This window comes from Macaca thibetana, chromosome 10, assembly GCF_024542745.1.
Source record: "Macaca thibetana thibetana isolate TM-01 chromosome 10, ASM2454274v1, whole genome shotgun sequence".
Lineage (NCBI taxonomy): Eukaryota > Metazoa > Chordata > Mammalia > Primates > Cercopithecidae > Macaca > Macaca thibetana.
The window spans coordinates 30,034,087-30,106,175 of NC_065587.1; the positions used below are offsets into that span (position 1 = coordinate 30,034,087).

Genomic DNA, 72,089 nt, shown 5'->3' on the forward strand with positions numbered 1-72,089 from the left:
AAAGAAAGCTCAAATTTGGCAGATACCTGCCAGTGGGTCCTGGAGCGGCAGCCCCAGGAAAAACTGCCATTGCACTGTCAGCTCCCTCCAGCCCTCTCTCAGGTCCCAGCAGGAGGAGGGCTCTGACTATGCTCAGAGGTCTCAACAAACGGCGGGTTGAACCGCAAAGGAGTTAATAGCCCTATAGTTATCTCAAGACTCCTCCTGACCAGGACCAAAAATGAGTCCTGGGAGGGCAGCCAGGAAGAAAGCAGGGTAGAGAGGAAATACAGGGAGAAGGGGACCTGGGACCACATCAGATATGGAGGAAACCAGGGGAAGGAGGGCAGCCCTCATGATTGTGCTCCCACAGCTCCTGCATGCCTGTGTCCCCTGAGAATTCAGGGTGAGGAGCTCACTCTTGCCCCTCACTTGTTCCTGGGCTCTGGCAGGCTGGCCTGCTTCCTGCCCCAGCCTCACCCACTCTCCGCAGTCCTCACCATTGCTGTGGGCAAGCTGATCTCTCTGGTTTGCTGGGCTCTCACTCTCTGCCCAATGGCACCGAGTTAACTTCTTTGCATGCTTTATTTTCTGTGATTAAAAAGGGAAGCAATTCTCACTAATGCCATTTCTCAGAGGAGAAAACAGGCACAGGGATGTTCTATGACTTCATCACGATCACCAAACTACAAGTGGGAGCTGGGCTTTGAATAGAAGTCTACTCATGCTCCTCAAGTTGAGCCATCCTCCAAGGAAAGGACAGCACTGTAAAAGCTCAGTGAATGGGATGGGAGACTTCACTAAGGCCTGACCAGGCTGTACCCTGATATCCAACTTCCAGCCTCCAGAACTGGGGAAACATAATTCTGTTTTTGATCAGCTCTCCAGGCTATGGCTCTTTGTTGTAACATCCTGAACTACCCCAGAAGTGCGATTCCATCACCTGTGTCATATTCCATTATTCAGAAGGGAGTCACTAACCCCTCAGTGCTGTCTTTGTGGATGCTGCCCACCCTAGGCTGAGATGAGACACAGGGTCTGGGTCTAAATAAAACGGGAAGGCACTGGAAGGTGCAATGTCAGAGGAGGAGGATGTCTGAATTTCATTTAATCTCAACCTCTACTGGTGCAGCATGAAAGAGGAGGCCCAGAGCAAAAGTGTCTTCTCCTGAGATCACACTGTGAACCCCAGGCCCACTGGAGTTCTCTTCCATGCTACTTCTCACTCTTTTTTGAATTTCCTCCATCTGTAAGTGTGTGCAATACCTACAGGAACACCACACCATGAGTTTTATAAGATCTATCTCAAACACACCTCATGAGTTCCCTAGAAGAGAGATGCTAGCATCACCCTCATTGTGCATGCTGGGGAGGCCCCACACCACCAAAGCAGTTCTCTAGGGTCTCACAACTGCTAAGATAAAGGTTGTTTGACCCAGAACTGTCTCCTCAAACCTGGGACCCTGGTTACATCCAGGTCTTCCCAAGGTGCTGAAGGGGCACACTTTGGCATAATGGTAAAAGGCAAGGAGTTGATGGGGGAGGGTGAGCGGCCAGAAGCCCAGTGGGGCCTTTGAGTAGGTCTGATGGAAAGGAAGTGCTTACAGGATGGAACCTACAAGATGTGACCTCACTTCCTTACTGACAGACCCCAACAGAACTTAGAATTCTGGTAACTAGGCACCCATATTATACACACAGCCCCATTTCCAGCTCAGTTGGTAGTCGACACTGGAGAGAACACCATGTTCTCCTGCTGTGTCCCCACATGCTGCCGACCTCCTCGTCGCAGAAGAGGACAAAATGAGAGTCTTTCTCGAGAATACAGACATTGGTTCAACCCTCACCCTCGACGCCTCTGGCCCTTTGCCAGCAGGCACCCACAGGTAACACAGGGCCCAGGGCAGGCCCGTCCAGGACAGGCCTCAGCTGTGTCCATCACGGTAGTGCTGAGCCCCTCCCCATGTGTTTGGGGGAAACAGGAGAAGAGGGGCCCTCCCTGCATAGGAGCAGGTAGGTTGTCGGGGGTTTGGAGCCTGGTCAGTATGTCAGGTTCACAGCCCAGGCAATGCCTTCAGGATGGGAAGGTGAGTGTCGAGGACATAGTTTGTCTGCTCAGATCTGAATCCCAAGACCTCAAGCTGTCATCTGCCGGAGACCTCAAGCTCCTCTGGCTGGAGGTCTATGCAGATGCTCCTGTGTGCCAAATCCTGTTGGGGAAGGGGGCACCAGGGAGGAGTTCTAATGGGGGTGTCCCACTATGGGGTCAGCCAGGCAGACCACTGACACGTCTTCGCCTGGCTCACTCTCTTTGCAGAGCTCCACACAGCAGATCAAGCAGGAGCTGTTGGATGGATTCCATTTCTCCATCTTCTTCAAAGAAGGGCAGGGGCCGCCTGCTACCAACCACGGCCACTGCTGGTCTGGGGTGAGACTGGACACAGAAGGGTCTCCACAGACAGGGACTCTAGAAAACCAGGGTGGACCCAGGACTCAAACACGAATATGGGGACTCCCTAGGCTCTGTCCTACGGCTTTCACACTTGAGTGAGCCACCGTCCTCTCCCAAAGGAATCTGTCTACCTTGGTTCCCAGTGGCAACTTGGTTACAGGCAAAGTCCCTTTCACCTATCAGAGGAAGATCAGAGAAAATCCTTGTTTTCACTTTCTGTTATGCCAGGATTCTCTCAGCATGTTGCTACAAGAATTGGGTACAATGATAACATTGTAGCAACATACTCATACTGTTATCATTTTAACTACCCACCCTAAGTGTATGTCCAGCAACAGGCAGCTCCCCTGCCCTGCCAACCTATTCCAGGATTTAAAATCCAGCACCTCTACACAAACAAGTTGGGGGGGGGTGGTGATTACAACAAAAGAAGGTGAAGCTACTCTATGCATCTGTGTTTAAAGTGTCATCTCACAGAACTCATCCCTGCAGACCCACCGGGCGGCTGCTGCACTCTCGCATGTCACTGTAATATTCCTTAAGGGAGGTCATGTTACACAGCGGGTCAGCATCTCAGTGCCGGTGCAGCCTTTTGTGATAAAATTCCCTTTCTAGTCAGCCTTTCTACAGGGAGCATAATCCTATGTGTGTCCTAATAGGCTGGAGCACTTTCCCAGGGCTGCCATAACATGCACGCTGACTGAAGGGCTTAACCACAGAAATCTGGTTCCTCACAGTTCTGGAGACTGGAAGCCCAATGTCAAGCTGTCAGTCTGGGGTGGTTTCTCTGGGCCTCTCTCCTTGCCGTGGAGATGGCTGATTTCTATCTCGGTCAGCACAGGGTCTTCTCTTGAACTTCTCTGTGCGCTGACCACCTCTCCTTGTAAGAACCCCAGGCATATTAACTTAGGGGCCACCCTAATGAACTCACTTCTCCTGAATTACCTCTTAGAGAACTCTGTGTCCAAACACCGTCACATTCTGAGTCTCTGGGGTTGAGAATAGAAAGTTACATTTGGGGGAGGGGACACAATTCAACCCATAAAATACACAAATCCCCTGTGGAAGACATACACCCGGGAAAGGGAAATCTGGGTGAAAGGATGTGCAGATAGCAACTTTCAACAGCTCTAGCTAGTTAACTTTCCAAAAGGGCTCCAGCTGCTCACAGGGTCACCAGCGAACACAACCTCCCCTGAATACTAACATGTTCTTAACTTTTTGTCAATCTGCTGTGTGGCAGAGAAAATCACCTTGTTTCATTTCCACTTTAAACCATACATTTCTGTAACTTTTCCCGCTTTCAATACCTGCCTGCGTTTTCTCTTCCACGAGTCGCCTGGCAGATCCTGGGCCTTGGGATGCGCTTCCTAACACCCTGGAGTCTTCCGGCATTTTCCCCTTGGCCAGGGCTGGGATGGCCGTAGCTGTTTTTCCAGACTCACATTCATGTTAAAGAACAAAAACAATCATATCCCTTTAAGTCAAAGGGTTCTTCTAGAGCATCTTGTCCGGTGTGCTGTCACTAAAATAAGGAGGGGATGAGACCTCCCCAGATCCTTCCCTTCCATATAAGAAGCAGAGCCTCAGGTGGCCTAGAGGGAATTTCATCCAGTCCTCCCTGTGGAAGGTGCTCTCTTCTGACCCGGGTGCTGCTGAGCAAGCATCTGACATCCAAAAGCCCGCGTTTCCTCTTCTCCACCATGAGGGTGATTTTTGAGGATTGCAGGGATGATGCTCTTCATGCAGGCTGTTGATACAGAGGATGCTGTTGCCCCACAGCTGACATTCACCGTGCTGACGCCTTGAAGGCATGAATCATTTTATCCTTCTCCATCCTCACATGCAATTTTACCTTGAAAGCCTAGAACCCTTTTCACCATGGGCACCCAGGTTCTCCACATGCACAAGTCCCTGAAGGGTTGATGCTTCTTGGTGTGAGTTCCAGATCCCGATCCTCCGGTGGTTCATGGTGTTACCACTGACTCGCATGTCCCTCCGTGTCCCCCTAGTATGAAAATGAGATCTGCAGGATGCCAACTTTCCGGCCCAGCACAGGGGAGAAGCTGTTGGAGTCCCTGGTTCCAGCCTTTCTAACTAAACCCATCTCGTCGTATGCCACCTGCCTGGGTCCCTCCTGGGACTTTATCACCGTGCCACACTTTTTGGAACTACTGGTTAGAAGGTGAGTGTCCATCCCCTCCAAGGCACGGAGGTGCTTCTGTCCCCTACTGGCTGTGTCTTGAAGATGCACCTCTTGGAGCCTCAGTTGGCTCCTCTGAACAGGGAGTAATGAGAAGATGAACCTCACAGCGTTCTTGTAGGGACTGAATGATCTAAGACACAGCAAACAAAGGGATCCCTAGAGCCTAAAACTCTGGACAATCTGCTGTGGGTGCTGTGATTCATGTTTATTACTTTTATCTTCCCCCTCACTGAGGCAGCTCTCAGCATTCTGCCGCAAAGGCCCATCTCTCTTACTGTCTGGAAAGGCACATAGAAAGCAAGTCTGCAATGGCATTGGTAAAGGATGTCTTGAGTTTCTTTCTGGCTGGACTTTCTCCTTGATACAGACAGAAGAGGGGTCCCTTGGTGCTGAAAAAGGAGCCACAGGCCCACTCAGACATCTGGAGAGGCTCACTGAGTTTCTCCAATGGTTGGGGTTCACTCATTCAATACATACATACAAAACACCTCATTTGTGCATCGTTCTTCTTATGACTTGGCATACTTTCATAAACAAGGCAGATGACAACCCTGGGCCTCAATTCTACCCAGAGTCAGGTGCTCACAGTACACACAATAAAGAAATCACATCTACAGATGTTAGAGGGGAAACCTTCATGGCCTCCTCTACGTATGGTGGCATCCTCCCAGATTCTGACTAGAATGATGGAGCCCAAGGAGTATAAACTGGGGGGACTTAGGGTTCTGAAGGGCCTCTTCACCCACAAAACATGGGAGGAAATATGTGGACTCTGGCTGAGGAGAGACTAAAGGGGCCTTGGGGTTCATATGTCTTGTAATTCCCACAACAAGGCTGACATCTGGGGACTTCCCCTGCAAGAGGCAAATAGTGAGTTCTGTAAATGGAGACTTAGGTCCCTTGCAAAGGAGATGTGAGGCTGGGGTCACAACTGGCCACTGAGAGACCCATCCCCAGAACCGTGCCTTCCCAGGTCTCCCTGTCCTCCTCCACCCAACATCTGCCCGTACCCTCCTAACCCCAGGACCAGGGGAACCAAACTGGAGCTTTGATGAGCAAGCTGCTCACAAATCTGCCTGGAGCTGCAGTCTTGAGTGCCCAGGTGCACAGTGCTGTGCTCCAGGGCTGTTGGGAAGAGAATGTTAGTGGGACGCTGGGGCGCAGAAGGGTCCGCACAGCCCTGCTACATGGCCAGGTCTGCTCCTTTCAGGACAGCACTGATGGCTTGGGGTAGGGTGGGGCTGTCCTCCACACAGGCAGCAAGAGGCCAGGGACCCAGAATCACAAAAAGGTGCCCTGGAGGGTTGTGTGGGAGAAGGCCAGGACTCTAACTCAGCTGTCCACTCCATCACCAGCACCACCACCTCCATTTTGTTCACCTGGCCCCCTGAAAACACTTCAGTTTGCTGCCAGGCCCTGCAACGGTCATCTTTCTGGATAAAGCTGGCCTTCAGGACCTTCGCCTGGCCTGGACTGGGCTTGGAGGACCATCAGGAAATTGTCCTAGGCCAGTTGGTGCTTCCGGAGCCCAAGGAGGCCAAGCCAGATGGTGAGAAGACTTTCCGGGGGTGGTGTTTTGGGGCTACAATTCCCTTATAGTCCATCCAGTCATTTCTATACTTGGAAATCCCAGTGAAGAGTGACTGGAATGGTGACCTTTTCTCCTTTTCCAGATCCTGCTCCACCTCCTGGGCAACACGCATTAACAATGCTGGCCCTGGAGCCAGCACCACCACTGCTGGCGGACCTGCGGCCTGCTCTGGAGCCAGAGTCACCTGTAGCCCTGGATGCACAAGGATATCTACATTCACCACCAGCACCAGCACCAGCACCAGGGGAAGGGCCCCCTCCAGGAACAATGCTGGAGCCACGGTCAGCCCCAGAGTCCACCTGTCCCTGTCCCGGGACTGTCAAGAGCCAACACACCGAGGAGCTGCCGGACATCACGACCTTCCCTCCCAGGCTGCTGGCAGAGCAGCTGACCCTCATAGATGCGGTGAGCAGCTGGGCTTTGCAGGCTGTGCGTCTGGAACCACCTGTCTCAGACCAGCCTCTCCCTGAGGAGCGGCCAATGCCCTGGGTCCAGTTTCAGCCCCACTTCTTACCAACCATGGGATCTGGATGAGTTTCCTCATCCACAAGCCTTCCCTGTCTGCATGTGGACAGCAGAGATGGGAAATGACCCGTGCCAGCTGCACAGAGTGACTGTGCAGACTGAATGACAGGGGATGGACAGAAAGCAGGACAGGGCAGGTGATCACTGAGGGGCAGGCAGGGCCATGGGTCACTCACCCAGCTGCTCAGGAGCCTCACGACCCTCAGCACTTATTAGGTACCTGATGCATACTAGATTCTATGGCAGACACCCAAACAGAGCCCAGTGTTGCAGCTGCTGCAAGGAAACTGCACCAGTAGGGAGAGAAGGAGTAGAGGGCTGATTGGGATGGGAGGAAGACGAGGCCTCAGGATGGGGAGGCCTGAGCCACCTTCTACTTCTTGGAGTGAGGATGGCCTGGGAGAAAATGTCACTCTCTCTTCCCACCCTTGTTGGGTTCTGGGCCATGATGCATTCAGGGCCCTCAGTGGGCAAAAAACCAAACCTAGGGACTCCCACAAGTCTGGAGCCCATTTTAAAGCTTTCTGAGCCCCAGCTGTGTTCCTGCCAGAGACTGTGGATGACTGTGAGCTCACTTCCTGCCTGGGACTGTGGGTGACTCTGAGCTGGGCTGTGCTGTGTCCATGACACTCTCCTCCTCACCCAAAGGATCTCTTCAAGAAGGTGGAGGTCTACGAATGCTTGGGCTCCATCTGGGGCCAACGACATCAGAAGGGGAGTGAGCACGTGGCACCCACAGTTTGTGCCACCATTGCACACTTCAACAGGCTCACCAACTGTGTCACCACCTCCTGCCTCGGGGACCACAGCTTGAGGGCCCAGGACAGGGCCAGGGTGGTGGAGCACTGGATCAAGGTCGCCAGGGTAAGCCATGGTTGGGTCTCGGGATTCCCTCTCTAAAAATGGGGAACTGCCTCTTCTCCTCCATCGGCTTTCAGGATTGGCATCTGCATCTCTAGCCTGAGCCCTGCACATCCCCTAAGCCATTCTTCCCACAGCTTCCCTGACCTTACCCCCATGGCCCAGTGGTGGCTGCTCACTTCTGACCTGGGATCTTCCTTGGGTTGAACTGAAATCTTTCTAGATGAGTGACATTCACTCAGCCCCAGGTGTGCCCTCCTGAGGCTCCCTGGGCCTCTGCTTCCTTCAGGAAGGGAGATCTCAGCAGAGGGGGCTGAGGCTGAAGTGGGTCGGACTCCAACTCTGGAGCTCACAGCTCACTCTTCCCTCTCCAGGAATGCCTACGCCTCAACAACTTCTCCTCGGTGCACGCCATCGTCTCTGCTCTGCGCAGCAACCCAATACATCGGCTACACAAGACGTGGGTAGGAGTGTCCAGGTGAGGAGCTCCCTCCACGGGAGCACCAGTGTTGACTTAGGGACCCATAGGTCTCCCCATGTGCCCTCAACGACTCTGAAAGTTTCCTGGAGAACAGGGACGCTGCCGGCAAGATGGGCTGGTGGGTGTGGTCACTAAGCTGCCCTGGACTCCTAGGCAAGGATTTCTAACTCAGGAGTAAGGTTTTTTAACCATCAGGAACAGAATAGTGCCAATTGGAGGCTATCAGGTGTTTCTACCCAGCAGTGGAACTGTGTCCAGCTGGAAGCTAACTGTGAACACGCAGGGGCTCATGTGAAGTGGAGATGGGCCAGGGGAGGAGCATGACAGTCCCACCCTGGTCCTCTGGAGCCCTTGTCATCAGATGACCCCACTGGAAACTCTCACGCAGGAAGCTGAGATTCACTGGGTTTTCAAACAAAAGGGATTGGAACTCACAAATCTCCCCCGTGATTCCCAAATTTACCCTTTTTTTTTCCTCTGTCAATAGCAAAAGCACAAAATATCTAAAAGAACTCTGCAAAAAAGACACTGCAGTGAAGAGGGACCTGCTGATCAAGGTACAGTGGAGTCTGGGAGATGCGGGACAAGTGTTTAAGGTCAGAGAAGAGTGAATTTGGAAGGGCATCGGACCTGGTGTACAGTGGTTATTTTCTAATGTTTTGACTTACCTACAAAAAGTGGACTTGAAAAATTCCTTCCATGCCTACTTTGGGCAAACAGGAGGAGAGGTGTGTGGGTCGATGGGCACGTGGAGGCACGGGGGCAGCAGACCCTGGAAATGGGATGTGGCAATGGCTGCTGGGCTTCTGAGTGGGGGTGATGAGCTGCAGCATTAGCAGGGCTCTGGCTCCCATGCTGGTCCATGCTGCTGGCATGGAGCTTCCTCCAGGCTGGGGGATGGTCATTGTAGGTGGGACTTTCTTCCTTCCTCAAACTAGCAGCAATTCCTCAGGAAGCCAGGCCTCCGCTGCTGCTTCTGTCTGCAGCGCACCTCCATGGGCAGGGGGCATCCGCCCACACTGGGGGAAAGAGGGAATAACAACAGAGGAAACTCATGTGCCAGGGAGTCCAGTAGACTGCACAGCTATGGGTACCAATGGGCAAACTCAGGACAGATGTATGTGCTTGCTGGGATTCCCTGCTCTGCCCTTTGCAGACATCTGAAAATGGTCATGTCACAGGATTCTCACCAATTAGCAGTGACACATGCTCATGACAAGTATCTGGGGGATTCATGCATTCCTAGGGGATCCTCCCTGACCAGATCTCAGAATCTTCCATGCAAATGAGAAGGCAACACGTCACCCCACCCAGGATTCTGGAAAACCCTGCCATATCCGTCAGACATGTCGCCTCAGGAGGCCACATCCTGAGTGGAGGAAGAGAGTTCTGTGCACGGAACTCCCCTGGGGGATCACTAGCGAGGCTAAACCATGGATTTGGCATGGCGCAAACCCAGTTTGTGTGGCAGAGACTCCAGTGGGGCTCAGATACGCAAGTGCCACTTAACCAGGTCTCCTAAAATGCCCTGCCCCTTTCCCATCATGAGTCTGCAAGGCTGGAGACCTAGACACTCAGAGACTCCAGAGAACAAGACCCTGATGGGTGGCGGTGCTGGGATGTGGGCTGAAGGCAGCCGAGACAGAGCCTCCAGGAGAGGGAGGAAGTGCCCTTTCCTTTGGAGCCCTGGGGAGTCACTGCCCACTCTGGGTCTCTGTTTCCTTATCTGGAAAATGAAGGGATGCTGAGCCTGTAGTGCAGGCCTCACAGGGTGGAAATGAGGTTCAAGAAAAGAAAGCAATTTGAGGGTGCTCATGCCTGGTTCTTCCTCAGAGGGATGAGGGGGAGAACAATGACAACAGCTACAGGAAATAACTCTCAGGAGGTCCTGTGAGGTAGCTGTGGTTTTCATGGCTCTTTACAGAAGAGGAAACAGTCTCAGGGAGGCCTGGCTGCATGATTGGGTGACACACACACGGAGTGTGGAGGTGGCCAGTGGTATGAGCACTGTGCCAGGTGACTCACGCCAGTCCCTGGGGATTCAAGTGTGGGGTGGCTGGGGTGTAACTGGGGGAAGGGAGGAGAGCTTCACTGTCCCTATCCCTGACACCTGGCAGGCGGGGAGCTTTAAGGTGGCCACCCAGGAGAGGAACCACCAGAGAGCCCAGATGAGGCTACGGAGGCAGAAGGAGGTGAGTGAGACTGTGGCATGGAGGGACCGCAGGGGATCAGAGGACAGGGCTCTTTTCCCCACCAGCTGGAGACCTCCATATCAACACAGCGGGGGCTTCCTCCCCAGCCCTGCCCTCCTATGGCCACTGGGCCTGAAAAACCTCCATTGGAGAGAATAGAGCAAGGGTCTGGGAAAGCAGAACTCAGAGTGGATGTGGGGAAGGGTAAGGCTGGGACCACAGGCCCTTGTGACTTGTTAAAATCCCACCATAGAGGTAACTAGGAGTGATTGCCAGACTTGGAGGTCAGCTGGAATAGAAGAGGCAGAGAATTGGGAAAAGCAGCTGAGGGTCTTTTGCTGCTACAACTGGGAGACCTGGGGAGGGGGTTCTGGGAGACAGGGGCTGATGGGATTTCATGGGACAGGGCCTTGGGCAGGCACCTCAGGGTCAATACTCATCACCACTACCCCTCCCACCTCCCCACCCCTCCATGGCACAGGGCGTGGTCCCCTTCCTGGGGGATTTTCTGACTGAGTTACACAGGTTGGATTCGGCCATCCCGGATGATCTGGATGTGAGTGAGCCTGGGGCAGGCTGCTTGGGAACCAGGATCCTGAGGCTTGGGAGGACAGGGGCCTGGACGGAGCCCTTAGATCTTAGCCCTTGGAAAACCTCCTCTCCTGAGAGCCTCATAGCTGCTCCTGTGGGAGGGGGTGCCAGGCCCATCTCATTACCTCTGACTGACAGAGGCTCCATGGCAATCACCAGTCCCTATCCCTGAGTGGTGAAGCTGCAGAGCTGTCTGACTGCAACGCTGCTGAGGGGTGTGGCCTGAGCTGGACTCAGCCTCTCCCTAGGGTAGTCCCATAATAGGAGGGTGAAATTGAGCCTTTCCAAGGGCAGGCAATTCCAGGGTCACTGAGTGCTTTCTTTCTATGAGAAACCTCAGTTTCTCTGTCTGTCATCTCAGAGGGCTGGGGCAGAAGGTCCCTGAGCCCCAGCTCCCATGCCCCCTGCCCTAGAGCCCGGAGCCTGAGGCAGGTTCAAGTCCTGTCGTGTGCACATCCCCTGACCCTGGTGGCCCTGGCAGTAATGCAGCATGGGAAGGGATGGGGTGGGGCTGTTGTGGGCCAGGGACCTTTCTGATGGGCTCTATCTGACTTCCAGGGCAACAGCAACAAAAGGAGGAAGGTGAGCAGCTGGGGCATTCACACTGGATGAGGGTAGGGATGTGGATGTCACAGTCCACCCTGGGCAGGACACTCCCTGGCTCCATCCTCTACATCTTACCTTTACTGGGAGGGTTTGACACACACAGGAGGAGGAGACCTATCCCAGTGGAGAAAGTGGGAAATGGAATGGAATCAAAGACCAATTCCTGCAGGAGGCGCTGTTTACATCCAACTCTGGGAACAGGCTGGGGGCTGCATGGGGCCTCTTCACAGAATGGCCCCAGGGACCAAACCCCTTGTCCCTGCCTGCCAAAGGTCCCGTCAGTGTCTTCCACCCAGGCCCTGTCAGCATCCTGTCCTCTGTCTCTAGGAGGTCCGAGTTCTGCAGGAAATGCAGCTGCTCCAAGTGGCTGCCATGAATTACAAAATTCGGCCTCTGGAGAAATTTGTCACTTGTCTCTCAAGAATGGAGCAGCTCAGTGACAAGGAGAGGTGAGGACCTGGCACATGGAAAGAGGGTGGGAGAAAGCTCTCCATTCTTTTTTAACGTGGTCTGGCTCTGCCGCCCAGGCTGCACTGCAGTGTCACCATCTCTGCTCACTGCAACATCTGCCTCCTGGGCTCAAGCCCTTCCTCAGCCTCCCAAGCAGCTGGGACTACTGTTATCCACCACCATGTCCGGTTGCTCTCCTGTTGTTGTTCTGGTACAGGTGGGGTTTCACGATGATGTCCAGGCTGCTCTCAACCTCCTGGCCTCAAGCAATCCACCCACCTCAGCCTCCCAAAGTACTGACAGTACAGGTGTGAGCCACCCAACCTGGCCTAGAGGAGGATCTCCTGTGGACAGCTGCAGAGAGCCTATGGCCATGACTCCATGGCCAGCATCAAGCCCTGTTGCATGGGGACTGCTGGGGACCCAGGATTCCAGCTGGGCAGGCACTGAGAGGGGATCTGATGTGTAGCTCATGGTGGCCTCACAGCTGCCTCTCTGTCCTGCAGCTACAAGCTGTCCTGTCAGCTGGAGCCCGAATCCCAGTAGGCTGGAAACATCCTGCAGTGGCTGGGGCCCTATTGGGATGCTGGCTAGAACACCAGCTCTGCATCATCCTTCACCCACACCGGAGACACCACGAAACCACATCTAGGTGGCTGGTAGCTCAGCTACATCTTGACCCCACTCCTCAACTCCAGCTGCTCCTGCTGGCCAGGATCAGGCCATGGGACTTTTGCATGTCAGGCGGGAAACCATTTTGTTTATTTTCTTTAGTGTATAGGTAACGGATTTTTTTCGTAGCTTTCATTAAAATAAAATTTTAAAACACTATTCAGAATGTTCTATAGTTGTTGAATGAGAACAGTAACTCCAGTGCAGTAACCGTGTACCAGTCTTTAGGATTCATAGTCTTAGCATGTCACATTGAGGCTATGGCTGAACAAGTCATGGAATAGCGTTCACGTTACACCTGCCAACCGTTTAATGTTTTCCTTGTTTATTCAAATTAATTATTGCTAACTCTGTTTAAGGAAAACAAAAAATAAAACAAAAAAACACTTAAAAACCACAGTATGTCACCCAATCTATGTCACTTGTTCTACTGACCAGTTACTCTCAAACTTATATTCTAGTTAAATTCAAGTTCCACTGGGTTACTCTACTTTTTTAAGTTGTAAATATTTAATGAATCACTTAAATATTTACTGAAGGGCTGGAGATAGGAGGTATTTATGCAAGTGGTAGGGCTGGCCTTCTCCAGAAGTCCTGTGCAGAAGGGAGCTGGCCATGAGTCTCCAGGAAATACAGATAAACTTTTCCCACTATGGATCTTCCCAGACTTTCTGACACCTCTCTCCTAAGTGAACATCAAGGAAGGAGAGAATTGTTTGAACCCAGTATCTAAAGGATGTCCCACAGCTTAATTTGAACACAAGCCCCATTGTGGTATATCAGACAAAAACAAGTCAAAGAAATCAACATTTCAGGGTCTGAAATATGATACCCCCAAATCAACACAAAACAAACACTTAAATCCAGTCCTGGAGCCACAAAGCTCCTATAAGAAAAGTGGGAGTTTATTTCAGCAAAACTTGTATCTATGCATGCAGTTTGCAAAAAAGAAAGAAAACAAAAGCAAAAATTATCTATGGCAACAAACCCTTAGGCCATGCAATTGATTTGGCATTCTTTTTTCTTTCTTATTTTTTGTTCTTTTTGGATGGGACACAAAAATCACTGCTAACAAATATGAATACAAACACATGGGACTATACATCATTTTAGAGCTTCTGCATGGGAAAGAGAAACAATGAACCATTAAAGAAGGCATCCTGGGCCGGGCGCGGTGGCTCAAGCCTGTAATCCCAGCACTTTGGGAGGCCAAGACGGGCGGATCACGAGGTCAGGATATCGAGACCATCCTGGCTAACACAATGAAACCCCGTCTCCACTAAAAATACAAAAAACTTAGCGGGGCGTGGTGGCGGCGCCTGTAGTCCCAGCTACTCGGGAGGCTGAGGCAGGAGAATGGCGGGAACCCGGGAGGCGGAGCTTGCAGTGAGCCGAGATCGCGCCACTGCACTGCAGCCTGGGCGACAGAGCGAGACTCCGCCTCAAAAAAAAAAAAAAAAAAAAAAAAAAAAAAAAAAAGCCGGGCGCGGTGGCTCAAGCCTGTAATCCCAGCACTTTGGGAGGCCGAGACGGGCGAATCACGAGGTCAGGAGATCAAGACCATCCTGGCTAACACGGTGAAACCCCGTCTCTACTAAAAAATACAAAAAACTAGCCGGGCGAAGTGGCGGGCGCCTGTAGTCCCAGCTACTCGGGAGGCTGAGGCAGGAGAATGGCTAAACCCGGGAGGCGGAGCTTGCAGTGAGCTGAGATCCGGCCACTGTACTCCAGCCTGGGCGACAGAGCGAGACTCCGTCTCAAAAAAAAAAAAAATAAAATAAAAATAAAAATAAAAAAAAAAAGAAGGCATCCTGATGAATTCATGTCCTTTGTAGGGACATGGATGAAGCTGGAAACCATCATTCTCAGCAAACTATTGCAAGAACAGAAAACCAAACACCGCATGTTGTCACTCATAGGTGGGAATTGAACACTGAGAACACTCGGACATGGGAAGGGGAACATCACACACTGGGGCCTGTGGTGGGTTCGGGGGTTGGGAGAGGGATAGAATAGGAGACATACCTAATGTAAATGATGAGTTAACCGGTGCAGCACATCAACATGGCACATGTATGCATATGTAACAAACCTGCACGTTGTGCACATGTACCCTAGAACATAAAGTATAATAATAATTAAAAAAAGAAGGCATCCTACACAATGAAAGAAAGTTCAGCAGAAACATATCTGTGAAAGGGGTTGCAATCTAACATGTATGAGAAACTAACACTACTCTGGGAAAATGAACAAAATATAATACCCAAGCTAAAACTGGGCAAAGAACCTGAACAGGCACATCTTTTCAGATGTAATCACGAAATTGACTGACAGGTCAAAGAGAAGCTGCTCAGCTTCACTAATCATCACACACATGTCTGAGTGCAAACCACACTCAGATACCTCTCACTCTAATTAGGATGAAACTTACCAAAACAACAACAAAAAACCCATACATTCACAGGCAGTGGCCAATGTAGAAGTGGAGAAAAAGAGATTTTATACACTATTGGTGGGAATGTACATTACTATACACACGAAGGAAAACAGTTGAAGGTGCCTTAAACATTTTACAACTACCCATTCACCTACCAATACCACCACTGGTTATACAGAAAGCGCATGAAATCTGTTATGTTGAAGAGATATCGGCCTTCTTATGGCGATTGAAGCACAATGCACAATAGTGAAGGTATCCAATCAACCTATCTGTTCGTGCATAGATAAAGGGATAAAGAAACTGCAATGCACAATGGAATCCTCCTCGGCCATAGAAATTCATGAAACCATGTCATCTGCAACAACGTACAGAAACCTGGAGGACATGATCTTCCATGAAATGAGCCAGGAAGAAAGAAATAAACACGGCATGATTCCATGCCTGAGAATGAGATCAACTTTGTCTCTAAATGACTTTATCTCCTAGTAGAACATTCCACAGTAGTGAAGACAGCCTGGGGGTTGGGGAGGCAGCACAGGAACTGGGAAATGGATGCAATGTTACACTCAGACGACAGGAATAAATTCAGCTGTTCTACCCCACAGCAGGATGTCTAGAGTTAACTGTATCCTACCATATTTTCCAAAAAAGGCTGAAAAGAAGGATTCTGAATATTGCAATCACAGAGAACTAATAAATAATTACTACACAAGGTAACAGAGATAGTCAATGCCTTGCTTTCATCATTACACAAGGCACATATGCATGGATTAAAATGTCCCACTCTACTCTTTAATTGTATAACTTTACTGAGAGCAAATTGGTTTTAAGGACATAAAAATAAGCAATGCTGAAGTTCATATGAGACCAGGAAATGCCCTGCATTTCCAAAGAAATTCTGAGAAATCCAAACTACATTGGATGCATGACACTCCCTGATGTGAAATTCCACTCAAACTCTAGGGACCTGCTTCCACATGGATGAGTGGAAGAGAACAGAGAACCTGTAAACCCACACACCTCATACCACCCGATGCTGGATGAAATACACAATGATGAGTAATGGGGAAAGAACTCCCTTTTCAATAGTCTTGGGATAAATGGCGAGCCATATGCAGAAGAGTAAGTAACACTAGGCATCTACTTCTCACCATGTACCAAAGTTCACTTAGATGAATGAAAGATGTAAATGGAGGACCCTCAAAGTACAAAAATCCTACAAGAGACTCTAGGAAATACCCTTCTTGACAGCAGCTTTGACAAAGCATTTATATGCCTAAGACCCCACATGACACTGCAACAACAGCAATAATCGACATACGGGACCTAATACACTAAAGAGCCACCACACAACACAAGAAATTACCCAGAGTACACAGACGACATACAGGATGAGAGAAAATGTTCCCAAACTATGCACCAGACCAAGTTCTAATATCCAGAATCTACCTTAAAGACCTTACACTAATCAATTAGCAAAACCACCCTAATAATTAATAGGCAATGGATATAAACACAGACTTCTCAAAAGATGATGATGAGCAACCAACAAATTGAAAATATGCTCAACCTAATTATCAGAGAAATATAAATCAAAAGCACAATGAGATATATTTCACGCTGGTCAGAATGGGGATAACGCAGTTAAAAAAAAAAAAAAAGGACACTGGCGAGGCAGCAGAGAAAGAGGACACTGGTCCACTTTTGGTGAAAATGCAAAGTAGTTCAGACACCATGGAAAGCACTTCGGAGATTGCTCAAAGAACTTGAACCAGAACTACCATCTGACCCAGCAATCCCACCACTGGGGTATACACAGAGGAAAATAAATCCTTCTCTTCGAAACACATATGCACACAAATGGTCATGGCAGCAGTATTTACAATGGCAAACACATGAAATCAGCCTAGGTACCCGTCAACAGTGGATCGGAAAAGGAAAATGTGGTACATATATACCACAAAAAACTAGGTAGCCATTAAAAAAAGAAAAAGAGAAGGAAATCATGTCCTTGGCAGCAACATGAAAGGAGCTGGAGGTCATTATCTAAAGAGAAATAAGGAAAAAACAGAACACCAAATACCACATGTTCTCATTTATAGGGTGGAGCTAACATTGAATACACCCTACCGTAAAAGTGAAAACAACAGACACTGGTGACTGTCCGATGAAACAGGAAGAAGGGATGAGGTATGTGCTGAAGACCTATCTGGTGGGTCCACCCACTGCCTGCATGATAAGGTTGCTTGGACCCCAAGTCTCAGTGTCATGCAATATACCAAAGGCAGTAACTAATCTGCATTTGTACCCTTTAGTCTATAATAAACATAGAAATTATGTTTAAAAATACAAACTTAGAAGCTAAAAGCATGAATGAAAAACACAAACTTTTAGAATTATCCAAACAATCTTTTATTGGCATAAACTAACAAAGTGGACAGAATGAAGAAACCAAATATTCAACCCCAATTTACATATAGTGAACACGTTTTTCAAAAGAACACCAAAGAGATGCAATTGGAAAAAAAGAGCCTGTTCAATAGATGATTTTGAGCAAACTGAATATTCACATACAAAACACTGAAATAGGACCCTTATGTCACGCAATACAAAAATCAATGCAAAATACATTAAAGACCTAAAACTCAATTCTGAAACCACAAAACTCCTACAAGAAAACATAGGGTGTGCATTATTTTAGAAAAGAAATCCGTACATGAAGGCTGCTAAAGGTATTTTAAAAACGTTAAAACAAAGGAAACACTCCAAGAAAACACCCATAGACAAGGTAATGGCTTGGCATTTTCACTGAAAAGCTGGGGACACGGTTCCACAGAACAGTAACGGTTCCACAGAACAGTGGAACACATTAGAAGTCCCAGATATAAACTTGCACACCTGAAACCATCGATATTTGCAAAAAAAACAACAAAAATAAGCAATGGAGAAAGGACTCCCTATCAGCAAGTGGTGCTGAGATAAGTGGCCTAGCTAGATGTAGAAGAAATAACACTGAGCCCCTATGTCTCACCATGTACAGAAAGCAACTCAAAATGAATCAAAGATTGAAATGTAAAATGCTGGGATGGACACAGTGGCTCATTCATGGAATCCAAGCACTCCGGGAGGTCGAAGCAGGCGGATGACTTGAGGTCCTGGAATTTGAGACCACCCTGGCCAACATGGTGAAGCCGATGTCTAAGAAAAAACCAAAAGGTTAGCTGGGCGTGGTGGCACGTGCCTGTACTCCCAGCTACTCAGGAGAATGAGGCAGAAGAATCACTTGAACCCAGAAGCTGGAAGGTGCAGTGAGCCAAGATCACTCCATTGCATTCCAGCCCATATGAGAAAGTGAGACTTGGTCTGTAAATAAATACGTAAATACATAAAAATCCAATACCTGAAACTATAAAAAAAAATCCTGCATGAGAATCTAGCAAATACCCTTCTTGACAGAGGCTTTGGTAAAGCATTTATATGTCAAGTCCCCAAAAGCAATGGCAACAAAAACAATTACTGGTAAGTGGGACCTAAAACACAAGAGCTGCTGCACAGAACAAGAAACAACCACAGAGTCAGCACACAGCCTATAGAATGAGGGAAAACATTCCCCAACTACGCATCTGAAAAACGTCTAATATCTACAATTTACCGTAAAGATCTTAAACAAATAAAATCAGAAAGAAAAAAAAAACAACTTATAAAAGGGCAACGAACATGAACACTTAAAAGGAGGTGTACCAGTAACTAACGAGCATGAAAACATGTTCAATCTCACTGATCATCAGAGAAATGCAAATCAGAAACATACTGAGATACCATCTCACACTGGTCAGAATGGCAATTATGACACACAGTCCACAACAACAGAGGCTGGTGGGGCAGATGAGCAAAGAAATGCAGGTCCACTGTTGGGGGAAATTCAAACTAGTTCAGATCCCCTGGGGAGCAGTGCGGACATTTCTCAAAGAACCTAAAAGAGAACTACCACCCAACGCTGCAACCCCACTCCTAAGGATCTACCTGAGGGAAAATTCTTCCATGAAAAACACACATGCACTCATATGTTCACGGCAGTACTACTCACAACGGTAAAGACATGGAGTCAGCCTTGGTGCCCATCAGCAGTGGATCAGAGGAAGGAAATGTGGTACATACACACCACGGAACACTACACAGTCCTAAAAAAAGATCCATGCTCTTACCAGAAACCTGGACAGAGCCGTACGCCATTATGAACAAAAGGCAAGAACAGAAAACCAAAATTTTCAAAACAGCTACAAAGGTCAGTTGTGAATATTCTCTCCACAGAGAAATCATAACTCTGGAGCTCACAGAGGTGCCAGACACCGCAACTTCATTATGATGCTACGTTTACACAGATCAAATTGTCCCTTGCACCCGCTGGTTATACACACATACTCTATGACAATGAAACTGCTGTCCCATTTTGGTAATGTTCATTCTCAGCGGAGTGAGATGATATCTGAGTGCGGTTTTGATTGACTTCTCGTGAGGATCAGTAATGTTGATTCAGAATCTTTTACCTGTGCATCCTTCTCAGGTCTTCAGGTTCTTTGGCCAGTCTTACACATCAAATTAAAACAAGTTCATGATAACTTGCCAAACATCTCTAACCACAGCAAAATATAAATCAAAACCACACTTAGATATTGGTAACAGGTACAGAGTGACACTCAGATACAAGAAATCCGTCCTGGTGTTCTATTGCACAGCAGGGTGACTAGGTGACTGGGGTCAACAGAATCTAGAAAATTTTTTCAAAATCAGCTGAAAAATATGGTTCTGAATATTCTCTCCACAGAGAAATAATAATGACGGAATGTCACAGAGATGCCAGAGATGGTAATTTGATCATGATGCTACACATACATATGTGAAAACGTCCCTTGCACCCTCGGGTTGTATACACACACACACACACACTCTCTCTAGAAACAAAACTGCTATCAAATATTGGTAGTATTCATTCTAACTGGAGTGAGATGAAATCTGAGTGTGATTTTCACTTACACTTTTGTGGGCATCATCAATGGTGAGAATATTCTCTTTGACCTGTGCATCATCCTCATGTCTTCAGGTCCTCTGCCCAGTCCTACACAACAAATTAACAACAAATTCACAATAACGTAGCAAGTACCACTTATCATACACACACAAAAATAAAAAACACACTCAAGATTCCATCTCACTCTACATGCAACAGATGCTACAAGAAAAAAGTTGAAACATATGAAAACACAATCCAGTCAAGGTGTGGATTTCCGGAGGAGGCACTTGTCTCCACATCTGGTGGGAAATGGTAAACTAGTATGCACACTAAAGAAACCACTTGGATGTTCCTTGAAATCCTAAAACTACAACTACCATCTTCTCCAGCAATTCTATTCCTAGGTATATACACAGAGGACATGATCAGGACATGGAAGAGATTATCTGTCATCCCAGGTGGCATTCAGCCCTATGCCCAAAAGCCAAGATAAGAAATCAGCCTACCTGTCCATCCACAGATGAGGGGATGAAGAATCTCTTGTACACAGACACAATGACATACTTTTGCGCCATCAAAATTCATGGAATCCTATCATTTCCAGCAACATGGCTGCACCTGCAGATATTATGTTCAATCAAATCAGAAAGGCAGACAAAGACCAAGCCTGCATGTTCTCACTCATGTGGGAGTTGAAAAATTTAACTCCCCAAAGGTGAAAATACAGTAGTGGTCACCACAGACTAGGTGGAGGAGAGGACATCAAGGATTGGCAATAGGTACACAGAGAGTTACAGGAGAGGAATACATTCTGGTATTCCATTCCAAAGCAGGGCGATGATACTTAACAATATGGTCATGCTGATTTCCAAGTAGCTATCAAGGAGGATATTCAATGTTCACGCATTGAAGATATCAAACCTACACGTGGTCACAAGCATGGGAAACTCCGATTTTATCCATACTCAAGGTATACAAATAAAGTATCACAATGTCCCAATGCACCCCTAATTCTGGACATGAAGTATAAAACAAACGTTTTATGAAATGTTAACAATACACGGCTAAAAATTCACATGGAACCACTAAAGACCCAAAGAACCTGAATATGCAAAGCAATTCTAGGGAATACAAACTCAATTGGAGGCCGCACACTCCCCAATTTCAAATTACATGTAACACCTCCACTCATCCAAAAATTACAGTAGTGGCATAAAAATGAATCCATGAACCTAGGGACAGAAGAGAAACTAAACACACACCTGTATGTGGTCAACACATTTTTTTCAAAGAACGCCTAGAAGATACAATGAGGCCATGTGCTGTGGCACCTGTACTCCTAGCGCTTTCAGAGAAGGGGAAAAAGGATGAGATGAGGAGTCAGCAGTCTGTTCAATTGAGCAGTCTGAAATGACTGGATAGCCACATACAAAAGAATGAAATAAGACGTTGATGTTATACAATACACAAACAGAAACTCAAAATACATTAAACCCTAAACACAAAACCTAAAAGCATAAAACTGCTAAAGGAAAACACAGAGTGAGCTTAAGTTGAGGAAAACCTGAATCTAAGCTCACAGAATGTAAAAGCAAACAATAGAAAAAAGAGAAAAACAGAAAAAAACCACTTCCAACAACAGAAGTCAAAAACTCTAGTTTTTGTTATTGACTTTACCTTACAAAAACAATCACTGCTAGCCAGTCGTGCTGGCTCACACCTGTAAACCCAGGACATTGGGATGGTGAGGCAGGTGGATCACCTGAGGTCAGGAGTTCAACACCAGCCTGGCCAACATGGTGAAACCCTGTCTCTACTAAAAATACAAAAATTAGCCAGGAGTGGTTGCATACACCTGTAGTCCCAGCTACTCGGGAGGCTCAGACAAGAGAATCGCTCAAACCTGCGTAGCGGACGTTGCAGTGAGCCAAGATCATGACACCCCACTCCAGCCTGGGCAACAGAGCGAGACTCCATTTCAATAAATAAATAAATAAATAAATAAAAATTTAAAAATCACAACTAAAATAATCAAGAAACAAACAAACAAAAAAAAAAACCCTGAAGAAGTTCTGCACATTAAAGGAAACGATGCACCAACCAACACTCAGAAGGCATTCTTCAGATACAAAGGACATTATGAGGAATCATGTATCTGATACTACCACACCACTGAGGAGCAAAACACACAAAACCAAGTAACCCAGCCAAAACTGGGACACAATCCTGAACAGACATTACTAAAAAGATAATACACAATTCACTAACATGTAAAAAGGGAGGTTCTCAACATTACTAGTCATCTCTAAACTGTAAATGAAAACCACGCTCAGATACACACTCACCCTAATTTGAACAAATAAAAGAAACCAATTATTTCAAACAAATTCCCTGGAGGAAGTTGTATAAACAGATACTCTCACACACTGTTGGGAGAAATCACTGTTACTACAGGCACTATGAAAACCTCTTGGAGCTTCCCAAACAATCAAAAAGGAAACTGCCATTTCATCTGGCAATTCCAGCAGTGGGTATATACTTAGGGACAGTGAAATCACTGCATGGAAGCTATAGCTGCCTTCCCAGGTTGACCGAAGCAGTACACACAATAGCCAAGGTATGCAATCAACCTACCTGTCCATCAACTGATGAAGGGATGAAGGAACTTCAGTATATAGACACAACAAAATACGCCCCAACAATAAAGATTGATGACATAATGTCCTTTGTGGCAACACAGATAAACCTGGATCTCTTTCAATAGAGCTAGAAAGGAGAGGAACACTGAAGGTTCACACCGCAAACAAATAAAAACTAGACATGGAAATACATAAGCAAAACACCCTGCCTTCATCATTCCTCGAAGTACGCAAGTAAACAAAATCCCACTGTACCCCCTAATTTTGGACATGTATGACAAACCCAATTTTAAAACTATAAATGGACAATGGCAAAATTCAGACAACCATAGAAGACCCTGAAAATCCAAAGCACTTCCCAGAAAGAGAAAATCACTTGAATGCCTCACATTCCCCGATGTCAAATTACATCGAAAAGCTATACTTACTAAGGCAGCAAGGAACTGGCATAAAAATAGAAACATATATCATTGGACAGTATCAGGTAGAAAACAGACAAACCTGAATGCACTCACAGTCAACAGATTTCTCAAAAGACCAGATGCAGTGGCTCACGCCTGTAATCCCAACATTTTGGGAGGCAATGGCAGGTGGACCACTTGATGTCAGGGGTTTGGGATCAGCCTGGCTAACACGGTGAAACACCATCTCTTATAATTAAAATAGAAAAATTAGCCGGCATGGTGGTATGTGACTGTAATTCCAGCTACTTGGGGGCTAAGGCAGGAGAATCGCTTGAATCTGGGAGGCAGAGGTTGCAGTGAGCCAAGATCACACCACTTCACTCTAGCCTGGGCAAAAAAGCAACACTCTGTATCAAAACAAACAAACAAATAAACAAACAAACAAAAAAACCCCAAACAAAATGGGAAATGACTATTCTGTAAATGACCTTGAGAAAATTGGAAACCCACACACAAAACATGGAAACCTCCTTGAGCTTATCCTTAACCCTTATGCAAGGGACACAAGTACTGCAATGTCCCCATTGCACCCCTCATTCTGGACATGCAGTAAGAACCAAACTTGTCATGAAATGTAACTATACACAGCTAAAAATTCACATGGAACTACCATAGACTCTGAACATGCAAAGCAATCCTAGGAAATATAAACTCGTCTGGAGGCCTCACACTGTTTAATTTCAAATTACATGGAAAAGATCTACTCATCCGAAGACTATGGCAGTGGCCTAACAATGAAACCATGCAGACATGACAGAACCTAAACGTACATCTGTATGGAGTCAACACACTGTTTTCAAGAGAATGCCTGGAAGATGTAATGAGGAGTGGGATGTCTGTTCAATTAATGAATCTGAAAATACTGGGTATCCACATGAAAAAGAACGAAATAGGACCTTTATGTTACACAATACACAAATACCAATTCAAAATAAATGAAAACCTAAACACAAGACCCAAAAGCATAAAACTTCTACAGAAAAACACAGAGTGAGTGGAAGCTCAGGGCAACTTCATCTATGCTCATAGGTTGCAAAAAGAAAAAACAGGAAATATATGGAAAATACACTCAAAATCAATGAAATGCATCCAAATTGTGATTTTCTTTCTGGCCTGACCCAAAATCGCTGCTAACAAAAGGAAAACTCAACACGTGAAAAAGAAAACTCAAGAACTACGGCATGGTAAAGGGAGCAATGAACCAATCAACAATGAGAAGGCATCCTTCATATAGAGAGGACATGATGAGGAATCATTTATCTGAAAGAGGTTGTTACATGGTATGCACGAGAAACTAATGCTACTAAGAGGCGTAACATGCAAAACCAAGTATCCCAGCCAAAGTTGGGCAATGAACTTGAACAGACATTTCTCAAAAGTCCCAGCTACTCAGGAAGCTGAGGTGGGAGTGAGCTGAGATTGCACCCCTGCACTCCAGCTTGAACAACCAGAGCCAGACACTATCTCAAAAAAAAAAAAAAAGGAAAAAAAGAAATAAACTAAGCTGAGAAAGGCAAACATCACATTGTCTTACTCAGGAGGAATCCACAAAACTTTATTTCATACAACTAGTAAGCATAACTGTTCTTACCACGGGTTGGGGCTCAAAGGTGGGGCATGGTCAGAGATTGGAAACAGGTATAAAGTTACATATCCCATGAGAAGAATGAAGCCTGTAGTTCTTTTCCACAGCAGCAGGGTGACTAGGTCTAACGTTATCAGAGTGTACTTTTCAAGAAAGCTAGAAAAGAGGATTCTGAATGTCTTCACCTCAAAGGAGTAATAACTCTATGAGGAAAGAGAGATGCTAAATACCCTGATTTCATCATTACACAATGTACACACAGACCGAAGTGTCTCATTCTACCCTCTGGTAGTACACCTTTACCACAGGGTAAATTTTTGTAAAGAAATGTAAGGGAACAGGCTGAGCATGGTGGCTCACACCTGCAATCCCAGCACTTTCAGAGGCTGAGGCAGGTGCATAGCTTGCGTCCACGAGTTCAAGATCAGCCTGGCCAACATGCTGAAACCCCATCTCTACTAAAAACACAAAAATTAGCTGGGCATGGTGGTGCTTGCCTGTAATCCCAGGTACTCGGGAGGCTAAGGCAGGAGTATCGCTTGAACCCAGGAGGTGGAGGTTGCAGTGAGCCAAGATTGCACCACTGCACTCCAGTCTGGGCAACAGAGTGAGACACTGTCTCAAAAAAAAAAAAAAAAAAAAAAAAAAAAGAAGACGTTCAAGTGATCAACCAACATGAAAAAATGCACAACCTCACCGCAATGCAGCTCCCAAACACAATGAGATATAATTGGTCACAATGGGCATTTTTTCAAAGTCAAAACAACATGCTGGCGAGGCAGCAAAGGAAAGGGAACGCTGCTACACTCTTGGTCAATGTGAAAACTAGCCCTCACTGCCCCTACCCCAGCTCGGCTCACTCCACCACTTCTTCACGTAGGTTTTATTTCTGTTTCTTTGTTTTCAAGTGGAAATTCACAAAATTTATTACACTTATTATCTGTCTATATTTTCCCTGTATAAGTGTCTATTTCTTTCATTTGGTTTAGATTGCTGTGGTGGTGGTTGTTGCCAATTTGCAAATGTTTCCTATGAATCCTAGATGATGCCTTTTCACAGGGTAACTGTAACTTCCTGGTCTGTTGCCTCTCTGACAAACATTCCACTAAATTTCTTCCTTTAGTGTTTATTAATACATAGTAGTCAAACACTTTTGTGTAATTTTTTTTTGATACGGAGTCTCGCTCTGTCACCCAGGTTGGAATGCAATGGCATAATCTCATCTCACTTCAATCTCTGCATAATCTCATCTCACTTCAATCTCTGCCTCACAAGTTCAACTGATTCTCCTGCCTCGGTCTCCGGAGTAGCTGGGACTACAGTCGCCCGCCACTGCGCCCAGCTAATTTTTTGTATTTTTAGTAGAGAAGGGGTTTCACCGTGTTAGCCAGATGGTCTCAATCTCCTGACCACGTGATCTGCCTGCCTCAGCCTCCCAAAATTTTTAAAGGTTAAACATAAACTCCCACTTTTGGTTTAAAAACTATCACATATACACTTTTAGGATCTATTACTTTTATCCTTAGGTTTGTAAAATTACTTTGTTTTCATAGCAGTTTTATGTGTAAAGAAAAAATTGAGCAGTAAGTATAGAGTTCACACACATTTCCTTTTATCCTATCCTTCCAGAGCCTCCTGTTTTACCACCTTGCATCTATGTTGTACATTGGATAAAATTGTATAATTCAGTATTGATAGATGAATGCTGATACTTTATCATTAACCATGGCTCCTCATTTATATCAGGGCTCACTCTCTGCGCTGCACAGTCCTATGGGTTCTGCCTCCTGCTTAATGTCATGGTGACACCATCAAAATCACACACTGAACAGATTCACTGCCCTAAAAATGTACTTTGATCCAGCCAGCCATCCCTCCTTCTCCACTCTGGAACTCTTGATCTTTTCTCCTGTATCTCTAGTTTTACCTTTTCTATAGTGTTACATTGTTGGAATAATAAAAGTATGTGGCATTTTCACATTGACTTTTTCATTCAGCAATATGTATTCAGGTTGCCTCCATTTATTTCTGTGCCCCACTAGCTGATTTTTGTTTGGCTGGTTTTTTTGAGACAAGAGATTCGCTCTTGTTGCCCAGGCTGGAGTGCAGTGGCATGATTTTGGCTCACTGCAACCTCTGCCTCTGGGGTTCAGGCAATTCCCCTGCCTCAGCCTCCTGAGTAGTTGGGATTATAGACACCTGCCATCACACCTGGCTAATTTTTGTATTTTTAGTAGAGACGAGGTTTCACCATGTTGGCCAGGCTGGTCTTGAACCCCTGACCTCAGGTGATCCACCCACCTCAGCCTCCTAAAGTGCTGGCATTACAGGCATGAGTTACCATGCCCGGTCTACCTGATTTATTTTTAATCACTAAATAATCATAGTGTAAGTACAGCAGTTTATTCGTTCATCCATTGAACAGCATTTTGACTGCTTCCAGGCTTTAGAAATTATGAATAAAGCTGCTATAAGCATTTATATGCAGGTTTGTGTGAACGCAGATTTCCAACTCATTGGGCTAAATAATGGGATTGCTAGGTGGTAATGCAAAAGTGTGCTTAGCTGTGTAAGATCTGCCGGTCTGTCTTCCAAAGTGGCTGACAACATTTTACATCCTCACCAGCCATGAATGAGAGTTACTCTATGGATGGTTTATCACTTGTTTGTTGAGACACAGTCACTCTGTCGCCCAGACTGAAGTGCAGTGGTACCATCTCAGCTCACTGCAACCTCCGCCTCCTGGGTTCAAGTGATTCTCCTGCCTGAGCCTCCTGAGTAGCTGGGACTACAGATGTAAACCACAACACCTGGCTAATTTTTGTGTTTTTAGTAAAGATGGGGTTTTGCCACATTGGCCGGGCTGGTCGTGAACTCCTGGTTCAAGCAATCCACCCACCTCAGCTTCTCAAAGATTCTATGGCTAGTTTAGCACTATTACTAGTATAGCTCATGTGTTCAACAGAATTTCTTTACTTGGGCAAGTTAAAACTCAGATATTCTATACAATTTTGATGAAATTATTAAGGATAGAGATAGCTACTTACCTGACTTCCCACCATTTCTCCTGCCCATCATGTCTGTGTAATATTCTCTGACCCGGACAGCGGCTTTCTCATGTGCAAATGTATTCAACAAATTCCCAAGGCGTGTCAGGAACTGCAGGAGTTTTCACATTAACCTAAATCGCCTTATATTCCTTGTCCAATTACATAATTTTTGTATCATTACCTTTCTGATGTCCTACAAGAAACGATAAAGTAATTATATTTTACTAATTATACCTTGTAATAATTCAACTTTATTACAATTATAAGAAGAGAAATTGGTCTACCACCCACAGTTGAAAATGTCAGACTTCATTTTGAAGATATGTTTCAGTTCAGAGTGAAAATCTTGTCCACTTTTCTGATCTTTTGTCTCTGGAACAAGAGATACAGAGAATCCAAAGGACTATCTCATACCTCCCCATAGTCTCAGGCTGAGGAACAAAGTCAGAACCTTCTTGTATTTAAAATCACCCATGTGACAACTCCACCTGCATTCCCCAGGCCATGGTTAACGGCGGAGTTGGGGGAAAGTTTTTCCCTTCTTAAAAAAGATTGACACAACAACAGGCAAGTGTCATTAAATGCGGACAGCTTGGTAGAGGGGGGTGATCAGTTTGAATCTAGTCTCCAGAGAAGTCCCGTCTATGACCGCATCTAGGCCTAGTGCGCACACAAAGATCCCCTGACAGGACGCTGCATGGTAACAGGCTTCCAAATCACAAGAGCCAGGCTGCTAGAACCACGAGTACAGTGTCCTGCGAGGGACTCAAAACATTGTCAAAACTACTGAGGAGGATCAAGTAAATGACATCGTATCTCTAACCAAAGTTCCCCAGCACATCTGAGGGTCCAGGACTTCTCTGAGACGCAACATAACCCCATCACCACGTGGTCAGTAGCAATCCCAGCCCAACAGGCTGTGTCCGAAACGAGGGAGTGCCTCCCCTCCCCAGCTCAGCTGGTCCATGCTTCCAAACATCCATATTCAGGAATGAAAATTGTCCTCAATGGGCTCCATCTGCAAATGCAAACAGCACACTGTCCTGTGGTGTTGGCACCAATCGGGCTTTATTGGGACATTTCCAAGAATAGCAAGGCTCATGGCTCTTCTGCCTCTCATAAACCTCATAAGGAGAAGAGATGGGCTGGGCCAGGGCAGCTGAGTAGTTTGGGGTTTGTACTCCGGGAGAAAAAACCCTCAGATTCTCTATCTTTTAATAAATTAAGCGGATGAGAAATCATGCAAGGAGGGCGGTTATATGGAGGAAGAATCTGTAGCTGCTCAGGGGAGATGCAGGACAAGACGGGAATCAATGTTCACGGCACCTGGGGAACTCAGGGAAAGCTGATGTCATGGGAAGAGGAGCACGTGCAGTCACGACAAGCCCAAGTCAGTTAACTTTGAGAGGGGCTTTGGAGTCACCCACAGATTACCCCTTTTGACTCTCACAATTATTTGAAGCCAGTACAAAGATTCCATTCTGTCCTGGGTATGGAAAAGAGGGAAAATGAAGGAGCTTTTGATGAGCCCATCCAAATAGCTTTAGTCAGAGACTTATGCAGAGAAGGCAGACGAGGGGAGGCCAGGCCAGGCCAGGGTGTCCAGAGAGTCACTTCCTGGAAGCTCAGAGTGAGGACACAGCTCCCCTACAGATCCACGATCCTCCATCAAAACATTTGTGGGATGGATCTTTTTCATATGAGAATGTCCCTCATCCCCAAGAGTCCCTAGACTCACTGAAGTCTCAGCGTGAGCAGCAGATGACCTCGGGATGCAGGAGTGGGATGTCTATTACAGAACCTGACTCTGAAGGGAAGCACGGGATGCACGAGTGGGACGTCTGTTACAGAACCTGACTCTGAGGGGGAGCACGCCTGAGTCTGGCTGTCCTGTGCACACAGGAAGGTCACCAGACACAGTCACATCTCACTATGGAGAAGACCCTGTTTGCCCAACATCCCTGGAGCCACACAAATCTGCTTCCTCTGGGCCTCAAGAGGGTAGAACAATTCCCAGGAAGAAGTTGAAATGAGCAGTTGTAGGGAAAGTGACCTCAGTCTGGAAGGTGCTCAGTGGAGCGGGCCTGGGGTTTGCTGGACCCAGCCACGGAACAGAAGCTCTCAGATCACACATGTCTCTGAGTCAGGCCTAGGCCCAAGGCTAGGCATGGGAGGAGTCACCACCTCCTTTCTCCTCCATCATCTCCCTGGAGGGATGCTGAATCCTGGGAGCTGATTGATGACGCTGTAAACATAATTGGGGAAAAGGGTGTTAGCAAAGAATCAAATTAACATTTTAGCTAAGAAAAAGCAAAAAGATGTTTACATTTACAGATCCTAGGAAAGTAGGCTTAACTGAAGAAGTGAAAGCAGAAGTCACCCCTGAGCTAGACTTGGTCCCGGGCAGGGCAGTGATGACTGTACCAGGCATGGAGAACGCAGAGGTGGTTTCACTCTCACTTCTGCCTAGGTCTGGAGCACTGTGTGTTACTGTTGCCATGATGTTTTACAAGATCAGCCTCATCCTCTGCCTTAAGCCCAGAAACGTGCAGAATCCCTGCATTGTCTGAGGCATCTGTGTATGCAGGGAAATGACTTGGGACCCCAGCTCCCTGGTCCTTACTTGATTTTGAGTAGTAGTATGAGAGAAACTGGGGAGGGCTCCCTGGTTTCTGCTGGTACCAAGACATGTGATAGGCACAAAAAAATGAAGCCACTGCTCAGAGTGCAGGCGAGTCCGGCCGATGCTCCCAGAGATGCAGAGAGGGAGTGGCTGAGTCAGCACAGGCTGTGAGAAGAAACCTACAGACACACATGGATAAGGAAACAGGGGAAAATTCCAAGCTTAGAGGACATCCATACCAGGGGTGATTCATTCAGGCTAAGAAGCTGTCCCTGCAAATGTGAGCCCTGTCCCTACCTGAGAAGTGAGAGAGAAGCAGGAGGAAACAAGAAGCCCAGGCCATGCGTGGACACAGCCCTCCTGAGGTCCAGAGCTGGAGCAGGCCTCTCTTACTCCCTCCACTGGCCTCATAGAGGAGGGGGTATGGATACAGGCCTCTTATCCCCTCCCCAGGCCTCATACAGGAGGGATTATGATGCCAATGTGTCCCCCTTACTGCCCATCTCCTCCTCTAATGCATTTATTTAGGAGCTGGTGGCTGGTGGAGAGGGGACTCTGGCAGGCAGGACCTGGGAGGAGGCAGGTATTGGGACCACACCAAAAGAGGGCACAGCTGCTGAGTCTGCCTCAGTGGGTGCAGGCTCCATTGCCCAGCCCTGGGGAATTGGGGGTGGGGGTTGGCACAGCTGTGGTTCACCCTGTGCAGTCTGTGAGGTAGACCCACAGTGCCCCCCTGCTGCTCACTGGCCAGACTGGAGTCTCTTGGCGGAAATCACGTGAGTGGAGTCTCCTGAAAGCCTGTTTACTGTCAGTCCACAGCATCCATGGCCACATCCCTGCTATGTCCCAAGAAAACTGGTATTAATAGCCATTTCAACCAAAGGCTATCCAAAATACTACTTGAAAGGGACATCTGAAAAATGATGAACATCAAATGCGAGGAGACTGCAGAGAGGTGGGAATGCAGAGGGCCCTGGGAGCAAAGGCCTGGGAAGCTCCTTCCACAGGGACCAGGGGAAGAGGTGACTGTGACCTGGGTCTGAGTGCAGAGTGGGGTTCTGCTCATGAGCAGGTAATCGCACAATATTCTAACAAATTGTTTGGGATTCATGGGAAATTAGCGCAGTGTGCAATGCACTAAATAACTCTATGTTAAAGGGACAGAGAACCTTACAGGGTGACCACTGCAGGGCTCTGATGGTGTTGTGGGCGCTGGGCAGTAAGAGGAGTTAGAGAAAGATTCTCTTTCATGGAAAAGAGATTGAAATATACTAGTACACATCTACGCCCATACCACCCTGAACACACCTGAACTTGTCTGAAACATACTTGGGCAACTCTGGTGAAATATGAGTTACAATCAAACTCTTTCACATGTAAACCAGGTAAGTTTGGACACATGTATACACCCTTAAAACAATCACTTCAACACAGACTACGAACATCTCTTTCACGTCCCAGTTTGTTTGTGATAAAATTATTGTAGAATCACAAAATCAGACTTAGGACTACCACAAGGACCAGTTAGTGGTGAAGGCATTTTACAGCATAGCTCATGCTGTTTCTCTGATATTAGCTTTTGAAGTGGCCCACAAGATGCCAGAAGAACCTCTATATAGAAGGATAATGAAATTTATGGTATAAACCATCACTTTTAAGTCTAAGCTGCCTAAGAGAGCAGGACAGGCTCTGTCCAACTTGCTGATGATTTAGTGGAAACCACTTCACAGTGAAGGCCACCCAAGGTGGGGTGTCCCTCATGGTCCTGGGGACCTGAAGCATCGTGCACAGGTGGCTATCACTGTTGATCAGTGGATGATGCTCAGCCATGATCTGAGAGCAGGGAAGGTAGTAAAATCAAGCTGCCACATCTGTGTTGACAGGAGACTTTCATCTTCTACAACAAACACCCAACAAAGCGGCTTAAATCATCACATACCAGACCAAGGGCCTGCAAAGGAGAGACACAGAAATCCGAAGTTTTTAGATTATTTCCCTGTACCCCACAGGGATGACTGCAGCATGACCTCAGGGCCACCAGGGGCCTTCCTATGATTTTTTCAGGCAACGGCTTGTGCAGAGGAAAAAAGACCAGGACAAAAAGAATTTGGTTCAAAGTGGGGACATCCTGGCCCCGCTACACACACATTCTTACTCTGTAGCAGATACAGCCACCGCTGGGTCCCAGCTGCTCTCATATTAATGCTGAAACTTCCAGGGAGTGAGACCTGCATGTACCTTCCCTCACTAAGGCAATGTCACCCCTTTCTTGACCCCCCAGTCATGCCTGAGCTCCAACTCAAGACAGAAGCAGCTGGAGGGAGGCCATTTAAGTCCATGAGAGTGGCAGAAACAACCAGGAGGGGGCCGGTGAGCACTAGAGCAAACCCAGAGTTCACAGCGCTCTCTGCAGGATGTCTGGACACCCCTCAGCAGGAGCTTTTTCTCAGGCACCCTCTTCACTCTGGGACCCTCCCACCCCCATCTTTCTCCATCCTGCAAGTTCCCAGGGATTGCAGGCAGTTGAGGTTCCTTAGAGTCCCTGGGAAAGGAATCTTGTCTAGAAGAAAACAGAGGAGACTACCCACTCCACCAGCAGACCAGGGGCACTCTGGCAGTTCTTGATGAAGGGAGGTCCAGCCACTGCATCAGGAGGAAGGAGGAATCCCATAGTTAGGAGGAATCATTAACAGATATGATGGTGAAAGCGGAACAGCAGTATTTCACCTTCATGTGTGACCTGAATTACAGGTGTCTTCTATTTTCTCATGTTGAGGAGAAATCATATATTTCTGCTACTTAGAAGATTTTTATCATGAATGTTGAATTTTGTCAAATGCTTTTTTGTATTGATTGATGCAATCACATGGTTGTTCTGCTTTAGCCTGGAAATGCAGTGGATTGCATTGATTGATGTCCACACTGAGCCATCTTTGCATCCCTGCAATAAACTGTTGGATCATGGTGTGCACTTCCTGTTGTCTAGGACTGAAGCCCATTTGGTAATTTTTTCTTAGTAACATTTGTGTTTCTTAGTGACCTTTGGTTTGTTTTTCTACTAGGAGGCTGTTGGCACCAGCAGTACCTTGATTTGTGAAAAATTGTTTTGTTAACCATATTCAGTGTTTGAATCACAAACTAAGAATGCTTATTTATGTTTTCTTTTTCAATATTCTGTACTTTTCAATATACGAGTCTTTCATTTCTCTCAGATTTTAATATATTTATGTTATTATTAATATTGTTTTTGTTTAAGGATGTTTGACAGTTCATTGCTAGTACATAAAATATAATTAATTTCTGCAGGTTGGTGTATTACCCATCCCACACTGAAGCACTTACATCAGAAGCAACTCTGAGTCACTCCTAGACTCTGAGTATGGCACGGCTAGAATAAACCTCTTTTTGTCTCTTTCAATGTCCCCATTAAGAACATTTTTAGATCCCTAATCAAACAATTTTTGTCTCTGAAAACATGATGGTAAACATATATTAGCAATCTAAAAGTCAAAAATAAAATAAAAAGTTGTACCATTTTGAGATCTACTGGCTTGAAGAAAATTAGGTATGTTGGTTGAAAATGTAACAACAAAAGTTAAACCCTGACTTAGGCTTCATCAAAGCCACCAGCAGGGTGAATGCACCAGACTAGGCAAGTGGAGAGGGGCTTTTTGCTCACTTCTCTATGAGTCTGGAGCACTGTGTAAGCATTAATGCTGTCATGCCGTATCTTACAATGATGATCAGCCTCGTCCTCAGGCTGCAGCCCAGAGATGTGCAGAATCCCTGAGTTAGTTGAGGCATCTTTGGATCCAGAGAAGCGGCCGGGGACCCCATAGCCCTGGTGCTTAACTGAGTCTGAGTAGTAGCTCAGGAGATACTGGAAATGATTCCCTGGCCTCTGCTGGTACCAAGATATACTTTTTACATTGACATTGATGTCACTACTCAAGGTGCAGGTGAGTCTGGCTGATGCTCCCGGGGATGCAGAGAGGGAGGGTGACTCAGTCAGCACAAGACTGGGAGAGAGAACCTGCAAACACAGACACACTTTGGTGATGGAGCACTTAAGAGTTAAACTCCTTGGGGTTCAAAGTCAGAGGGACTGACACAGGCTGGGAGCTGCCCTAGGTCCAGGAAAACTGGCTCATCTGTGCAGTGGAAGAGAAGCACAAAGAGAAGATGTCCACGCCATGGTGGGCACAGTTGACATGCCAGTCTCAGCTCTGTCACCTGAGGCTGCTTTTATCTTCTTCACTGGCCTGACAGAGGAGGGGCTGTTCCCACACATTTGTTTGTCTTCCTGGTGACCTCAGCCCCACCCCGAGAAGCAACTGCAGTCTGAGCTCGCTTCTTGGTATGGAAAGGACTAACGTGTAAGACTCAGAGTTGGCCCCATGGGAAGGACCAGGGAGGAAGCAGCTGCTGGGACCTTCCACAGTTCTGTGGGCAGGAGACGCTGCCTTGCAGAGTCTGCTGGGTGGCACAGCTGTGGGTTCCCTCTGTGCAGACCCTGAGACAGGCCCACAGTGCCCCCTGCTGCTCACTGGTTACACTGCAGTCTCTCAGTGGGAATCGTGAGTGGAGTCACCTGAGAGCCTGGTCCCCATAGGTCCACAGCATCCATGGGTCACACACTCACTCTGTCCTGAGTTACTGATATTAATAAAGAGCTTTTCTATAAGGACTTCTGAGTTACTAGAAGAAGGGCATGTAAGGAATACGAGGATCACCCAATGTGAGGAGGCTGCAGTGAGGGGAGAATGCAGAAGGCTCTGGGAGCAGAGGCCTGAGCAGCTCCTTTCGCAGAAAATGGATTGGTTCATTATCTGGTGGTGTTAGAGATGTAAACAAGAGACAGGATGGATGAAACAGACGCTTTAGAGAGACATTTTTGGTTCCACTTTCAAGAAAGATCCTGAAGGCAGCAGAGCAGGTGAGGATGTGTCAGGAGAGCTGAGGGCTGGTCCCTGGGACCTGGAGGAGGCTGAGGAGGAAGGACCTAAGGGTGACTGTGGTCCTTGACACAAAGTGAGGCCTTGGATGAGGCTGATGGTTGCAGTTGGTTTGACTGGGTGGGTATTGTCTCACTTTGCTGTTGTGCAGGATGTGTGTGTGTGTGTGTGCGTGCGCGCACACACAATATGAAGGGAAGCAAGTTCATTTTGTGTGTCTGTTTTTTGGGTTTTTTTGCAAAATCAAGGTCTGTAGGACACAGACGTATTTTAGTCCATTTTGTGCTGCTAAAACAAAGTCCCACAGACTGGGCAGTTTATAAAAAACAGCTATTTACTTGCTCACAGTTTTTTGAGGCTAGGAATTCCATGATCAAGGCACTGTTATCTGTTAAGAGTCTTCCTCCCGTATCCTCACATGGTGGACAGTGGAAGGGAAGCAAGAGAGAGCACACTCCCTCCAACCTCCAGCCCTTGTATAAGGGCCCTAGTCTCCGCTTTGAGGCCTCCACCCTCACGCTACATCACCTCTTAAAGGCCCACCTCTTAGTATTTTCACACTGGCAATTTTCAATCTACGCATTCTGGAAGGGAGACACTAAAACCATAGCAAGATACAAAGAGCAGCACAGGAGGTCAGGGTTCCTCGTGTCAGTCATTTGCCCCAGGGGGATGAGAGCCACCCTGCAGGATGCACCTAAGTCCTGGGGTGAGAGAGGAGAGAAGAGAGCAGGATTAGGAATAGACATGGGGAGATGCGCTGCTCACAGACAAAGAGCAGAAGCATCAAATCAATTAGAAATAATGAATGCCTCATTTATTTCTTCTTGCACTTATTCAATCATTCCAGTAATATATATTTATTAGTAAATTATTCTTCAAATTTGAGCTCCCGGTAAAAAAATTAAAGTTCGTATGGAACCAAAAAAAGAGAATGCATAGCTAAGACAATCCTAAGCAAAAAGAACAAAGCTGAAGACATCATGCTACCTGACTTCAAACTATACTACAAGGCTACAGTAACCAAAACAGCATGGTACTGGTACCAAAACAGATATATAGACCAATGGAACAGAACAGAGGTCTCAGAAATAACACCATACATCTACAACCATCTTATCTTTGACAAGCCTGACAAAAACAAGCAATGGGGAAAGGATTCCCTATTTAATAAATGGTGCTGGGAAAACTGGCTAGCCATATGTAGAAAGCTGAAATTGGATCCCTTCCTTACACCTTACACAAAAATTAATTCAAGATGTATTAAAGACTTTAACGTTAGACCTAAAACCATAAAAACCCTAGAAGAAAACCTAGACAATACCATTCAGGACATAGGTATGGGCAAAGACTTCATGACTCAAACACCAAAAGCCAAAATAGACAAATGGGAGTTAATTAAACTAAAGAGCATCTGCACAGCAAAAGAAACTACCATCAGAGTGCACAGGCAACCTACGGAATGGGAGAAAATTTTTGCAACCTACCCATCTGACAAAGGGCTAATATGCAGAATTTACAAAGAACTTAAACAAATTTACAAGAAAAAAAAAACCCACCAAAAAGTGGGCAAAAGATATAAACAGACACTTCTCAAAAAAAGACATTTATGCAGCCAACAGACATGAAAAAATGCTCATCATCACTGGTCATCGGAGAAATACAAATCAAAACCACAGTGAGAGACCATCTCACGCCAGTCAGAATGGCGATCATTAAAAACTCAAGAAACAACAGATGCTGGAGAGGATGTGGAGAAATAGTAACGCTTTTACACTGTTGGTGGGAGCGTAAATTAGTTCAACCATTGTGGAAGACAGTGTGGCGATTCCTCAAGGATCTGGAACTAGAAATACCATTTAACCCAGCAATCCCATTACTGGGTATATACCCAATGGATTATAAATCATGCTACTATAAAGACACATGCACATGTATGTTTCCTGCAGCACTATTCACAATAGCAAAGACTTGGAACCAACCCAAATGTTCATCATTGATAGACTGGATTAAGAAAATGTGGCACATATACACCATGGAATACTATGCAGCCATAAAAAAGGATGAGTTCATGTCCTTTGCAGGGACATGGATGAAGCAGGAAACCATCATTCTCAGCAAACTGTCGCCAAGGACAGAAAAACAAACACCACATGTTCTCACTCATAGATGGGAACTAAACATTAAGAACACTTGGACACAGGGTGAAGAACATCACACACCAGGGCCTTTCAGGGGGTGGGGGTTTGTGGGAGGGATAGCATTAGGAGAAATATCTAATGTAAATGACAAGTTGGTGGGTGCAGCAAACCAACATGGCACATGTATACCTATGTAACAAACCTGTGCATTGTGCACATGTACCCTAGAACTTAAAGTATAATAAAAAATAAAAAATAAAAAATTTGGGCTTCTGGTGTCAGTGGGTCAGTTTGGTTAATCAGGTTGTTTACTTAAAGTGCAATTTTTTTCTGCTTATTCACACAGTTAATAAAAATGTCTGCTGTTATTTATAACTAAAATTCTGAATATATTATCTTTAGTCTCACTAGTTTATATGGATTAAAGTTATGTAATTAGAGATGTGTAATTTATAATTGTTACGTGTTCTTGTTGAATATCTCACTTTACAAGCACAAAATGTCCCACTATTAAAATTATTTGACCTGATACCAAGATAACCACAGCAGATTTCTGCAGGTAAATGTTTGTATGGTGTACTTTTTGCATCCTTTAAAACTTAACACACATGCATCTTTATTTTAAGGGAGTCTTTTTTTGGGGGAGGGGTTCACCAATGCATTTACATTTAATATATTTGATGTTGTGTTTCTTCCGGGCTTTGTTGATCTATTCCTCCATTCTAACTTTTTATTTTATGAATAAAGTATTTCTATTGTATCATTTTACATTTAGTAGCTATTTAATTTTACATTCTGCAAGTTCAGTAGCAACCTTAGAGATTGCAACATGTAACCTTGCTTTATTAGCATCCACACTATTTTAATACATCAAGTACTATTCCTACAACACAGAACCTTGTGACAGTTTACACAATGTTCTTTGTGGTTAATTATGGTTGCTGGAGGTTGTACATGTACTTAAGTATGAATGATGAAAACCATTATTAGTGGGGGTAGAGGCAGTGTTTCTAACATCAAAGTAAATTCATGTATCCAACACATTCCCTTCTCCCTGTGCTGTGACCCTGCAGGATTTTCCAATTAATGCCTGGCAGGTCTCTGTCTTTTAAGCACCAAGAAACTGCAGAAATCTCCTTCACCTGAATTTCAGAGATTTTGCCTCATCTTTTTAGCCTCCTTCCTCATGTGGGTTGGAATTCAGCATCTGTTTGCACAAGGACCTAGTGGAGGTTTGAAACCCTCAATCCCCCCACCCCCTTTAGTCCTCAAGGACACCGAATTTGAATTACCCTCAAAGCTATTTCAGTATTCTTTGGCATAATCAACTGTATATTCTGTTTATCCTGTGCCGACACCTGTCCCCTCCTCCTGTCTGGCCCTTTGATGATATCTCAAATCATCCATTCTAAGCAATGCACCCTCTCCGTTTACGGAAAATCTCAGAAACCTGCAGGCTTCAGGAGGCTGCCTTAAATACAGGGAAGGGCACGAATGTGTTTAAGTTTTATCTTTGACAACAAAAGCGTCAGCATCTTCTTCCTGGACCATCTGGTGACCTCTCTCACTCCTAACCCCAAATCTGACCTTAGTCATGAACACACACACACACCAAGGTCAGGTGCCCAGGCATCTGGAATCACCAAAGTATCTTCCTTCTGAGCTACCTGCCTGTGTGGCAATGCCCAGGCTGGGGATGTTTTATCCTAAAAGCCTGGTATAAAGATTGACTGGATACAAGGCCACAGGCCAAGGGAAGGGCTTCAGTCTATTGGCCCCGGAGGGAGAATGACTGCAGGAATGTCCCGGGTCTGATGTTGGTCAAACAAGGTGAAAGTGGGTGTATGGGCCAGGCTGGGGGATCAGATGGAAGGCCTGTGCCTCACGTCCCCATGGGGCAGGTGCCCTGGGTTAATACTGAGCTCTTTCCATATCCTGAACAGTGATCATCACCCGTATCCTCAGAAAGGATCCCAGAGTATTGCAGGAGCCCAAGAGGCCAGACCTAGAGCAAGAAAATCAGAAACCTGCAAGCTGGAGACCAGCAGGCATTATCATCTGGGGCTCCCGTAGGAGCTGTGGTACCAGACCACACTGTCCACTTGACTCTGCTGCTTGTTCCAGTACATGAGGAGGTGACCTTAACTTCCAGACAATCTGGCCAGCTGAGGGAACACGGACTGCATGGAGGACCTTGAAAGAGCTTGCAGGGCACAACCCTGCCGGCACAAAACCTGACACAGAAGGACACAGACACCCCTGCATGGTGAAGAGTGACTGACACTTGTCATTTACAAATCTCTCCTTTCGTTTATTCCCCATGTAGCAAGTAAGAGTTGCTGAGGTAAGGTTACATGGAGCCAAAAGTGAGAACTGAGATTCAGAGAGTATATGATTGCTTCAATGGACCCAGAGTAGGCATGAGATATCCCCTGTGCTGATGTGAAAAAGTCTTGCCATTCTACTTACGGCGTTGCTTCTTCCAGGGCAGTAGATGTTGGCTTCTCTTCCGGGAGCTGAGCCCTTGCATCAGGCTGGACCAACAGGGGAGATACAGAGACCTGTAACCACAGGGCAGGGCCCATCCTGGAGCGGACAGACCTGCAAGGAAGACCTGCAGGGGCCTCAGAGGCCTGTGCTTTGGTCATGTGTCATGGCAGTGAGGAAGAGGGGACCCCAGGCAGGATGGGGACACCCATAACCCTTCTCCTTAGGACCCAAAGAGAAGGCAGAGGCGCCACAAATCTTTTTTCCTACCACATCCACAGGATGAAGGCAGAGGCACTTCATCCAAACTGACATCTGCCTGTTTGCTTTCTGACCTGTTTGCTTTCTGGGACCCGTTCAGTGAAAAAAATCTATGACAACTGTTGGAAGATGGAGAACCCTGTTCCCTGGGTCCCACAATGACCCAGAGAGTTCTGAGGCTCAGGATTTCCCCAATGTATTACACCAAATTATCCATCCTCCCACAAGACCAGGCCAGCTGCAGCCCATGTGGTACAGGGACAATACCACACATTCTGAGACAGGTCAAGCCAGTGCTTAGATGTGATCTGTTTTGTGAGAAGCATCTTCAGAGTGTCTAAAAGAATTACGGATGTCGGTTTTCTATCTAACCCTTGAATACAGTCAGGCACCCTGAAATCACACTGATTTAATTTTTTAGAAAGGAGCTTTTAGGTCCTGAAAAATTTGACCAGCTGGTCTGGTTATTCATGGAGTTAAGATGGCAACCGGAACCATGTCACCCCCAAGTGCACACTGCAGGTGACGGCACAATTTCAGCTCAGTAACACCCAGCTCCAGGCCTGTCGCACTCACACTCTGCCCATCAGCCTCAGGGCAGTGTGTCCTGCACCTGATCTGTCCTCTTCCCTGACTTAAGCTGTCCTTTCTTCACTTCCCTTGATCACCCAAAATGACAAGTGTGTTCCTAGACTTGGCAAAGCAACTTCTTCCTTAATCCTTCTTCAGAAACAGGTCATTTGGAACTTGAGCAGGATTATCACAGGGCTGTTATTTCACTGATAAATTTTCTGACATTTTCTATTTCTTTGCTGTGATTTTTATTACATGTAAAGCATGTTACTTTAAAACTTTGCTGTGGGTCGAGCGCAATGGCTCACGCCTGTAATCACAACACTTTGGAAAGCAGAGGCAGATGGATTACCTGAGGTCAGGAGCTCGAGACCAGCCTGGCTAACAGGGTGAAACCCCATTTCTATTAAAAATACAAAAAGTTAGCCAGGTGTGGTGGTGTGCACCTGTAATCCCAGCTATTCAGGAGGCTGAGGCAGGAGAATCGCTTGAACCCAGGGGGCGGAGGTGGCAGTGAGCAGAGATCATGCCAGTTTGGGCAACAAGAGCGAAACTCCATCTCAAAAAAAGGAAAAAAAACTTTGCTGTGACTCTACCAAACAAATTTGGAAAAAATATTATTTTAATGACATACAGTGGAACCACAAACTAGAAACATCTATTCATTTGACTTTCTTTATCTTGCAATATTTTATATTTTTCCATGTATGTGACTTTCCATTTTCTGAGTTATCCTTATTTCATAGGATATGTACTAGTCTGTTTTCACACTGCTGATAAAGATGTACCTGAGACTGGGTAATTTATAAAGAAAAAGAGGTTTAACAGACTCACAGTTCCACGTGGCTGGGGAGGCCTCACAATTGTGGCAGAAAGTGAAAGGCACATCTTCCATGGTGGCAGACAAGAGAGAACCAGGATCGAGTGAAAGGGGAAACCTCGTGTAAAATCATCAGCTCTCTTGAGACTTATTCACTACCATGAGAACAGTACAGGGTAAACCGACCCCATGATTCAATTACCTCCCACCAGGCTCCTTCCACAATACATGGAAATTATGGGAGCTACAGCAGTTCAACTGAAAAAGGGGTATAACATTGTTAAATCCACTTGTCTGAGGAAAATCAGGTGCTCACACGGAAGTTACACACTGAGCTACATCTGTCAGAGCCACCAGCTGGGGTGACTCCACCAGGCCAGGAGAGCGGAGGTAACATTTGTCTCTCAATTCCCCATGGGCCTGGAGCACTGTGTAAGCCTCAGAGCTGTAATGAAATGTACTACCATAACAGTCTCATCTTCAGGCTTCAGCATAGGTTGATCGATTAATCAACCAACATTGCTTCGGCAACATTGCTTCAGCAATGTTGGTCGATTAATCTTTAGATTCCAAGAAGGGGCTGGGAACCCCCGGAACCCTGGTTCTTATTTGAGTCCAAATAAAATCTCAAAAGATATCAGGAAGGGCTCCCTAGATTCTGCTGGAACCAGCATATGTGGCAGCCACCAGCACTAAAGCCATTGCTTAGAGTGCAGATGAGCCTAGCTGATGTTCCCAGAGATGCAGAAACAGGGCAACTGAGTCATCATGGGTAGGGAGAGAAAACCTGCCAACACAGGCACTCATGGTTGAGGAAACAGGAGCAAAAGCTGAGCTGCCGGGAGATCTGAACCAGAGGGAACTTGTCAAGGCTGAGAATGCACCTGGACATTGGAGGCCTGTCCCTATCTGAGAACTGAGGGAGGAGCAGCAAGAAGAGAAGGCCCCCAGCCATGGTGGACACAGCCCTCTTGAGGTCCAGAGCTGGAGTGCTGCCCCCAGGCCTCTCTTATCTTCCCTCCACTGGCCTCACAGAGCCCAGGGACTAGGAATGCAAATATGTCCCCCCAATGACTGTCCCCACCCCTCCCCATGCATTTATTCAAGACCTGGGGGGCTGGTGGAGAGGAAAGTCTTGCAGGCTGGACCTGGGAGAAGGTGGATGCTGGAACCACACCCAGAGAGAACACAGCTGCTGAGTCTGTCTCAGTGAGTGCAGGCTCCACTGCACAGCCCTGGGAAGTTTGGAGGGAGGTACAGCTGTGGACACCCACTGTACAGACCCTGAGACAGACCCACAGTGCTCCCTGCTGCTCACTGGCCAGAATGCAGTCTCTCAGTGAAAATCGGTAAGTAGCATTAGCCTCAGAGACTGGTCAGCGTCAGTTCACAGCATCTGAGAGTCAAGCCTCTGTTGTGGGTATAAGTAAATACTCTTGACCCAGGAGGTTACTCTGGATTACAAGAAGGGGCTGTGAGAATCACGGCGACCTTCCATTGTGAGAAGGCTGCAGTGATGGGAGAACACAGAGGACTCTGGGACCAAAGGCCTGAGCAGCTCCTTCCACAGAAGCCAGGGTAGGCGGCAGCTGCAACCTGAATGTGAAAGACCAGAAATCCTATAGCAGGACAAAGAGCACACCATACTCCTATGAAGGGAGAAATGTCCTTGGAAGACACAGCAGGCTATGCACCCATCACAGACATTAAAAACAGACTGTTAAGGTCACAGCCAAGCTTACGGGGGCCACGTCAGTGGTCTGATGTTACAGAGGTGGCTCTGTTGTGAAGGAAACTGGAGACACATAATGAGGACACTCTCTCTGATAGTAAGGAGATGGAAATATATCCATAATGATTTTACTGAGACATACATTACAATCAACTCTATGTATTTGAAGTGTTCAATTTCAGCTTACTAAGCTTGACATATGTATATACCCATAAAGCCGTTGTCCCAGTCAAGACAAAAATCATCTCCATCACCTCCAAGTTTTCTCACTGGAAAACTGAATCATGGCAAGGTGATAAAATCAGACTCAAGGTAACACAATGTCAGCTACCAGTCCAATAGCAATGGCTTTTTCTAACACAATGCATTTCTTTCTCCCCTGTATGACCCTGAAATGACCCACACGCTGCCGGGGAAAGAAACTCTATATGGAAATATAGTGAAGTTGATGCTTTGAACCATCCCTTGTAAGTTCTAAGGTGTAGAAAGGGACAGGGAAGTCACTGCCCACCCTGCTGGTGACTTAGTGGAGGCCACTTTAGAATGAAGGTGCCCAGGCTGGGGTGTGTCTCACAGCCCTGAAAGTCTGTGCACTGTGGGTGTACAACTGTTGTCACTAAGCAGTGAGTAATGGTTAGATGTGGCCTAGGGACTTTTGGGACCAGGGCGGGGAGCAGAATCAAGCTTACATGAAACTGTAGTCAGGAGACTGTGACCTTCTCTCCTAGGGACAGCTCATCATGGGGGCCAGAGTAAGAAAGAGACAGAGAGAGAAGGGACTCCTGGCCATGGCCCTGCACCTTGGAGGAAGAAGGGAGCAGGATTTCTTGGATTCCAAGTGTCCTCAGGATTTTCTAAGGACCTGGCCTGGCAGAAGGAACAAGTTCTGGAGGACAAGAGCCAAGCCATGGCAGAGACACCCACAGTCAGCATCCAGAGAGGGCGCAGGCACACTGGGGGTACTAGATGCCCTCACCTTGGTGCTGGGATTCACAAAGCTGGAGTTATCTATGCAGTTCATCTCACCAAGGTGGTACCTGTCCCACATCCATGATCCCCAGCCATACCTGGACTCCCACCAGAGAGAGGCCACTGAGGACGGCTGAGGTTCACCCATGAGATAGGAGGGCAAAGCTGCAAGGGGCAGCTGAGCTCCAGAGCAAAGCCACAGGGAACAGCAGCCTCAGGTGGATGGATGCTGGGCATATTCCGCAGGTACTAATCCTCAAGGCCCCACCCTCAATCCTGTGACCCTCATCACCCCCATTTCTGACTCCAGTTACAGCCCCAGGGGCTGTTTCTATCACCTCCACTACTTCTTCATCTTTGAGTTTCTGCCCTGCCTTTGTCTATTCCCTCCTCCTCAGGGGAAGCAACTGCTGGGACCTTGTTAGGCTGCATCTGTCCTTATTTTGGTGCACAGAACTCCTACACTGTGAAGTCCTGGGAACTTACTCTGCCTGAGGGAGGTTCCCTGACAGGTGTCAGAGCTGGGAGACCAGAGTGATGGCAGAGCTACTCCCAGAAATGCAGGCCGGCCATGCGTTGAGCAGCCTCCTAGATCCCTATTCCCTATTCAGACTAGGGCCTCCTTTTCTGGCTTCCAAACCCCGTCTTGGAAGACTGGGGCTTTCAATCTGTGCCTCCACCCTGCTCTCACTCCACCAGCCTAAAGCATCAAATGGACCCTGGATCAATCTCTCGCTGGACAGAGGGAGAGTTGAGCGGGGCATCCTGAACTCTCCTGTCTGTATCATGGAATTCTTATGAACCCCTGGCTGGTGCCCACAATGAGGAGACTGAGGGGCCTCTTTGCATCTTCCAGACTCAATACTGTGGTTGTGAAAAGCTGTGGGTCCCTGGTTCAGAGGCCAACAGGCAGCAGACCCTGAAGAGGCCCTGAGTCTGGGGCTAGGAGTATCCTAGAGGGATTACTCACGGAAAGTGAGTAGACATCATTGAGAGGGAATCCTATCACACGTCTTTGTTAACTGATGGAGTTACTTGGGGATGTCTGTGTTAGAGAAACTCCTCTGGAGGTTAAAAGCACAGATTCAGGCATGACAGGGAACCCAGCCGCAGAGTGAGACCCCTGAGAATCTGTGTCTGCAGGGGTACAGGATTCCCAGTTAGGTTAGAGTAACAAACGAAACCATGTGGCATATTCTCATACTAAAAAGATAAAAAATAAAAATTGTTGTTAAATTTAAATGTAGCTAACTTCCTGTTTTTGTATTTGCTAAATTGAAAAATCCTATTCCCAGGCCACATGCACACCCCCTCCAACCAGGATTCACGTTCTGGGAAGTAATAATAGAGTTTCTGTGAGGATCAAGTAAGGTCACACACTTAAGGACTTGAAAAATGCAGTCAATGCTGACATTGCAGTTGTACAACAGAAAAACAATGCGGATGCAGAGACAGGGACAGGTCTCTGCGTGTCTATACAGACCCTTACTGGCAGGGAATGTAAGCGTCAACATCACTGATCCTTTTTTTTTTTTTTTTTTTTTTTTTTGTGAGACGGAGTCTCGCTCTTGTTGCCCAGGGCTCTGAAGGAGTGTGCAGAGTGAGAGAAGCCACACCAAAGGGGAACATACTGTGGGAATCCATTTACAAATCTTAAGAATTAAAAATCAAACCACATGCAGAGCATGAATGGGTGATTGTCTGGGAGAAGCTGTAGGGAGGGAGGGAGGGGAGATTCCAAAAAGTAACAAAGAGGTTTTGGGGTTAAGGATGGAGTCACTGATACATTGCGGTAAGTTTTCAAGGTATATTAATATTTCAAAACACATAAAATTAAGCATTAAATATCAGGGGTTTACTATAAATCAATTACTCCTCAATAAAAAGATGTGTAAAAATAGGTTAAAACAAAAAGAACAGGACTACACACTGAGAACCAATGAGAGGAAGACACCACTCTGGAAACCCCTGGAAACAGAAAGAGGAGGGTGAGGAAGATGCAGGTTCCCCGTCAGAGGTGGGTCTGAGATGATACAGCCGGACCTCCCACTTCAGCCCAGGACTTCAGAGCAAACAGGCCTTGTATACCAAGCTGCAGCAAGCAGGATGTTGTTCCCTGGGAGTCCTTTTCCTAGGAAGGAGCTGCTGTGCATGACTTTCAGGACAGAAGGAGAGGAGCAGCCCCAATCCCCGGTGGGGCCTTAGATGCACCTGGGGCCATGGGGGCAGCAGCAGTAGCAGAAGCCTCCATCCAGGCCTGAGCAGGGGCTGCTGGGTGCTCGCCCTCCTGGCAAAGGAGGAGGAAGGGGACCCGTGTCTCACTTCCCCATGGGCCTGGAGCACTGTGCAAGTACTTGCATTGCTGTCAAAGGACTGGCAGTGATCAGCAGCCTCATCCTCAACTCAGAGCCCAGTAATGGTCAGGGAGGCCGAGTTGCCAGTCTCGGAGCCAGAGAACTGGTCAGGGACCATGGAAGGCCAATTCCTATCACTATCCATGAGGAGTCTGAGGTCAGCACCTGGGAGTTACTGATACTGGTTCACATTACAGCCACCCTCCATGTTGGAGTTGCTTCCAGTGCAGGAGACGGTGACCCTATGACCCTGAGCCCCAGGCACTGAGGGCAGCTGAGTCAGTACAGACTGGGCACAGGACCCTGGAAGTGGGAGAGACGTATGATTCTGGTTCTAGACACAAGAGGAGAAAGCAGGGCCCCATGGGATTCCCAGGTCCCCTTCCTTGGCCCCATGTCCAGTCACCTGTGCAGTGTCCAAGGAGGGTGAGGAGGAGGGGGACCAGGCCATGGTGAAGAGTGTCCCAAGTCCTGCCTTCTGTGTCCACAGCTGTAGCAGAGCTTCCCCCAAATCTCTCCTTTCTTCTCCTCATACCATCAGAGAAGAAGGGTCCATCCTTGCAAATGAGAGCCCTCAGCCTTCTGATGCCACACTAGACCTTGGATCAGGCCCCTCTGCTTTTGAGTATCAGGGAGATGGGCAGGGGTGGTGCTGTGGGTGCTAGGTATGGGGAGGTCACAGTTGTGACCCTTGAGTGGACAGCACCAGGCAGGCAGTTGGCCTGGTTCTGTTAATCTTTAGCCCCCACACAAGTCCAGAGATGCCTGACCAGATCTCTCTCTTCCTGCACTTCTTTTCTCAGCTCCCTGACCCCTGAACCATGTGGTTATGGCCTCTCTTCTCCAGCTTGCCTGCTGCACCACCATCCAGGACTCCACAGTCTGACATTTGTGTCAAAACTAGAGCCCCATCTGGTACTGCCTGGACTCTCCCCTTCTCCTCATCCATCGCATATGCAGCAAGTGAATTTACAACCTTAATCAGACTCTGCATGTTTCTCATTAATCCCTCTGTGTGGTATCCCCACTCCTGCAAACTCACCTTTCTTCATGTTCCTGGGACATTTCTTATTCCCACTTTCCAGAGCCTGGCACACAGCAGGTGCTCAGGTCAATGGAGTGGACAGATGGTCTCTGCATCATCAATTCTCCCCGGTAAAACACAGCTGGACCTGGTCCCCTGGTCCCCCTAAATCTCTTGTTATGAATCAAATGACGTCCACTCCAATTTTCAATGTTTACAAATGAACAGCCAATCTGTCTAAATTCGGAGATTGGGTCATTAAGGAGATAATAAAATTGCATGAAGTTATAAGAATGGGTCCCTACTCCAGGACTACTGGTGTCTTCATAATAAATTTATACAAAAACAATACACAGACCTGGCGATGACCATGTGAGGACAGTGTCAGTAGATGGCCACCTGCGAATAAAAGAGGGGCCAGCAACAAATACACACACACACACACACACAAAACCTGCTGATACCTTGATCAGATCTTTTCAGATGCCAGAACTGTGAGAAAATGAGTATCTGCTGGTGAAGACCCCGGTCTGTGGTATGTTGCTGTGGACGCCCCAGTTGACTGACTCACCCCTCATGGATTGTCCCAGAGCAGCTGGCCCCTGGGATCCAGGAAGATCTGCTACATTTGATAAAATTACACAATACGTGGTTGCCAAAGTGTGGGCTTGGGGCACACATTATCTAGGTGTGAGGTACATCCCCTAAACAAATTACACTGAAGAGGTTTTCAGACTCCAGTTTTAGGCCAAAAAGAAAAATACGAAGAAGGAACCAGCTGACTTGGCTGAGGAGTATTGGGTGCTGGGGAAAGCCTCATTGCTGGGCACACAGCATGTTTTTGTCTCACTTTCTCACCGGCCCGGAGCACTGTGTAAGCATCTAGGCTGCTATCCTAAGACTGGCAGTGATAATCAGCCTCATCCTCAGGCCAGAGCCCAGTGATGGTCAGGGAGGCTAAGTTGCCAGACTTGGAGCCAGAGAAATCAGTCAGGGACTCCTGAGGGTCAGTCACTATCACCAAGGATGAGCAGTCTAAGCACACCCCTGGGAGATGCTGGTACCAGTTCACAGGATAAGTATCTGTGACATTGTTGCTGCTTCCAGTGCAGAAGATGGTGACCCTCTGCCCTGGGCCCCCAGACACTGAGGGCAGCTGAGTCAGCACAGACTGAGCTCAGGACCCTGGAAGTGGGAGAGAAACAGACATGGTGACTCTAGATCTAGAGACAAGCAGAGAACCAGAGCCCCTCCCCTGGCCCTGTGTCCAGTTATCTGTGCAGTAAATAGGGAGGGCAAGGAGAAGGGACGACACCATGCTGCATCCTGTCCAAGTCCTGCCTTCTGTGCCCACTGCTGAAGCAGAGCTTCCCCCAAATCTCTCCCTTCCTCTCTTCATACTCAGAGAGAGGGAGGGTCCATCCATGCAAATCAGACCCCCCAGCTTTCTGATCCCACCCTGGGCCCTTCTGCCTGAGTATGTCAGGGTCATGGGCAGCAGTGGGACCGTGTGATCCCAGGGGATGGGCACGTCACAACTATGAGCCCTAAGCAGAGGGCACTAGGCAGAGCCAAGTGGCTCTGATCACTCCCTGGTGCTTGAGAAACAAGCCCTGAGAGCCTCCTGGCATCTAGGCCCAGACATACTTTCCTGTGACATGGTGACTAGCACCCCCCTGAGCCAGCCCTGCCTCCCACTGCTCTGTCTACTGCACAGTTCCCATGTCAGTCTCACTCATGCACACAGTAAGGATTGACCACTTCACATACAGGGTTAACAAAACAATGCATTCATATTAAAGAACCAGTTGCTGTCAGTCTGCCTAAAAATGAAATTTTAAAAACCTGTCTCAAAGATGCATGCATTATATATCACCCTGTTAAAAAAAATTGAAGTTTAAAAGAATTCCATCTAACAAATCACTAAAAGAAACAAAAGCTTGTGTGTGACTGGTACACTTCTTGATGTATATACAATAGTTTTGTTCATTTTGTTTGGTTTGGTTTGGTTTTGAGACAGAGACTCACTCACTCTGTCACCCAGGCCGGAGTGCAGCATGATCTTGGCTCACTGCAACCTCCACCTCCCAGGTTCAAGCAATTCTCCCGCCTCAGCCTACCAAGTAGCTGGGATTACAGGCATGTACCACTATATCCAGCTGTTTTTTGTATTTTTGGCGGAGTTGGGGTTTCACCATGTTGGCCAGGCTGGTCTCGAACTCCTGACTTCAAGTGATTTGGCCTCCCAAAGTGCTGAGATTACAGGTGTGACCACCATGCCCTACCTATAATGGATAGTTATAAACTGTACTTTTATTTGGAGAGTCCTATGGGCTTAGAGAAGATCAGCAGGATTGTCAATGCAACTTTTTTTTTTTTTGGAGTCTGGCTTTGTCACCCAGGCTGGAGTGCAATGGCGCGATCTCAGCTCACTGCAACCTCCGCCTCTGGGTTCCAGAGATTCTCCTGCCTCAGCCTCCTGAGTAGCTGGGATTCAGGCGCTTTAATCCCAGGTGACTATACAGAAATATGCTTTCAATCATATTAATAATTATTAGATTTGACCCATTTAAACAAACATACATATTATGCTCACTTATATTGGGTACTAGATCAATATGCAAAATGTACTGCAGGTACCCTAAACTGTTTCCAGTTTAGTCCTTAAGGAGAAAGAAACATTTATGTATCTTCTTCAGGAATATTTCCCTGGTGCTTCCAGCCCTAAGTGGGAGTAAGTGGGGTAAGTCTTATAGCCCTGATTTATCTAGTAGTACTTCTTACGCTATTTTTTTGCAGACTGTGTGACTCCTGTAATAGATGGTAATGACGTCGAGTATGAGTGCCGTCCATTATCTCTGTGTGCCCTTATAAAATTGTGACTCATGCCATCCAAAATCAGAGCAACATTATGACAAAAGAGAATGAAACAGCTGTAATTTCAAAATAACTCATTTTTCTAACATGATGTAGTACAAGTGGACTACATTCATCACACAGCGCTACGTAACTTCCTAAATTAAGCATCCTAGGGGACCCCCCTCCCAAAAAAATAATTCATCCTCATCTAAACTCTCCTTTAGAAACCTATTTGAAAGGTGTTTTCTCTCTTGGCCCTCCCCATTATCAACTTTCAAAAAGCAAAATACTGCTTCTTAATTAGGAAGGGTGTACATGAAGGGCTGCCCAGGTTGACTGAGTAGACCCGAATTATTCTTAATGGACAGAGGGGGCAGGTCTGTGAATGTAAGTATTTTAATAATTTTTCTTCATTTCTGTGTCATTAGTGAATTTACTCTTGATAATTCTTCATCATTCTCCTATTCTTCTTCTGCCATATGCACATCATAAATGCGTCATAACATTAACTGGAAACTCGAAGGATCACAGAAAGTAAAAGGAATGCAATGATAGTTTAGAGTTGGTGTCACAGCAAAACAGGTGTAGTGGGCAGTCGTAATATTGATTTCCTGAGGCTCAGATATCTAGTCTGCCACGCATGAGTTATGTATGCAAGAGTGTATTAAGTCTCTTTTAAGCCTCTGAGACTTAAATCACTCATTTGTTCTAAATTGTCTCCATTTTATAAATCAACTAGTATAATATTTGTGAAAGCTTTTTACAAACGTTTTATAAATGTTTAAGCACTTTATAGGTGTGAGAACTGATTGATGTGACCAAGCAGAAATAATGGCTAGTTTACCAAAGCTTCCATTTTAGAGAAAATAAATGGCCTCAAAAAATAAAAGTAGTAAATTGGCTTCCAAAATGCGAATTGTGTGTGTCTGCACATGTCTGTATGAGACAGAGATGATTGCTACCGAATTAGATGCTAAGTTCACTTTGTTCTTTCTTTAACCTAACACAAGGTCAGCTATCACTAGTCAAGTTTACATTATTCATTTTTTCACTTTATAGCATCATATTTGTTATTCCTGTAAAATGTCTTTTTATTTTGTGTAAAGGATCTTTAGATATTTGCAGAGAAAATTCTCTCCTTTTCACTTTTTTTTTTTTTTTAACATGGAATCTCGCTCTGTCACCCAGGCTAGAGTGCCGTGGCATGATCTCTGCTCACTGAAAGCTCCGCCTCCCAGGTTCACGACATTCTCCTGCCTCAGCCTCCTGAGTAGCTGAGACTACATGTGCCTGCCACCATGCCCGGCTAATTTTTGTATTTGTAGTAGAGACAGGGTTTCACCGTGTTGGCCAGGATGGTCTCCATCTCCTCGCCTCGTGATCCGCCCACACCTCAGCCTCCCAAAGTGCTGGGATTACGGGCGTGAGCCACTGCGCCCGGCCTCCTTTTCACTTTAATGTAAGTGGCCTACCCATCAAATCAGCATTGTTCAATAGGTTATAATGGGCTCTCTCTGTCCTTTGATGGAAAAGAGAATTCAGCTGTGGACAAAAACCCAAGATAAAGAGCTTGGCAACATAAAGCAACTTCCTTTTATGAAATCCACTCACAAAATAAATTGGTATAAAAATTAAAGACACAAAATATTAAGATAGCATTGATTCACTGATCTCAGAACTAATTCCAACTATGTAATATTAACAACACTCACGATCTGAAATTTAAGCTACAGCTAACATCATGTAGCAACAAGTTATTCAATATTTTCAACAACTACACAGTAATGTTGAATTTTAACAACTGAAATTGTATTTTCTAGACCACTACCAATGGGAATATTTTACAAAGTGTAATATAGGAAATTATCAGAAGGTGAAAATTTGTTTACATGAAGCAGTGTTCATTAGTCATTCAAGAATATATGTTTACAATAAATCAAAACAAGTCTCATGTTAGTTGCACTCAACTTAGAGTTCCAACCAATATGAAGTAAAATCTGGGTGAATTGGGTTACTACTAACCAAAACTCTCAACTGTGTTTTTTTTTCTTCCTGTGTCCTTTATTCACATACCTCAAGAAAATGAAAATAATCTAGGGCTAGAAGAATGAGACTGACTCTCAAAATGATGGCTCTCAATGACTAAAGACAGAGACAGTAATTCAAAAAATATTAAGCATCTACTATGAACATTGCACTGCACTGCAACAGGAATTAAAAGAAATTGAAGTGTGTGTAAGCAGAAACTCAGCTGTATGTAAGAAAACCCAATTACCCCTGAGAAACAGGAAGAGCTGGAGCCCTTTAAAAAACTAACTGCCGGCCGGGCGCGGTGGCTCAAGCCTGTAATCCCAGCACTTTGGGAGGCCGAGACGGGCGGATCACGAGGTCACGAGATCGAAACCATCCTGGCTAACACGGTGAAACCCCGTCTCTATTAAGAAATACAAAAAACTAGCCGGGCGAGGTGGCGGGCGCCTGTAGTCCCAGCTACTCGGGAGGCTGAGGCCGGAGAATGGCGTGAACCTGGGAGGCGGAGCTTGCAGTGAGCTGAGATCCTGCCACTGCACTCCAGCCTGGGCGACAGAGCGAGACTCCGCCTCAAAAAAAAAAAAAAAAAAAAAAAAAAAAAAAAAAAAAACTAACTGCCTGATTTTCTGTAGCTAGTGAGCCTTATCGCTCGTCCCTTCCCAGGCAATGTGAAGACCCTGATTCCATAGCTAGGCAGCAGCAAGGTCACCAGACAGATAAACTCAAGTTGCAAAACATGTTTTTCCTTGAAAACTAAGAAATGATGTTATGCATGTCTCAATTAATTGAATAACTGTCTTTTTTTCTCACTTCTGTAATATGCTTCCCCCTGCACAGATAGATCTCCCCTCACCCCATAAAATGCTTAAAAGATAACAACTCTTTGTTCAGGGCTCAGTCCTTTGGATGTTAATCTGACTGGGCCAGTGTACCTAAATAATAAATATCCTCCTGAACCCCATGACTGATGGGGTTCTTTGATTCCTAAAAAAAAATTCCGCAACAGCAGTAGACCTGTGAGAAATAGATATGAATAACATATTTGTCTTTAAGTCCTCTATCATCCATTGTAGCAGATACTTGATATAAATACCACTAAATAGTACGATGTTGTTATGCACACACACACACATTAAATAATTACACTATTATTTTCAGTTGCTAAAGGAAAAAGAGGCATCGGCATCAATTGTTTTCCAGAAGACAGACTACTGACTTGGGTTAAAGCAACTGAGAAGGCTTTTTGAAGGGAGTTGAATTTGATATAAATTTAAGAGGGCAGATAAGTGGGCTGGGAATGGCACTGCCGATGTAGGGAGCAGTATGTATACAAATAGTAAGTTTTAATGTAGAGAACATATATAAAAGGACAGATAGCGATTTTTTTTGTAACAAAGATTAGTAATGAAAATGCTGAAAACCAAGATTTGATTTAGGTGAGTCTTTAGTTTTTCCCCATGAGTTCTTTATTCTTTGCTTCTCCCCCAGCAATGTGTGTACTTTATATTGTGTTGAACCCCCAATGACATCACAAGTAGAAGTGCTTTTAAATGTTTCTTCTAACTTAATATGGAAATACTCCATATTTTGTACTCATTAAGTATACAGTGGTTATTACTAAATATGTGAAGTTTACAGCAGTGCTTAAATATCAGAATTAATAAGCAAAATTCATCTTTTAAGGCACATAAAATGGAACCTTCAATGAACTTTTCATAAAACACCATTATATTTAATTTTCCACAACACTAAGTCTTAAGATTACAATCAACAGTCCTTGAAACTATTAAAACTAATCTTGATTTATTACAGGAAATCGTTTCCCATTTGTAATAAACAACATGCGAATTTATGATGACATAATGCTGAAAATGTGTAGATTAAAATGCAAATTTTATTTCAGTGACCTTTATCTTTCTAAGCAAGAGCTAATGGGTAGTCTCTACCTTCGCTTTCTCAAAGCGCTTGCATCAATAATTCTTTATTAAAGTTTGTCTTGAAATCTTTGCATTAATGCTAGTTAGAAATTTTGGCTTCAGCTTGCAACTATCATCTTTGTCAAGAATAAGTAATATATATTTGAAGCTTATAATTTTTATTTCTACCATTTCTCAGTTTATTGTCACAGTCATCAAAATTTTAAATCATGGAGTTTGTTTTTCCTTCTTCTTTTCTTGTTTTTCTCTGTTCTATACATTCAACTGTAAATTTACTAAAGTGAAACATTGTTTCAAGTCCTGAGTCATCTTTCACAACCTCCTTTATATCTTCCTGTTTTCATATTCCCTGCCTTTACCCCCTTAAAACAATTAATGTGGGAAAACAGAAGAGTTATGATCCCATTTCTGTCTTAATATCCACTATTTCCCCCATCTACTGGATTATACTGTTGCCCCCGTAATTCTGAGGTAATAAGCACTATCATACGGTTATCAATCTCAAAAAAATTAGTATATTTTGTTCATGCTGCGTTTTTAAGGGCTTGACATGGTGGGAAAAAATATTAGGTAAGTATGAGAAAGAATTTAAAAGTACAAGACTAAAACTTAGAAGTTGGCCAGGTGTGGTGGTTCACGCCTGTAATCCTAGCACGTTAGGAGGTTGAGGAAGGAGGACTGCTTGAGGCTGGGAGTTCCAGACCACCCTGGATGACAAAGCAAGACCCCATTTCTAAAAACAATGAAATTGCTAGTCATGATGCTGTACACCTGGAGTCTCAGCTACTCAGGAAGCTGAGGTGGGAGAATCCCTTGACCCCAGGAGTCCAAAGCTGCAGTGAGCCATGACCATGGCACTGCACTCAAGCCTGGGTGATGGAGCCAAGCCCTAACTCAAAAAGAGAGGGAAAGGGAGAGAAGTTGGAGCCTGGTATGTATATTTGAGATTCTCACAAGTAATCATCTATCTAGCACTACAGTGAAACCAAGATAAAAGGAAAAAAGATGCTAGAATAAAAATTTGTTGAGACATGGCCATTAGAAAATAGGAGCGTAAGTGAGAGAAGAAATAATCTCGGTTTAGAAAGAAAACTAGGAAGATGAGCCTTCTTTAAAGTCATCTGCTCAATGTTGAAAAAAATAACTGATAAAAGAGCACTATATTCAATGTTACTGTTTAATAATAAGTGAAAACATGCTTTAAAATTCCTGTGAAGTTAAATAATTTTTTGGTTGTCCAAAAACATAAATCACTCTTCTTCAAAGATTATTTATATAATAGAGATCTTCCTTTAAAGTTCTATACTTTAAGTGTCAAATATCAAAAATTCAGCAGTTATCCTCCTGTTCCCTAGATTCATGCCTGGTAGAGATGACAGATTACTTTGGAAACTCGACTGCCTATACTAGATATTAAATGTACACATTTTTTTTCCTGTAGAGGGATAGATGTGAATTTCTGTTTAATAACTCAACAATTTTATCTTACCCTGTAATGAGAATTTTCTTACATTTTTAGGCAGTACTTTGGCAATTACTGCCTCTCTTTAATAGAATAAGTGATCACTGCCACTAAAATTTGTGATCAAATTGTAGACGTGTGATAATTTTTTAGTGTTATGATCTGCTGTAACAAATAATACCATCTGCTAGTTATAATATAAACACTTTAATATAGATCCTTATATACCAGGTGCTTAAGTCAAGATATTGCTACTGGCTATCAGCTATTTGGAAATTACAGTAAACATATTTTATCTGTGGAAATTTACAAATTCTATCACTAACACAAGAGGTGATTAGCATTCCATTTACTCTAGGTAGGAGACCAGAGCAAGAACAGAAGGTGCTTCATTTCCAACACATTTTTAACATCTGTAGCATCATATTTCACAAAATGTAGAGATGTATGTTATGCCTATCTTTTGCTGAAACCCACAAAACTTCAGCGTTCAATTTCCTGTCAAAGAGTAGATCCTAATTTTATAAAAGCAACTGCTTTTAGAGATGCAAAGGACAATAACATCTGGGCTCTTTTAAAAACTCTTTTTGATAGGAGATAGTTTTTCTTTCAAAAGTATGCTGCACGTAACACAGGACCATGTTTCTTTTAAAAAGTTTCTAGACAAAGAATTCAGACAAGAAAAATGTTCATATAATCATCAGTATGCTGTACTGTGGAAATGACTTCAGGGATTTTGTAGCAGCATGAATTATTCTGACTTTGAAAATTTGCTTTATTTTTATAAATAGGAGCTCATGATCTAGTAATCAAATAGTATTAAGAGGCTTACAACAGCAAGAGAGTAAGTGGCAACTTGCTTAACACTTCTCTACACTATAGTCCCGTTCTATAGAGAAAACAATGTTTGGCTCTTTCATCTGGTGCTTTTGGTAATTATCTTATTTTTAATCTAATATGCTGGTATTGTTATCTTGATTTATCAATTTTAAACATTACCTATTAACTATTAGGATATCTACATAAGAATTATGGCAGATGCACCAATTACAGCACTCTATTCCCACTATTCTCTCAATGTGTTAAATCAAATTGGTTTTGGTGAAATCAATATTTCATAGTTAACATTATGACGACTATGTAAATATTGTTCTCTAAGTTTACATTTGTAGCACGGTATCTTCATTTTTCCTGACATTGGTAAGATTGTCAGTGATAATTTCAAACTTCATATATACAAAATAATCAAAATATTTGCGTTCCATTCTTAATATGTTTAGACATCACTCCTCCAGCCTTCCATCCTTCTGCTCCCATCTCACTGGTTGCTCTCTGACTCCCTATCTTTGCCTTTCTCTGCTGGACTTCTTGTTCTCAGATTGCACATCATTCTCCTTTATTTAAATATCCCGTATTTGTCTAAGTCTTTTGTTAAGTGACATATATCATGACCCTTTACCTCTAAATACTTCTGTGTGTATTTCCTAAGAGTATGAATATTCTCTTCTTAACTACAGTATGGTATCAGATTCAGTAAATGTAAAATTGATACAATACTTTGATGTAATCTACTGCTAGTATTCTGATTTTATCAATTGAGCCAATTCTGTATAGCATGATTTTCCTCCAGTATTGGATCCAGTCTGCAATCATGTATTGCAATTAGTTGTCCTATCTCCTCAGTCCTCTTCAATACGGAAAGCCTCCTAAACCTTTCTTGCCTTCCACAGCAATTACATTTTTTTTAAATACTTTAAGTTCTAGAGTACATGTGCAAGATACAGTGGCCAGGCACAGTGGCTCACACCCATAATCCCAGCACTTTGGGATCACCCAAGGTCAGGGGTTCAAGACCATTCAGCCTGATCAACATGGTGAAACCCAATCTCTACTAAAAATACAAAAATTAGCCAGGCGTGATGGTACATGCCTGTAATTCCAGCTACCTGGGAGGCTGAGGCAGGAGAATCGCTTGAACCTAGGAGGTGGAGGTTGCAGGGAGACGAGATTGCGCGATTCCACCATTGCACTCTAGCCTGGGCAACAAGAAAAAAAATCCCTTTTTTTTTTTTTTTTTTTGAGACGGAGTCTCGCTCTGTCGCCCAGGCTGGAGTACAGTGGCCAGATCTCAGCTCACTACAAGCTCCGCCTCCCGGGTTCACGCCATTCTCCTGCCTCAGCCTCCCGAGTAGCTGGGACTACCGGCTAGCTTTTTTTTTTGTACTTTTTAGTAGAGACGGGGTTTCACCGTGTTAGCCAGGATGGTCTCAATCTCCTGACCTTGTGATCCGCCCGTCTCGGCCTCCCCAAGTGCTGGGATTATAGGTGTGAGCCACCGCGCCTGGCCTCTCACAAGTATCTTATTTCTAGTTTTTAGGACTGGATATTCGTATTTTCTTATAGAAGCTCCATAGGTTTGGAAATGTCACTTCTTACATTCTACAAAAAGAGTGTTTCAACTTTGGTGAATCAAAACACAGGTACCACTCTGTGACATAAAACAGCACTTCACAATGCATTTTCACATATAGCTTGTTTCTCTAGTATTTAAGACTGGATATCCATATGTTCCCATAAGGGCTTAATAGGTTTGGAGATTTCACTTCTTAGATTCTACAGAAAGAGTGTTTGAAAGCTGTTTCATCAAAACGCAGGTTCCATTCTGTGACATAAAATAGCACATAACACTGCATTTTCAGAGACAGTTTTTTTATTCTCATTTTTAGGAGTGGATACTTGTATGTTTGTCTAATAGATTCCATTGTGACATAAAACAGCATGTCACAAAGCATTTTCAGAGATAACATTTTTCTAGTTTTTAGGGATGGATATTTTTACTTTTTTAATAAAAGCTCAATAGATTTGGAAACAGCACTTCTTAGATTCTACATCAGAGTGTTTTGAACATGTTGAATCACCACAGGAACCGTTCTGTGACACAAAACTGCATGTCACAAAGCATTTTTACAGGTAGCTTGTTTCTAGTTTTTAGAACTGTATTTTGTATTTTTCTGTAAGAATTCAACTGACTCGGAAATGTCACTTCTTAGAGTCTACAGAAAGTGTGTTTGGAAGCTGTTTCATCAAAACTCAGGTTCCATTCTTTGATATAAAACACATCACAAAGCATTTTCGACAGATAACTTGTTTCTCGTTTTTAGGGTTATTCATATTTTTTATAAAACTCAGTAGATTTGGTGACATCACTTCTTAGGGTTATACAAAAAGAATGTCTCACGGTTGTTGAATCAAAACACAGGTACCATTTCTGACATAAAACAGGGTATCAGAAATTGTTATCACAGATAGCGTGTTTCTAGTTTTTCGGACTGAATATATGTATGTTCATTGGCTCAGATATGTCACTTCTTAAGAGTATACAAAAAAATTGTTTGGAAAACGTTTAATCAATATACAGGTTCAATTTTGTGATATGAAACAGCACATCAAGAAGTGTTTTCGCTGATAGCTTGTTTCTAGTTTTTATAGCTGGATGTTTGTATTTTCTTATGAGGGCTCAATAAGGTCAAAAACATCACTTCTTAGATTCTACAAAGAGAGTTCAGAACTTGTTGAAGCAAAACACAGGTTCCATTCCATGGCATAAAATAGCACATCACAAAGTGTTTTTACAGATAGCTTGTTTCTAGTTTTTATTACAAGATACTCGTATGTTCCTATAAATGCTCAATAGATTCGAAATGTCACTTCTTAGATTCTACAGAAAGAGAGTTGGGAACCTGTTTTATCAAAATGCAGGTTCAATTCTGTATTATAAAATTGCACATCAAAAAGTGTTTTCCGAAATAGCTTGTTTCTAGACTTTAGGACTGGATATTTGTATGTTCCTATAAGGTCCCAATAGGCTCAGAAATGTCACTTCTTAAGACTCTACAATAGGGTTTTGAACCTGTTTCCTCAAAACGTAAGTTCATTTCTGTAATATAAAGCATCACATCACAAAGTGTGTTGAAAGATAGCTTGCTTCTGGCAGTTAGGGCTAAATATTCCTGTTTTCTTATGGCTCAAAAGGCTTGGATACATCACTTTCCAGATTCTACAAAGTGTTTGGAACCTGTTTCATAAAAACACAGGTTTAATTCTGTGTTATGAAACAGCATATCAAAAAGCACTTTCAGCCAGGCATGGTGGTTCATGTTTGCAATCCCAGCACTTTAGGAGGCCGAGGGGGGCAGATCACGAGGTCAAGAGATTCTACAAAATGACTGATTTCAACTTGTTGAATCAAAACCCAGGTTCAATTTTATGATATAAAACAGCACCTCACGAAGCATTTTCACAGACAGCTCATTTCTAGTTTTTACAACTGGATATTCATATTTTCTTATGAAAGCTCAATAGGATCAAAATAATCAATTCTTAGATTCTACAAAAAGAGTGGTTTGAACTTGCTGCATCAAAACACGGGTTGCATTCTGTGACGTAAAACAGCACACCAAAAAGCATTTTCACAGATAGCTTTTGTATGGTGTGTGTGTGTTTGTTTGAGATGGAGTTTCACTCTTGTTGCCCAGGCTACTAGAGTGCCATGGCACGATCTTGGCTCACCACAACTTCCTGCCTCCCAGGTTCAAGCAATTCTTCTGCCTCAGCCTCCCGGGTAGCTGGGATTACAGGCATGCACCACCACGCCCGGCTAATTTTGTATTTTTAGTAGACACAGGGTTTCTCCATGTTGGTCAGGCTGATCTAAAACTCCCAACGTCAGGTGATCCACATGTCTTGGCCTCCCAAAGTGCTGGGATTACAGGCATGAGCCACCGTGCTCGGCACTGTCTCTAGTTTTTGAAACTAAGTATCTGTATGTTCATATAAGAGCTCAATAAACTCAGAAATGTCACTGTTAGATTCTACAAAAAGAGTGTTTGAAAGCTGTTTCATCAAAACTCAAGTTCCATTCTGTAACATAAAACAGCACATCACAAAGCTTTTTCACTGATAGCTTTTTTCCTAGTATTTTGGACATTCGTACCTTCCTCTAAAGGCGCAATAGGCTCTAAAATGTCACTTTTAAGATTCTACAATAAGAGAGTTTGGAATCTAATTCATCAACACACAGGTTCAATTCTGTGAGATAAAATAGCACATTACAAAGCATTTTGACAGATCACTTGTTTCTAGTCTTTAGGGCTGGATATTCATACATTTTTGTAAGGGCTCATAGACTGAGAAATGTCACTTCTTAGATTCTACAAGAAAAGTGTTTGGAAGCTGTTTTATCAAAATGCAAGTTCAATTCTGTGATATAAAACAGCACATCACAAAGCGTTTTCACAGATAGCTTGTCTCTAGTTTTTAGGGCTAAATATTTGTATTTTTGTATAAAGGCTCAACATGTTCAGAAACATCACTTCTTAGATTACACAATAGTGTTTTGAACTTGTTAAATCAAAGCACAGGTTCCATTTTATGAATACAGCACATCACAGTGTACTTTCTCAGATACACTGTTTCTAATTTTTAGGACTGGATATTCGTATGTTTATAAAGGTTCAATAGACTAAAAACTGTCACTTCTTAGATTCCCTAAGGAAAGTGGTAATCTTCCTTCCTGGGTAAGAGAATGTTGCTTTCATGAATCTCCTATTAACAATACATTTGTATTGTTTGGTGTTTTTTGTTCTTTATTGACAAGTAATTGTATATATTCACAGGGGACATAGTAATGTTTCACAACAGAAAACGTATAGTGACCAGAAAATAAGGAAAAATAAGGAAAATAAATCTCCTGGATCCCCAAATCGCTAAGCCAAAGGAAAAAGTCAAGCTGGGAACTCCATCAAGCAAACCTGCCTCCCATTTTATTTCTAAATAAGGTAACTACAAAGATTTCAAAAGCTATATACCTCCCTCATAATTTGTCAGAAAGGAAATTTCTTGCAGGTCTCAAGATCGTTACCCTAAAACAGTTCTGTTGAATTTCACACTGGCAATGTAAATTGATAAGATTATCTTCACAGGTAGGGGACAAAGGACAGAACCCAAAGTCATCCCTTTCCTCACCTGAGACAAATATGTATCTGATGGCTTTCTCTGCCCAGTTGTTTACGTAAAAATGCAGATTCACTAAGCCAGACTCAGGCATGAGTGACTATTCCTCCATGGCATCTCCCATGTAGATTGTGTATTCAGTGATAGGCTAATTAGGACTCAAAAGAATGCAACCGTTTGTCTCCTATCTACCTATGACCTGGAAGCACCCATCCCCAAACCTGATTCAATTTGTCTCACCTTTCTAGACAGAAGCAATGTACATCTCACACACATTGACTGATGTCTCATCTCCTCCTAGAACATATAAAACGCAGCTGTGCCCCAAGCACCTTGGCCACATGTCATCAGGACCCTCCTGAGGCTGTGTCCTTAATCTTGGCAAAATAAACTTCCAAAATTGATTGCAACCTGTCTCAGATACTTTTGGTTCATGACTTTAACAAGTCTCTCCCTATCCCTTCCCAGCCTCTAGTATCCTACATTTTTTAGTGGTAGCAGTTCAAAGCTAGCAGGACTTAAAATCTTAACAATAGTCTAATATTCTCAATTTTTAGGATGTTTCCAAGTCATCTGGAGGGTTTGTTAAAATATATATTTCTGGAGCCCAACCCCAGAGTTTCTGACTTAGTAAGTCTAGAATGAGGCACAGGAATTGGATTTTTTCAAAAGTTTACAATTGATGATGATGCAACCGGTGTAACCCTTTCCTTCTACACATGTAAAAGCTGGGGCCAACAGACACGGCGTGAGTGGTGCCGCTAGTTCTACGAAGGGCTGGCCAGTAAGAACTTTCCGTGATGATGCACACACTCTTCTGTTCTCTCCAACATGGTAGCCACATTTGAGTACTGAGCACTTAAAATGTGGCTAGTGCAACTGAGATGTCAAATTTTTAATGCAATTTAATCTTAATGAATTTAAATTCAAATGATCACATGACTAGTAACTGTAACTACCATGTTGGACAGTGCATTTCTAGAAGTGAGGTCTCCTGACTCCCAAGCCAGTAAACTTTTTCTTTTTTTTTTTTAGTAGAGACGGGGTTTCACTGTGTTCGCCAGGATGGTCTCGATCTCCTGACCTCGTGATCCGCCTGTCTCGGCCTCCCAAAGTGCTGGGATTACAGGCTTGAGCCACCGCGCCCGGCTGCCAGTAAACTTTCTAATTCATAGCACTGCCTTTATTATATTCCCCGAGACAAGAGAGAGTTTGGTCGGGAAAAAGCCTGAGAGAAAGGCCTTAAGAAAAGAAAGGTGCCGCACCTTTCTTTTCTTAAGGCCTTTCTCTCAGGCTTTTTCCCGACCAAACTCTCTCTTGTCCCATGGAATACTATGCAGCCATCAAAAAGGATGAGTTTGTGTCCTTTGTAGGGACATGGATGCAGCTGGAAACCATCATTCTTAGCAAACTATCACAAGAACAGAAAACCAAACACCGCATGTTCTCACTCATAGGTGGGAACTGAACAATGAGATCACTTGGACTCAGGAAGGGGAACATCACACACCGGGGCCTATCATGGGGAGGGGGGAGGGGGGAGGGATTGCATTGGGAGTTATACCTGATGTAAATGACATCAGGGTGCAGCACACCAACATGGCACAAGTATACATATGTAACAAACCTGCACGTTATGCACATGTACCCTACAACTTAAAGTATAATAATAATAAATAAATTTTTAAAAAAAAGAAAAGAAAAGAAAGGATTAAAGCATTCTTGTGAAGCTGATGACGAAGAGCCTTCAACCCAGAATAAAAATCTAAAAGAAAGGAGTGGATATTCACTTCCAGAGGACTCATGCAGGGGCTTCTGGAGGACATGACATCAAGAGGTCTTCATGCCAACAAAACACAATCAGACCACCCAGTTTGGCTTGGCAGCCACTATTTCTATAGAAGATTTCTTCAGAGCCACTATCGTTGTCATCTCCATGATATGGACACCAACAGGGACACCGGGAGCCTATTTAGTTGGTCAGATTTACTCATTTGCTTTTCTGTAATAAAGATTTAAAGCTTACAGGAGGTCACTGTATTTAAACACACGACTACTTTCTTTAAAAAAAAGTTCATACCCGGTCTGCCATTTGACTACAGAAGTAAACAACTTGTTCTTCAGTGAGCACTGTCTTATCCTCAGCTTCTATAATAAATCTTTCTTTAGTAAAATTCAATGAGAGAGTAAGCGAATCCAGGTGTCATGGGATCACATGTAAAACAAGTTAAGTTTGTTTCCTGGGCTTTACAGACCACAAGCTTACAATTCATTTTCTATAAAAACCTCAGCAAAATCTATAAGGCACAAGGTTTGAGATGGCTCAAAAATAAAACAAACAAAGATGACTCTTTTCAAGCCCCCAAGATAACAGAGTTTTTAAGGCACGATCTAGAGACTCTGAAATATTTCTATTGAAGTGAATTGCTTCAAAATGTTAACCCAATTTCATGAAAACAGGGCTTTCTGAATCATTCATAAAGGCATACATACCTTTATAAGTACTTCTTAAATAATCTATTTTCAAAATTACTTTATCTTATTAGGTTTTAATTCGTAAATGCTGTAACTCATACTCTAGTACAACTTACTCTTATAGCAACGAAAACAGCCAAATTATTAGGAAGGATATAATTTAAAATTTAACCATGCTTTACCTTTTTTAAAGAAAATTCAATGACAAAACTCAGTTCACATGCCACTCAAGTGTAATAAAATGTAACAAAGAGAAGTTTTGAGCTTAATGAGCTAAATAATTTTTTAAAAGTGGAAACTGGATTCAAAGAAATTCAGTAATTATATTAAATGACACCAATAATGTGAGCTCAATTTGATTTGAGAGTACCCAGCAACACTTATATTCTATTATGAAAGCAAATGCTCCATTGGTTCCATTGGCTTTGTCGATACTGCATAGGCACTAAGGTGTTAAAAATACTCTTAACACGTTAGTGACCCCTTTCCTGAGTTTCCAATTTGAACTTTCAAATATCCAAAAATCATGTTTTTTAAGTAACATAGTGCCTGGAAATCAAAGATTAAATCTAATCAACACTTAAGCTTGATAACTTCTCCTTTACTACCGTTAGAAACATTCTTTGTTTTATAAATTTTTGTTTATTTTGAGACAGTCTCGTTCTGTTACCCGGGCTGGAGTGCAGTGGCGCGATCTCAGTTCACCATACCCTTGACCTCCCAGGCTCAAGCGATTCTCCTGCCTCAGCCCTCCAAGTATCTCGGACTACAGACACACACCACCACACACAGCTAATTTTTGTAGTTTTTGTGAACATGGATTTCGCCATGTTACCCATGCTGGTCTTGAACTGTTGAGCTCAAGTGAACCACCCGACTTGGCCGCCCAAAGTGCTGGGATTGCAGGTGTGAGCCATTATGCCAAACCTTCATTTTTGTCTGTCCTGTTACGTAGCCTTTCACTGTTTTCGAGAGAAGTGTTTTGCAGACATGCATTATGTCTCTGAAATGTCACTAAGATAACACAAAAAAAAAATGAGATGAACTCATACTTTATAGTATCACCTCAACCCAAAGATCTATAGAATTTTGAAAACATTCACCATAGTGACTATTAAAACAAATTTGAATAAGAAACAGTAAACTACTAGTATGTGATACAATCTTTGAAACACTTTTAAAAGTACAAGCATTACAGAAGGAAATGGGGTACAGTTTGGTGTCTCTCCCCAACTCCACATACATACCAGAATCTGGGTGGAAAAAGGCTGTCCTTAGAGAATGATGTTATTTAAATCAACATATAATTGGCAGAGCTAGTATATGTTCCATGACCTGTGGACCTATCTACTTTACTGTAGATGCTGTAATCAATGCTGATGTTGCCACAGGTGAGGAAGAATGCATGATGGGAAGCACATCAAAAGATATCCAACCCCTGCTGGCACAGCTCCCTACATGTCACCTTCTCTATTGCACACGCAACATTGATGAAGGCAGAAATTATGTAGGCAGATAGTGAGTGTAAGGAAGTCCTAGGTAAGATTTTCCTTTTAATGAAAAGAGGCCCCTGTATCATTTCTTTTCTAACAAAGAGCATCCTGTAAAACTGAGCTACAGACATTGATAAGCTCACATAGGAATGCTGGCAGCTGTGCCAATAGGAAAAGCCTACCTGTGGGCCAGGCATGTTCAACACGGGGGCGCTCCACCTTCCCTTTTCTCTGTCAACCACAGGTACAGTAAGGAACAGACAATACGGTGCCGGTAAGGTAGAGAACTCATCTGCATAATAAAAGATTAGTGTGGGATGGCCAGCTTCTTCATGTGCCATGCAAACGTCACACCTGGTTCAACCAATCTCTCGGGCCCTGCGTAAGTCAGACACCACCTCCTCAAGCTCCTTTATAAAACCTTGTGCATTTCACCACAAAACCGGAAGACCCACTCAGGTGCCCCTCTCCCCCTGCAAAAGAGAGAGTTATTCTCTTTTTCTTTCACCTATTAATCCACCACTCTTGAACTCACTTCTTGTGTGTCTACATCCCTGATTTTCCTAGTGTTAGATGACAAACCTCAGATATTACCCCAAACAATGCTGCTTCAACATTCTTTCAAATCTCAATTCGATTGTGTTGTTTCAAGAAAAAGTCATTGTTCAGGGGTCCGCAAACTATACCCTGCAGCCAAAATCTGGCCCACCACTTGTTTTTGTAAATAAAGTTTATGGGAACACAGCCCCAGTAACTTATTTAAACATTATTGCTGCTGCCTGGGTATGACTTCAGAGGTTAATTGTCAGAGACCACAAGCTGAGAAAACCTGAAAATAGTTACCATTTCACCCTTTACAGGAAATGTTTGCTGATCTCTGAATATGAATATAATTTTCCTGTATATAAGATAAAAGATTTTGGTTCTAAAACAAAATATTAAATCCATCCTTAAGCTATCATATGTTGAAAAGGACTACACATTTTACAACAAACATACAGGGAATAAGACAAGCTAATGTGAGCTTATAACAAGATTGCATTGCATATAATTAAACAAGAACATTTGTTACAATCTAATATAAGAACTATAATTTTTAAAATTTACATAGGATGCTGGTAGAGCAGGATTATTTACAGAAGGACACATGAGTAGATTGGGCCTTTGTAAAGAAATAAAGTGCTCAAACGCTTTAGAATTAGCACCAGCAACACATTACGTTTTATTTCACCCTTAGCAATAAGCTTGTCTCCAATCTGACAATCAAAAGGATGTTATTTTGCAATTAATTTAACCATAGGTGGAAAATATTAGTTTTCTTTTAATTTCTAGACCTTTTCTACTAATTACGGCATCAGGTTTGATAACAGCCATATTGTACAATTACTCTAGAGAAAAATTTTAAAAACGAAAATTTCATTTTCTTGGCACAAAGTCTGGATAAAGAAGAATATGGTAAGTAGCAATGTAAATTCCTAACCAACAGTGAATTGTTGCCCATTAACAGCTGTATGTCTTCTTATGGCATTTCAACTACCGAAGTGTTTCTACTTAGAATCAAACTGCAGTTCCCATATTTGCATGCCAGGGAAACATTCACAAGAGTTTTTAACCAAAAGGCAACAAAAATTGAGTAGGTAGGCATTGGTGATTTGAATGCAATTCCCACACATAAGTATAACACCTATGATCCATTCAGCACAGTTATCACCAGTGAGTGTGGTTTTAACCAAGAATCATACAAGTAAACATTACAGACAGATTTACCATCTATGAATCTATCGACATTCTTATAATGAACATTTAGTGTAAGATTACTCATTTGGCTGTGGCTGTCTTCCTCTGCTCCTTCCTGAGTATGAATACATACACTCCACACCTTCACACAGATAATCTAGTGAAGGCATGAAATTGTTAACTGCAAAGTAAACCAACAGTATGGGGTCATCAAGGAAGAAATTATCTTCACAAATTTTTGGAAGATGGTGAAGAATGAAATAGGAAGCCGCTGTCCAGATTAGTCACAGGACACGGGAGTCCATTGTCCAGAGTAACCTCTGAAAGGCTCCAGGCCCAGAACCAAAGGTAAGGCAAGAGAGGAAAAGAGGGTGTTTTTGAATAGTTGAGCCATGCAAGGCACAAATCATCATTTATCCAAACAGTTCCTCATTGATAAACATTGAGGTCGATACCCAGTGTTTTGCTGCAACAAGTGATGCTGTGATAACCACCCATGTACAGAAAACCCTTCGCCTTAAATTCACTTAGAACACTCCATAAGGTGCTTCCCCAACATCTTCTGAATCTAAATCTACTATTGAAATTTCAGGATGAGAAAAAAGGCAATACAAAGAGAACACAGTTACGTTTTAATATTATAGTGAAGGGGTTTTTAGAAATGTTGTACATAGTGAATATTTATAACCTAAGAAACACAAAATAAAGTGGAAGGGTACCTGCACTTATTACACCTAACATTCCTGTCTCTCTTAATTTCAGTCAACTTGCTCACACACAGAATCCTTCACAAATTTTCATAAACCTTCTGTAACTTGCTTAAACTTTTATTTTCTTACAACTAAAAATAATTTTTAAACTTTCCAAACTTGCCAAAACTCGCTTTTTGGGAAAAAAAATATTCCCATGCTTTTTTTTTTTTTTTTTTCCTTTTTTTTTGAGACGGAGTCTCTCTCTGTCGCCCAGGCTGGAGTGCAGTGGCCTGATCTCAGCTCACTGCAAGCTCCGCCTCCCGGGTTCACGCCATTCTCCTGCCTCAGCCTCCCGAGTAGCTGGGACTACAGGCGCCTGCCACCTCGCCTGGCTAGTTTTTTGTAGTTTTAGTAGAGACGGGGTTTCACTGTGTTCACCAGGATGGTCTCGATCTCCTGACCTCGTGATCCACCCGTCTCGGCCTCCCAAAGTGCTGGGATTACAGGCTTGAGCCACCGCGCCCGGCCTCCCATGCCTTTCAAAAACCAAAACACAATATTTCTTTTCAATGTAAGCAGTTTCAATTACATACCAGGTGCTGAGTCCAGGATACAAATCAGAACTGCAGATAAAGTCTAACTCTCTTCCAGCATAGCTAGGAGACACGACTAACTACACCCGTCCCCAGGCCTTACCTAGAAATCTTATGGCTCCAAACCAGGTAAACTGAACAATTTTCCAAAGTCAAAGAAGCAGTTTATGACATTAAAGCCCTTAGCCAATTTAACCTCTGACTTAATTTAGGCCAAATGTCTACATTTTGGAGACTTTTTACCACCAATAATTGTAAAACTTTATTTCCCAAAGATTACTGAAGTCACATGAAATAAAAGGCATTAGGGTTTCTATTTTTCTAACAAATTATTTAAGAGCTTTCATTCTCTCTTAATCCAATTAATTAGAGCTCCTTCATGTAAACATCACACATACAACACTTCTAGACAGGACAGTATCTGCCAGTTGTAAACTTTTCTTTTCCATCTTATGACTTTCTGACTTGTCTTATATTTCCTGCTTTCCTAAACAGTCATTCTACTTTAGGACAAGAATTTGCCATACAAGACCCTCTCATATAATTTTCTTTCCTTCATAACCTGTCTTACCATAAATATATATTCATATCCACAACTTTCTTTAGATCTCTCTCCCCTAATTTTTGATGCCCACCCAAATCAAAAAAAGTCAGGTAAAGCAAGGCAAAACAGAGCAGAGCCTTAGATTTTGAGAGGGACCTGTCTGCTTACGGTTCTTGGGGTTCCAAGAGGAAAACAAAGGTTTCTCCTAAAATGGGGTCTGTGGCACCTTCTGTTTTGCACAAGGAGTCCCAGGCTGTCAGAAATTACCTTAGGTCCTTTCATGTGGGTTAACAAGAGTAGCAAGATGACAGACTATGCAAATAATTCAGTCAACTAAGAAAAAGAAAACCTTAGTACTGTCCCCATTGTACAAATGGAGAAGCTGGACCCCAAAGGACCATGCAGTTTAAAAACTCATGTTCACAGTCGGGCATAGTGGCTCATGCCTGTAATCCCAGCACTTTGGGAGGCTGAAGTGGGTGGATCACGAAGTCAGGAGTTCGAGAACAGCCTGGCCAACATGGTGAAACCCCAACTCCACTAAAAATACAAAAATTACTCGGGCATGGTGGTGTGCGTCTGTAATCCCAGCTACTGGGGAGGCTGAGGTAGGAGAATTGCTTGAATCTGGGAGGCAGAGGTTGCAGTGAGCCAAGATCACACCACTGCACTCCAGAGTGAGACTCTGTCTCAAAATACATACATACATACATAAAATTCACGTTCACATACAGTGAGGCTCTACAGCTCTCTCTCTGAACCATCCTGTAATTCTTCCAATTCTATGCCCAGTCACTGATGCCCTTGCGTGGTAGCTCATGGCCCTGCTTAGAGCTTAGAACCTGGGTTTCATTTCCTGCTCTACAGCTATATAATTTAACAATTTTCCTCTGAATTTGTTGGATTCTAACCCTGTAAATTTCCAATCTTAAAATTACTGAACCTTAAAGAGGCCTGTGACATCTTTAGTCTTTAGAAATATTAAACACCCTATAAACAAAGGACTATATGAGGTTAAAGCATATTCAAAGTTCTATACACTTTAAAACACTGAGGCAATGTATTGAAAACACACCTAAGAAACTGCAACCAATCTACTCTGGACAAAAATTTAGACACTACCTCTTCAAAATAAGCCATCTAGTGGTACTTACGCATATTTTCACATGTATCAACAGTATTTTACATGATCATCACCTTAAAAATAATTAAAAAGTGTCAAAAATTATAGGCCTTATACATTTCTGTGGGCTTGAAAAAAAATGATACAATAGAGACTTTCTTCAAAGTAGTCAATAGAATGCATTAGCTTCTAAAGGGACCACTTAAGAGTTCATATCAAAGGCAGTAACACTAGGAATAAAACAGGGCTCAACACTGCAGGTTCTTAAAGATGAAAGTTAATAAAGTCTTGTTTTTGGTTGTGAATCTTTGCCTTAAAACATTATACACATGATCCTCCCCCCTTCCCTGTTGCTAAGATGTGGTGATGCACGAGGTTTGCTCATGCAAATGACAACGCTCTTGAAAACCGTGGCAGAGAAATAAAATGAATGCAATGTGGTTCGCTTAATGATCTTATAAATTGGAACTTATTACCCCCATGACTTGCCTTTATCTTCAGACTATATGGGAGAGAGATGAAATGACTGTTTGGTACCTCCATTTCATTTAATGCTTCATTCTTTGATTCCTTGCATAACTACTTAAAATGCATTAACAGGATCACAAAAGCATAGCTATTCAAGTAACTAAATCATTATGCAACTACTTTGTTTCCTCATCTCTAAAACACAGTAATGGACCAATTATTTTAAAAGTACAACACAGGCCGGGCGCGGTGGCTCACGCCTGTAATCCCACCACTTTGGGAGGCCAAGGTGGGCGGATCACGAGGTCAGGAGATCCAGACCATCCTGGCTAACACTGTGAAACCCCGTCTCTACTAAAAATGCAAAAAATTAGCCGGGCATGGCGGCGGGTGCCTGTAGTCCCAGCTACTTGGGAGGCTGAGGCAGAAGAACGGCGTGAACCCGGGAGGCGGAGCTTGCAGTGAGCCGAGATCGTGCCACTGCACTCCAGCCTGGGTGACTGAGCGAGACTCCGTCTCAAAAAATAAATTAATTAAATTAAATTAAAGTACAGCACACTGACTAGTTTGTTTTTAACTCAGTTTTATTTTGTTAAGGCCATTGCTTGGGACAAAGAAAACAAAAAGCAGGAGGAACAGAAGAAACAAGAATAGAAACCAGAAATATAAGCGGCAGTGTAAGAAAATAAAGAGGAACAAGACGATGGTGATAAGAAAAAACAGACTGGAAGAAAGGAAAAAGAACAAGTGATGGAATTAGAAAGCCTATTATGATACCTTTTATCCCCTCCCTGATCCGTGATATTTGAAAAAGTCCAAGATTAACACAACAAAACCCAAAAAAAAAAAAACAAGCAAAAAGATATACAAATAGTCACCCCATAAATTTTATTAAGAATGAGACAATGCTGCCACTCACGCCTGGCTCA

General features: G+C 44.2%; 1 protein-coding gene across 2 annotated transcripts; it reads left to right on the plus strand.

Moving 5' to 3' along the window:
• Positions 1-2,239: 2,239 nt before the first annotated feature.
• LOC126929779 (ral-GDS-related protein-like) lies at positions 2,240-12,654 on the plus strand. 2 transcript variants are annotated; one of them, XM_050746440.1, is made up of 12 exons: positions 2,240-2,407; positions 4,444-4,616; positions 5,993-6,186; positions 6,311-6,633; positions 7,402-7,617; positions 7,989-8,092; positions 8,583-8,652; positions 10,213-10,287; positions 10,769-10,843; positions 11,437-11,460; positions 11,812-11,933; positions 12,441-12,654. In XM_050746440.1, the coding sequence occupies exons 1-12, from the start codon at positions 2,240-2,242 to the stop codon at positions 12,478-12,480; spliced, it is 1,584 nt and encodes a 527-aa protein (XP_050602397.1). In that variant the 3' UTR covers positions 12,481-12,654. The 2 variants fall into 2 exon arrangements, with proteins under 2 accessions (XP_050602397.1, XP_050602398.1); XM_050746441.1 differs by lacking the exons at positions 2,240-2,407; positions 4,444-4,616 and adding an exon at positions 5,664-5,867.
• The last annotated feature ends 59,435 nt before the right edge of the window (positions 12,655-72,089 follow it).

What these genes read in the sequence shown, in the direction of transcription:
- LOC126929779 (XM_050746440.1), top strand. Translation starts at nt 2,240, where the DNA reads ATGGGGTCAGCCAGGCAGACCACTGACACGTCTTCGCCTGGCTCACTC. An exon ending in AGAGGGACCTGCTGATCAAG is followed by an intron (nt 8,653 to 10,212) that starts GTACAGTGGAGT and finishes GACACCTGGCAG; the next exon opens with GCGGGGAGCTTTAAGGTGGC. An exon ending in ACAGCAACAAAAGGAGGAAG is followed by an intron (nt 11,461 to 11,811) that starts GTGAGCAGCTGG and finishes CTCTGTCTCTAG; the next exon opens with GAGGTCCGAGTTCTGCAGGA.